This window comes from Phocoena sinus, chromosome 15 (genome assembly GCF_008692025.1).
Source record: "Phocoena sinus isolate mPhoSin1 chromosome 15, mPhoSin1.pri, whole genome shotgun sequence".
Taxonomy (NCBI): domain Eukaryota; kingdom Metazoa; phylum Chordata; class Mammalia; order Artiodactyla; family Phocoenidae; genus Phocoena; species Phocoena sinus.
Genome location: NC_045777.1, coordinates 28616440 through 28687519, shown reverse-complemented (window position 1 = coordinate 28687519; position 71080 = coordinate 28616440). Strand labels below are relative to the sequence as shown.

Sequence of the window (71080 nt, the reverse complement as noted above, 5' to 3'; positions counted from 1 at the left end):
TCCTGTAGTTTCATCCCCACCCCTTCATGTTCAGCAGAGGGCCTGACCTATGGGAGATGATGAGGAAAGTTTTGTGGAACAAATGACTTTTCCCCTTCTGTTTGCTTTCTTAATGTTTCATGTCTTCTCTAGTCCACATCTGTCTATTCAGTGAGAGGTATGTTACCAGCAGCTCAGGTGGGATTCAAATCAGGCGGCTGTTAACCGTGAGATGAGGCCTCCGCTACCACAGGGGTGAGGAGCGTGGAGTGATGCCAAGATGGAGTCGGTTCATTAGAGGGGAAAAGGGCTGGTTGATGTCACGTAAACTCAATCTTTGAGGGATTAAAAAAAATTTTCAAGTCCTAGGATATCGGAGGGGGGCTATTCAAGTTCAATAGTCATCAAAAAAAAAATACAAATTAGGGCTTCCCTGGTGGCGCAGTGGTTGAGAGTCCACCTGCCGATGCAGCGGACACGGGTTCGTGCCCCAGTCCGAGAAGATCCCACATGCTGCTGAGCGGCTAGGCCAGTGAGCCATGGCCGCTGAGCCTGCACGTCCGGAGCCTGTGCCCCGCAACGGGAGAGGCCACAGCAGTGACAGGCCCACGTACCGCACACACAAAAAAAATTCAAATTAACAAACAAAATATTAGCATAATTTTAAAAAAGCACAGGTACTGATGAAAGTATAAGGAAAAGATGCTCTTATATGCTGCTGCTGACATTATAACTCAGTATTATTTTTCAGGAAGGCCATTTAGCAAAGTTTATCAGAAGTCTTAAATATGTTCATCTCATTTGACTAAGCAATTTCACAACTAGAACATTCTATCCTAAGGAGATAATCGGACAGGTGCACCATGATTTATCCAGGAGAATGCTCATTGCAGCACTATTTATATTATAAAGTTGAAAACTGGGGACTTGATATATGCATCCATTCAAACAACAACCCCACAACCTTTAAAAACAAATACGCAGAAGAATGACTTTAAAACGTTTATGAACAATTTCTGAGTTAAGAAAACTCAATTATAAAAGTATACACATATTAATCATAATTAATTCTTCCCATGTGCTTTACTTATTTAATTAACCCGTTTAGTCCTTACAATAATCTTCTGAGGCAGGTGCTGTCCTTGTGGATGGTAGAAGCTGGAGCATGGAGAGGCCGACTGACTTCCCCTCAGGCTGGCAGCCGGTGAAGGGGTCTAACCCCTGACACCAGATCCCAGAGTCAATTCCCAAAATGTGATCCTTGCGCCAAGAGCTTCGTATCACCTGGAACTTGTTAGGAACGCTAATTCCCAGGCCTTCTGATTAGAAGTTCTGGGCGTGGGGCCCAGAAATGTGTGTCTGAGCAAAGCCTTTCAGGTTCTACCCTATTCCACTTTTCCTTGCAGTTTGGATTTTAAAAATGTATGTGTATGGATAAAAAAAGGTCTGATGAATTAGTCCCTAAAATATCAACAACGTCATATCTAGATGGTGGCATTCTGGGTGATCTGATTTTCTTCTTTGTGGGTTTTTTTGTTGTTGTTTCCAGAAGTTTCACAATGAACATTTGTGACCAGGCAAAAGGCGTGTTCTTTTTTTTTTTTTTTTTTTTTGCAATGCGCGGGCCTCTCACTGTTGTGGCCTCTCCCGTTGCGGAGCAACAGGCTCCGGACGCGCAGGCTCAGCGGCCATGGCTCACGGGCCCAGCCGCTCCCGCGGCATGTGGGATCTTCCCGGACCAGGACACGAACCCGTGTCCCCTGCATCGGCAGGCGGACTCTCAACCACTGCACCACCAGGGAAGCGCAAAAGACGTGTTCTTATAAAAAAGAAAAAATGTCCCCAGGGAGAAGGAACTCTTCTTTAAAGCTCAGTGAGTGGGTATATATTTGCAGGGTAGGGGGAGATACAGAAGGAAATAGTTTTCCAAAATCTTGTAGAAATTCAAGCAGTGCATCCTGAGTACGTATGAATCACCAGGGGGTCTTGTTAAAATGCAGACTCTGATTCAGCAGATCAAGGTGGCTGAAGTTCTGGATTTCCAAACAGCTCCCAGATGGTGCAGATCCAGGGACCACAATTTGAGAAACTTTGAGATGTAAGCTCTCAACTCCTGGAATTCAAGCTCCGGAAGCCTTTTCTGGGTCGATGATATATTCCCAGTGTTCTGAGAACAAAAAATAGAATAGTTACCAAATAAATGCATAGAGAAATCGCAAGCCCAAGGGTCCTGCTGGGGACCCAGGAAACTGGGTTTTGACCATGGTTCTGTACCTGCTGCCGGCACCCTCCTGGGCAAGTGGTGGCCTCCTAGTGTTCAGGGGGCAGGGTGACAGCCCTGGGCCTCCTTCTCTATGACCTGATGTGTAAATCCCACTCAGCCTGGCCCAGGGCTGCCTGAGATTTCAGCCGCACTCAAAACAGAGAGTCCCAGGAGCTTAGCTACTCACGGCCAGGAGTAGTTCTGAGAAACCAAGGAAAGCAGTTAGAAATGAAGAAATCTTTAAGCTGAAGTTTCCTTAGAAACGTTAACTCATCCACAGAGGCTGTGTGCTGCATTTGGATTACAGGTTAGGCTCATAAGCCTGAGATAAATTACATACTCTTCGTATTATTCAACACTGTACTGTACAATAATAAATTACACAGTTATAGGCCTTAGCCTAAGTTATAACAAATTATACCACAGCATATAATTACCCTGCACTGTACCATATAATAATAAATTAGACAGCTACGAACCTAAGTTGTGATTCCAGAAAGAGATATGAGAATGAACGGGGCCTGTTGATCCATTCCTCTGATCAAAGCCTGTCAGACAAGCCTGGGGCTGAAGGAGAAAGAGGTCGATCTTTTCTTTCCTCTCTCCTTCCCTCCCGTCCTCCCTTCCTTCCCTCTTTCCTTCCACATATGTGGATGCCTCCTTGATTCTGAGTACACACTTGACCTTGGAAACCCGGGCTAATTGGAACTAATGCTTGTCCCCAAAGGTTCCCAGGTTGTCGGGCGGGGGAGGGGGGAGGTGAGGAACCACGTGTAAACTGAAAATGCAACCCCGTGTGATAACAGCCATTTACTACTCACAGTAAAATAACAAAGCAGCAAGGTATTTAATGTATTAGCCTAGGCGTTGACTCCTCACAGCCCTGCAAGGTGGGCATCAGTGTCTATTGAGAGGTGAAATGAACAAGGCTGACGTGACTTGTTCGAGGTTACACACCTAGGAATGACAGAATGAGGTTCCTAGCCCAGGGCTATCCACTGGTCATACTCTGAGGGTGCTCTTCAGTGGAGTCAGCTTAGAAAGCAAAGATCAAGCAGCATAAACATGACACTTGACATGTCCTTAGGAGACAGCAGATTGGAGCCCAACACATCATCCCCCACTGGGTCCAGCATGGTCGGGTTATTCCAACAGCCCCAGAGAGGGTGCTCTTCCTTCCCAGGAGTTCGCGGGCCTGGTGTAATGTGAGGTTGTAATGCTGTGAGCACATCATATGTGGTAAACTTCTTTTATTCTCTCAACTGCCTTATGAAGTTGGTGCTCTTCTTACACTCATTTGATAGATGAGGAGCCGGAGGCACAGAGGGGTCAGCAAGTTGCTCGAGGTTAGTAAGTGGCAGAGCTGGAGTCTGAATTTGGGCAAGTCTGGTCTGCCAGAGTCCTCATTCTATACTGCTAGTTTAAAAAGAAACAAAATACACGTATCTTTAAAGTCTAAAACTTATCCTCAGATAGTTGTAGGATGGGAGACTCTGGGGGACCAAGGCCCAGAGAGCAGTTTCCTGCTTGTATCTCCCATCCACTTGAGACATACACGAGCCCACTGAGCCACTGGTGCCTTACTTAATTATTCATCTTTTCTTTTGTCTTAAAACCATATTAAACACAAGTAAGCAGTGATTCCACTGGAATTAAGGTGTGAAAGAAGCCAAAAGGGACAGAGAACTGAAGTGCTGTTGTCAGGGAAGCTTCCGGGAGGAGGCGGTAAAGGGCCAATAGGAGTTTAAATGGCGTTCAAGGGAGGGAGAGCCATTTGAGGCAGGGAGAAGAGTAGAGGTAAAGAATGACAGGTGAGAAGAGATCGTCTTTGGGGAATATCAGATCCTAGGTGGTTGTGTAAGTTGGGCAGGAGGTGAGGTGGGGTGAGAGCCTAGGCCCTTGGGTGCACAATTAAGGTACCGGGACTTTATCCTGTAGGTGGCGATGATCAGTGTATGGACTTGAGGTTCTGTGGGGACATCCCAGCTTCACACTGTAGCCTAAGAGGGGGAAACTGAGCCCTGCCAGGACTAACCTCGGCCTGCCCTACTCCATCCTCCAGGGCTCTCACATGCTGATAGAGTGCTTAAAAGGAATGTTCTTCTTGTCGTGTCAGGCAAGTGGAAGAGACTCAGTTATGTGGGTCTCCCTGGAAAGACATCTATTGGGAGATGAAGATAGGATGGCCAGATAAAATACAGGATGCCCACGCCCTGTATTTAAATTTAAATTTCAGATAAACAACAAATAAGTTTTTAGTAAAAGTGTGTCCCTAAATTGGTTCAAGATGGTGGAGTAGAAAAACATGCTCTCACTCCCTCTTTTGAGAACACCAGAATCACAACTAACTGCTGAACAATCATCGACAGGAAGACAATGGAACTCACCAAAAAAGATACCCCACATCCAAAGACAAAGGAGAAGCCACAATGAGTCGGTAGGAGGGGCACAATCACAGTAAAATCAAATCCCATAACTGCTGGGTGGGTGACTCACAGACTGGAGAACACTTAAACCACAGAAGGCCACCCACTGGAGTGAAGGTTCTGAGTCACACGTCAGGCTTCCCAGCCTGGGGGCCTGGCAACGGGAGGAGGAATTCCTAGTGACTCAGACTTTGAAGGCTAGTGGGATTTGATTGCAGGACTTCAGCAGGACTGGGGGAAACAGAGACTCCACTCTTGGAGGGCACACACAAAGTAGTGTGCGCATCGGGACCCAGGGGAAGGAGCAGTGACCCCATAGGAGACTGAACCAGGCCTACCTGCTAGTGTTGGAGGGTCTCCTGCAGAGGCGGGGGGCAGCTCTGGCTCACCACGGGGACAGAGACATTGGCAGCAGAAGTTTTGGGAAGTACTCCTTGGCGTGAGCCGTCCCAGAGGCTGCCATTAGCCCCACCAAAGAGCCCGGGTAGGCTCCAGCATTGGATCACCTCAGGGCAAACAACCAACAGGGAGGGAACCCAGCCCCACCCAACAGCAGACAAGCAGATTAAAGTTTCATTGAGATCTGCCCAACAGAGCAACAGCCAGCTCTACCCACCACCAGTCCCTCCCATCAGGAAACTTGCATAAGCCTCTTAGATAGCCTCATCCACCAGAGGGCAGGCAGCAGAAGCAGGAAGTACAATCCTGCAGCCTGTGGAATGAAAACCACATTCTCAGAGAGATAGACAAGATGAAAAGGCAGAGGGCTATGTACCAGATGAAGGAACAAGATAAAACCCCAGAAAAACAACTAAATGAAATGGAGATAGGTAATCTTCCAGAAAAAGAATTCAGAATAATGATAGTGAAGATGATCCAGGACCTCAGAAAAAGAATGGAGGCAAAGATCAAGAAGATGCAAGAAATGTTTTACAAAGATCTAGAAGAATGAAAGAACAAGCAAAGAGAGATGAACAATACAATAACTGAAATGAAAACTACACTAGAAGGAATCAATAGCAGAATAACTGAGGCAGAAGAATGGATAAGTGACCTGGAAGACAGAATGGTGGAATTCACTGCTGTGGAACAGAATAAAGAAAAAAGAATGAAAAGAAATGAAGACAGCCTAACAGACCTGTGGGACAACATTAAATGCAACAACATTTGCATTATAAAGGAGAAGAGAAAGAGAAAGGACCCAAGAAAATATTTGAGGAGATTTTAGCTGAAAACTTCCCTAACATGGGAAAGGAAATAGCCACCCAAGTCCAGGAAGCACAGAGAATCCCAGGCAAGATAAACCCAAGGAGAAACACGTTGAGACACATAGTGATCAAATTGACAAAAATTAAAGGCAAAGAAAAATTATTAAAACAACAAGGGAAAAACAACAAGTAACATACAAGGGAACCCTTATAGATTAACAACTGATTTCTCAGCAGAAACGCTACAAGCCAGAAGGGAGTGGTGTGATATACTTAAAGTGATGAAAAGGAAGAACCTATAACCAAGATGACTCTACCCAGCAAGGGTTTCATTCAGATTCAATGGAGAAATCAAAAAAGCTTCACAGACAAGCAAAAGCTAAGAGAATTCAGCACCAGCACACCAGCTCTAAAACAAATGCTAAAGGAACTTCTCTAAGTGGGAAACACAAGAGAAGAAAAGGACCTACAAAAACAAATACAAAACAGTTAAGAAAATGGTAATAGGAACATACATATCGATAATTGCCTTAAATGTGCATGCGTTAAATGCTCCAACCAAAAGACACAGGCATGCTGAATGGATACAGAAACAAGACCCATATAAATGCTGTCTAAAAGTGACCCACTTCAGACCTAGGGACACATACAGACTGAAAGTGAGGGGATGGGAAAAGATATTCCATGCAAATGGAAATCAAAAGAAAGCTGGAGTAGCAATACGCATATCAGATAAAATATACTGTAAAATAAAGAATGTTACAAGAGACAAGGAAAGACACTGCATAATGATCAAGGGATCAATCCAAGAAGAAGGTATAACAATTATAACTATATATGCATCCAACATAGGAGCACATCAATACATAAGACAAATGCTAACAGCTCTAAAAGAGGAAGTTGACAGTAACACAATAATAGTGGGGGACTTTAAAACCTCACTTACACCAATGGACAGATCATCCAGACAGAAAATTAATAAGGAAACACAAGGTTTAAATGACACAATAGACCAGATAGATTTAATTGATATTTATAGGACATTCCACCCCAAAACAGCAGATTACACTTTCTTCTCAAGTGCACATGGAACATTCTCCAGGATAGATCACATCCTGGGTCACAAATCAAGCCTTGGTAAATTTCAGAAAAATGAAATTCTATCAAGCATCTTTTCCGACCACAATGCTATGAGATTAGAAATAAATTACAAGGAAGGAAACGTAAAACACACAAACATGGAAGCTAAACAATACGTTACTAAATAACCAAGAGATCACTGAAGAAATCAAAGAGGAAATCAAAAAATACCTAGAGACAAATGACAATGAAAACACGACAATCTAAAACCTATGGGATGCAGTAAAAGCAGTTCTAAGAGGGAAGTTTATAGCAAAACAATCCTACCTCAAGAAATAAAAAGAGGGGCTTGCCTGGTGGCACAGGGCTTAAGAATCTGCCTGCCAATGCAGAGGACATGGGTTCAAGCCCTGGCCTGGGAAGATTCCACATGCCGTGGAGCAACTAAGCCCATGTGCCACAACTACTGAGCCTGGGCTCCAGAGCCCGCGTGCCACAACTACTGAAGACTGTGTGCCTAGAGCTCATGCTCTGCAACAAGAGAAGCCACCAAAATGAGAAGCCCATACACCACAAAGAAGAGTAGCCCCTGCTCGCTGCAACTAAAGAAAAGCCCACGCACAGCAACAAAGACCCAATGCAGCCAAAAATAAATAAATTTATATATAAAAAAGGAAACAAGAAAAATCTCAAATAAACAATGTAAGCTTACACCTAAAGTAACTAGAGAAAGAAGAACAAACAAAACCCAAAGTTAGTAGAAGGAAAGAAATCATAAAGATCAGAGCAGAAATAAATGAAAGAGAAACAAAGAAAATGATAGCAAAGATCAATAAAACTAAAAGCTGGTTCTTGCAGAAGATAAACAAAATTGATAAATCTTTTAGCTGTCAAGAAAAAGAGGGAGAGGATTTAAATCAATAAAATTAGAAAAGAAAAAGGAGAAGTTATAACGGACACTGCAGAAATACAAAGCATCCTAAGAGACTACTACAAGCAACTCTATGTCAATAAAATGGACAACCTGGAAGAAATGGACAAATTCTTAGAAAGGCATAGCCTTCCAAGACTGAACCCGGAAGAAATAGAAAATATGAACAGACCAATCACAAGTAATGAAATTGAAACTGTGATTAAAAATCTTCCAACAAACAGATGTCCAGGACCAGATGGTTTCACAGGTGAATTCTACCAAACATTTAGGGAGGAGCTAACACCCATCCTTTTTAAAGTCTTCCAAAAAACTTCAGAGGAAGGAACACCCTCAAACTCATTCTATGAGACCACCATCACCCTGATACCAAAACCAGACAAAGATACTGCAAAAAAAAGAAAATTACAGACCAATATCATTGATGAATATAGATGCAAACATCCTCAACAAAATACTAGCAAACAGAATCCAAGAGCACATTAAAAGGATCATATACCACGATCAAGTGGGATTTATCCCAGGGATGCAAGGATTCTTCAATATATACATATCAATCAATGTGATACACCATATTAACAAATTGAAGGAGGAAAACCATATGATCATCTCAATAGATGCAAAAAAAGCTTTTGACAAAATTCAACACCCACCTATGATAAAAACTCTCCAGAGAGTGAGCATAGAGGGAACCTACCTCAACATAATAAAGGCCATATACACAAACCCACAGCAAACATCATTCTCAATGGTGAAAGACTGAAAGCATTTCCTCTAAGATCAGGAACAAGACAAGGATGTCCACTCTTGCCACTGTTATTCAACATAGTTTTGGAAGTCCTAGCCACAGCAATCAAAGAAGAAAAAGAAATAAAAGGAATAGAAATTGGAAAAGAAGTAAAACTGTCACTGTTTGCAGATGACATGATACTATACATAGATAATTCTAAAGATGCCACCAGAAAACTACTAGAGCTCATCAATGAATTTGGTAAAGTTGCAGGATACAAAATTAATGCACAGAAATCTCTTGCATTCCTATACACTAACAATGAAAAATCAGAAAGAGAAATTAAGGGAACAATCCCATTCTCCATTACAAGAAACAGAATAAAATACCTAGGAATAAACCTACCTAAGGAGGTAAAAGCCCTGTATGCAGAAAACTATAAGACACTGATGAAAGAAATCAAAGATGACACAAACAGTTGGAGAGATATACCATGTCTTTGGACTGAAAGAATCAATATGGTGAAAATGACTATACTACCCAAAGCAATCTACAGGTTCAATGCAATCCCTTACAAATTACCAATGGCAATTTTCACAGAACTAGAACAAAAAACCTTAAAATTTGTATGGAGACACAAAAGACCCTGAATAGCCAAAGCAATCCTGAGGGGAAAAAATGGAGCAGGAGGAATCAGACTCCCTAAATTCAGACTATACAATAAAGCTACAGTAATTAAGAGAGTATGATACTTCCAGAAAAACAGAAATATAGATCAATGGAACAGGATAGGAAGTCCAGAGATAAACCCACGCACCTATGCTCAGCTATCCAACTATAATTAGTTGTATATTCTTGCCAAATAGGGGAAAGATATACAATGGAGAAAAGACAGCCCCTTCAGTAAGTGGTGCTGGGATAACTGGACAGCTACATGTAAAAGAATGAAATTAGAACACTCCCTAACAGCATAAACAAAAATAAACTCAAAATGGATTAGAGACCTAAATGTAAGGCCAGACACTATAAATCTCTTAGAGGAAAATATAGGAGGAACACTCTTTGACATAAATCACAGCAAGATCTATTTTGACCCACCTCCTAGAGTAATGGAAATATAAACAAATGGGACCTAATGAAACTTAAAAGCTTTTGCACAGCAAAGGAAACTATAAACAAGATGAAAAGACAACCCTCAGAATGGGAGAAAATATCTGCAAACGAATCAGTGGACAAAGGATTAACCTCCAAGATGTATAAACAGCTCATGCAGCTCAATATTAAAAAAAAAAAAATCCAAAAATGGGCAGAAGACCTAAATAGACATTTCTCAAAAGAAGACATACAGATGGCCAAGAGGCACATGAAAAGATGCTCAACATCACTAATTATTAAAGAAATGCAAATCAAAGCTACAATGAGGTATCACCTCACATCTGTCAGAATGGTCATCATCAAAAAATCTACAAACAATAAATGCTGGAGAGGGTGTGGAGGAAACAGAACCATCTTGCCCTGTTGGTGGGAATGTAAATTGATACAGCCACTATGGAGAACAGTATGAAGGTTCCTTTAAAAAAACTAAAAATAGAACTACCATATGACCCAGCAATCCCACTACTGGGCATATACCCTGAGAAAACCATAATTCAAGAAGGGACATGTACCACAATGTTCACTGCAGCACTATTTACAATCGCGAGGACATGGAAGTAACCTAAGTGTCCGTTGACAGATGAATGTATAAAGAAGATGTGGTACATATATACAATGGAATATTACTCAGCCATAAAAAGAAATGAAATTTAGTTATTTGTAGTGAGGTGGATGGACCTAGAGTCTGCCATACAGAGTGAAGTAAGTCAGAAAGAGAAAAACATTGATTCCTTAAAAAAAAAGAGAGAGAGAAACAAATACCATATGGTAACACATATATATGGAATCTAAAAGAAAACAAGAAAATGGTTCTGATGAACCTAGTTGCAGGACAGGAATAAAGACACAGACCTAGAGAATGGACTTGAGGTTACGGGGAGAGGGTAGGGTAAGCTGGGAAGTAGTGAGAGAGTGAGGGCTTCCCTGGTGGTTCAGTGGTTAAGAATCCGCCTGCCAATGTAGGGGATATGGGTTCGAGCCCTGGTCCAGGAAGATCCCACATGCCACAGAGCAACTAAGCCCCTGCACCACAACTACTGAGCCTGCACTCTAGAGCCTGCAAGCCACAACTACTGAGTCTGTGTGCCACAACTACTGAAGCCCGTGCACCTAGAGCCCGTGCTCTGCAACAAGAGAAGCCACCACAATGAGAAGCCTGCACACCACAATGAAGAGTAGCGCCCGCTCGCTGCAACTAAGGAAAGCCTGCATGCAGCAACGAAGACCCAACGCAGCCAAAAATGAATAAATAAGTAAAATAATTTATTTTATTTATTTTTTTGCGGTACGCGGGCCTCTCACTGTTGTGGCCTCTCCCGTTGTGGAGCACAGGCTCCGGACGCGCAGGCTCAGCGGCCATGGCTCACGGGCCCAGCCGCTCCGCGGCATGTGGGATCTTCCCGTATCGGGGTACAAACCCGTGTCCCCTGCATCGGCAGGCGGACTCTCAACCACTGTGCCGCCAGGGAAGCCCTCAATAAGTAAAATAATTTAAAAAAAAAAAAGAAGTGAGAGAGTGGCATGGACATATATACACTACCAAATGTAAAATAGTTAAGTAGTGGGAAGCAGCTGCATAGCACAGGGAGATCAGCTCGGTGCTTTGTGACCACCTAGAGGGGTGGGATAAGGGATGGTGGGAGGGAGATGCAAGAGGGAGGGGTTATGGAGATATATGTATATATATAGCTGATTCACTTTGTTATACAGCAGAAGCTAACACAACATTGGAAAGCAATTATACTCCAATAGAGATGTTAAAAAAAATAGACACATGCACCCCAATGTTCATTGCAGCACTATTTACAATAACCAGGTCATGGAAGCAACCTAAATGCCCATTGACAGATGAATGGATAAAGAAGATGTGGTACGTATATTCAATGGAATATTACTCAGCCATAAAAAGGAATGAAATTGGGTCATTTATAGAGACAGGGATGGACCTAGAGATTTTCATACAGAGTGAAGTAAGTCAGAAAGAGAAAAACAAATATCGTACATTAACGCATATATGTGGAATCTAGAAAAATGGTACAGGTGAACCAGTTTGCAGGGCAGGAATAGAGACACAGATGTAGAGAACAAACATATGGGCACCAAGGAAGGAAAGTGGGGTGGGGGTTTGGTGGTGGTGGTATGAATTAGGAGATTGGGACTGACATGTATTCACTAATATGTATAAAATAGTTAAGTAATAAGAACCTGCTGTATAAAAAATAAATAAAATTTAAAAAAATAAAAAGAATACTATGAAGTTTTACAATAAGGAAGTGTATCTCTGTGTGTTACCTGGAAAGGTGCCTGCCCCAAGTGTATAAAGTAGCTGGATATGAACCCATTTATGTAAAAAAAAATAGCCTATACAATAAGAATATCTCCCAGTTTTTGAGGGCTAATGATCATCTGGGCCCATCATAACCACTTTATTTTTTTTTTTGCGGTACGCGGGCCTCTCACTGTTGTGGCCTCTCCCACTGCGGAGCACAGGCCCCGGACGCGCAGGCTCAGCGGCCATGGCTCACGGGCCCAGCTGCTCTGCGGCATGTGGGATCCTCCCGGACCGGGGCACGAACCCACGTCCCCTTCATCGGCAGGCGGACTCTCAACCACCACGCCACCAGGGAAGCCCTGTCATAAGCACTTTTACATTGTCTTGTCTCATTTGATCATCACAGCAACGCTTTGGGGTAGGCACAGTTTTAGGCACCTTTCTTTAGAGGAGGAAACTTTCACAGAGAGGTTAGGAAACTTGCCTAAGATCACACAGCTGGAAAGTCGAGAGCCAGAAAATGAATCCAGAGTCTGACTTCCAAAAATATACTCACTAAATGGGTGTAGAGTGATTATTTCAGGGGGCGGAGAGGGGTGAGTTGAGGTTCAGGAGACCCTGGGATGTCAGGCAAAGGGCCCAGATGTCAATGCTTTTCTTAGGGCACTGTGTGATCTCAGGCAAGTCAGCTCCCTTCTTGGTGCTCACCTGGGAACCCAGGGTGGTGGGCCAGAGCTACTGAGAAGAATCAATTGGATAACGTCGCCAGAGTGCCCAGCTCGGGGCCTCAAGACAGGGTAGCTCACAGCAAATGTTATGAATGTTTGGGGAAGCAGACCTGACCTTGGCTGCCTGAAAGCCTTGTTCCGTTTCCGGCATCCAAGGCCACACAGGGTCTCCCCAGGGCCTGGGTACTTGGTTCAAGGCCACTGTCCACGTGGGGCTCCGGGGCTCCCAGCTGTCGCCCATCGAGCTGCTCCCACCGTGCTGGAATGTGACTCCCTGGGTGGCCCAGCCAGGGGAATGCACAGGGGTCATTCTTGACATAGCTGAGCTCTGGGCACAAGGTGCTAAGAGCGGGGCAGGCAATTTCAAAGGGCCTTTGCTGCATCTCTTGAAAGATGTGACTCTAAAGCTTGTCCTGCCTCAGCGGAATACACAGCTTGAAAGGGAGGTCGAGTGAGGAGCAGGTGGCAGGCCTTTGGTGCTGCCGGGCAGAGCTGCTTCTGCACAGATGGGTGAGGGAGTGCTCGTGGGCAGCTCCCAGTCTGGACTGTGCATCTGGTCTCCTGCGCCTTCCCTCTGAGTGGCAAATTCACGTCTATTTTTGTAATTATTTGGTGATTCCCTCATGCCTCCCCCCACCCCCCGCCATTTCCCGCAAAGGCCTGGGACCTTGTCAGCTACTCTCTCTGTGTACACAGTATGACTTGCAGTAGGTGCTGAGTAAATATTTCTCGAATAAATGGATTGCCCCCTTCCGCCAGTTTTGTCATGTTGGAAAGGCCCTGGGATTGATTGATTGATTGATTGATTTTTAACAGATTTATTGAAGTCTAATTGATATACAAAGAAATACACATATTTCATGTGGGCAATTTGATGAGTTTGGACATGTGCAAACACCCATGATACCATTGCCACAATCAACATAATAGACATATGCAACACCTTCCAAAGTTCCCTCGTGTCCTCTTGTTTTCGTTGTTTGGAGCGCACAGTACCATACTGTTAACAATTGGCGCTACGTTGTACAGCACATCTTTAAAACTTACTCACCTAGCATAACTGAACTTTATAAAGGATAGCTATTTTTAATTGCTTAAATTACAATACAGAGTTTAATTTTTCCTTTCACTTTCCAAAAATGCATATACAACATAATACCTAAAAAAATGTTGTCATCAATAGATAAATTTTCGGGAGGTCTTTACATGTTTTGGCATCCGTCAAGAATAAAGAAAGGTCTTTCTGATATAGTGACATTTGGACACAGACTGGGAGGAAATAATGAACGTTCCAGACAGAAGGAACACTAAGGGCAACAACCCTGAGGTAGAAGCACGTGTGGCAAATTCAGGGAAGACCAAGGACACCAGTATGGTTGGTGCAAGTGCACAAGCCGAAGGCCCTGGGATTTAATCCTGCTTCTAGGACTAGTTGGGTAACTTTGAACTTTGCTTTCAAGGCGATAAGGCTCCGGAGCCGGCCTGTCTGGGTTTGAACCCAGGCTCTGCCTCTTCTTACTAGTCACATCAACTGAGGAGATTTCTGAACGTCTCTGTGTCTCGGTTTCCTCATCTGGGAAATGGGGCCCTCGCTGTGCCTACATCACAGATCAGTGTGAAGGATAAATGGCTCGGCACGTGGCGAGCACTTACAATAAGGCAAGGCACAGAGTAAGGTCTAGATAAATATTAACTCGTATTATTTTATTATTAAATCAACCTTATTAAGGTGTAACTTACAAACAATAACAGGCATTCATCTTAAGAATACGATTTGATGAGTTTTGATGGATATATATACACCTATGTAAGCACAACCTCAATCAGAGGACAATCCCACCTCCGCAAGTGTTCCCTCTGCCCATTCGGTCAACCCCCTCTCCCCTTGCCCCCATTTGTCTGCTCTCTGTCTCCATAGCTCAGTTTTGATGGTTCTGGAACTTTATATAAACGGAGTCGTACAGTGTGTGCTCCAGCCTCTGGCTCCTTTTTCTCAATGTGTTTTCATCCATGCTGTTGTGTATATCGGTAGTTTGTTCCTTTTATTGCTGTAACTCATGTTATTACCGGTGATTTTCTCAGTCTCAGTTTCCTCTTCTGTGAAATGAGGTTAATAATTTCCACCTCATAGAATGCGGTGAAGGAGAAACAGGACCCTGAGTAGTGTGGCCGCATCACCGATCCCCGCACAGAGGACCCTGCATCCTGCACTCAAGCCATGCTCTCCCACCACCTCCCCCTGGTCCCCAGAGAGGGGCCCTTCCAATGTCACCAGGAGACTGGAGCCCAGAGGGTCAAGGGCTTTGCGGGATCGACTGGGGAGGGCCCTCTGAATAGATGCACAGCCGTGAGATGATGGCTGTGTTTATAAAGTAGACTGTTATTTTTTAATTCTTCTCCTTGTGTCCTTTCCCCTACTTCTCTCTTTCAAGGATAATTAAAATGCAAGCTGGCACTCCCTGCAAGGAGACAGCTGAAGATTTAATTGCCCCAAGAAAAATTTTCCAGTGAAAGGTCTTGCAGTAATGGCAGCTCCCGGCCTGGCTGCCCAAGAGGCTTTGCATCTCGCACATAATATTAGCGGTAATGCCTTCATCTGCATGTGCATGGGTTCCATTTACTGGCACGGAAGGAGTCAGGGCAGAACGGAGCCGACAGCCTCAGTCGGGCCATCGCCTTCTCACCATTAAACTCTCACCCGGCCTCACTCTGGAGACAGGTCTGTGGCCCAGATCCATGCGGCCGGCTGCCACACCAGCTGACCCTGCCCCAAGCGGGCCTGCGGGGGCAGGAGGCCCGGGCGCCTGGGAACAGCCCCTTCCACCACGAAGGTTTGGCCTGTCGTCCTTGAAGTGGGGCCAGGAGGACATGTCTGCTGAGCGGCCAAGCCCCACCGGCTCTCCACATCGGGCCAGTTGCCAGCTGTGCTTGTGTTGCCCAATTTCAGGGCAGAGAAAGATCTTGCAACCTCTCATTCTGTTTTCCAAGTGTGGTACCGGTTTCCCCAGATGAGGCATCAAAGGCTCAGACAAGGGTCCCTGGCTCCTTGCCTGTTGGGGAGCGTGCATCAATTTTTTAAAAAGTGATCGCTCTGAACCCTGGATCATGATGAGAGGCAGAGTGGCTCATTGTGAAAGTCAGACGGACCGGGGTTTGAGTCCTAGTTCCAAACCTGCCAGCTGGGGCACTTTTAGTTCTCCTAAGACGCCGCGCAGTCTCCAATTTCGGGACCTTTGTGCATGCTCTTCTTTCCCCACCTTTCTTCCCTCCCTCCATCCCTTCCTTCCATCCTTCTTTCCTTCCTATCCAGACATCCATCCTCCCATGCATCTATCCATCTATCCATTCATATTCCCTCCATCCTCCCATCCTTCCATCCCTCCTCCCATCCATCCAACAGATATTTATTGGACACAGCCTATGAGCTGGACACAGGAGTTACATTAGTAAGCAAAGCTGGCACCCTCTTGCCCTGAGGCAGCTCCCAGGGCAGTGGAGGAGAGGGGTGTTAAGTCACCACAAGGTCAATGTATACTTACAAACTGTGACCAGGGCTGCCACGGAGAAGTTCTGGACAGGTTGTTACCGTGGTGTTCAACAAAGGAACTCAGCCCGTTTTTGATTTGGAAGACAAGCCAGAAAGACGTAGCAAGTGTTCCAGGCAGGGGGAACAGCACGTGCAAAGGCCCTGTGGTTCCTGCCAGGAAGTGTCAGGAGGCTGGAGTTGCCAGTGGAGGGAGTGATGGGGAGAGTAACACAGGGCCTTCCCCCACGGGGAAGGCAGAGCCTGCACCGGTGCCTCCACACCCTCTTTCTCTGGCTCATTCTTACTCATCCTTTAGGGCTCAGCTCAGGAATTACCCCTCCGGGAAGCTTCTCTGCCCTATGCAGGTTGAGTGAGGCCTGTGTACTTTCTCCTAATAGGAAAAAGTGTCCAAAACTAAGAAATAAGGCAAAGAAGGTGGCACTTCCTTTCGTTGCCATACTGGGGCATTGTTTAAAAGGCCCACTAAAGGATTAGTTATCTTTGTGGGATATATACCCGAGTTTGACTTTGCTATTCTGTACTTGTCATGTTTTATCATTTCCTGAAATGTCAAGTTGACATCGCCTTGTTCTAGTGGTGCTCATGCAGTGTTAGGATTATTACTAGGAGCTCTGGCTCCCTCACCCTTCGTGGGCTCACAAGGTTATGGTCATCTTTTGTCAACATTGTATCCTCAGAATTTTGCACAGGGCCAGGTTCACAGCCTGAGAAATAATTATTGGCTGAATGAGTGATCTTGACCTTATCTCTTCACTTCTCTGAGCCTCAATTTTCTTATCTGTGAAATGGACATCATAGCACCCATCTGCAAAGGAAGTAAAGTTTCAGTGAAATACAGAATTCAGTTTCCTGTAATCCTGGGGGCTTCAGTCCCCCTTCTCCCAGGGGCTGGATCCCAAAGGTAGGAAATGAAGATCTGGCGTGGGGAGCTCATGGTCTGGTTGGGGGTGGTACTTAGTCACTGGAGGAAGGGAAGGTGACTCTCTGTGGGGCCAGAGCAGCCAGAGGCAGCTCCATGTGGTATTTGTTGGGACAGGGAGACCAGCCTGGCTGGGGAAGAGCAGGAAGTAGCCTTAAATAGACCAGGTAGGGTGGGGTGTTGGATTCCCCAAAGTTGGTAAGAGGGAGCCATCCTAGGCTAATGAGGGAGGGAGGGACTTGATAAAATCATTTCAGCCAGGAGAGGAGAGCTACCATTGTTGAGCTCCTCTGAGAACCTGTCCTTGGGGTGTGTGTGTGTGTGTGTTTGAGATTGTGTGTATAAATGTGTGTGAATCTGTGTGGGGGGCATGTGAGAGTGGGGGTGTGAATGTGGGTGTGGGTGTGAATGTGTGTGAAGGTATATGTGTGTGAGTGGGCGTGTGAGCGTGTGTGAATATGCGTGTGTGTTGACTGCCATCTGCACCACACAGTTGCAAAGGGCTGATCTATTCTCTATCTAACCTTCACTGGAGCCCCCTGAGCTGAAGACTACTACTCCCCCATCTCACAGGTGACCAAATGGAGGCTCAGAGGCGAAGCCATTTGCCCAAGGTCACAGGGTGAGGACCGCGCAGCTGTCTTGACACCCCTGGGTGGAGAGAGGAGGGGTTTGGGCGCAGGGTGAGGAGGGAAGGAGGGGTGTAATTAAGGGAGCCTCAGTAGACAAAGTGATGACAGATAAATGGTTCCTCACTGTTTCTCGTGCTGTTGAGGTCACCTGGATGTTATCTTTCAAAGGAATTCAGCAATGCTCCCTAATATCTCACCTGGGCCAGGCCCTGGGCTGAGCTCCTGGACAAAAGATAAGGCGTGGGCTCCATCTTAAGAAAGTGTCAGGTTGGGGCAGGCATCAAAGTTGGTGGTGGGGTTGAATCCCCAGGGAACCAGGGCACCAGTCTTCTTAAAACTCTGAGGTATAACTTGTATGCAGAGAAATGCAGATATTGAGGATGTACTTGATGGATTTTTATATCTGCAAGTCCCCACATAACCACCACTCGGGTGGGGAAACAGCATCCCATCACCCCTAGAGGGCCCCCAGAGAGCCTCTGGGCCTTCCCTCCTTCACTACTTCCCCCAAGGATAGCCCCCCCTCTGACCTTTCTCACCAAGCTGTTGCCTGTTTTTGAACATCTGGGGCCCATGTCTCTTTGGAAAGCATTTTAAATTTCATAATCCTGTATTCAGAAAACAGACCCAGATTCCAGTCAAACACAGTGCCATGGTTAAGGGGGGGTCAGAGGGGACCACAGTGGTGGCAGGCTGAACCCCGGGGAGGCCCAAGGGTACATTGGCTGGCTGGTGACCGGATAAGGGAGCGAGACCACCCTGAGACCGCGTGATGTTTCCTGGCTCCCAATAGAGTCCAGTGCACCCCAACCCTGTATGTGGCCACTGCTGTCTCTCCAGCAACCCCCTGTCCCCATCACGCCCGTCCAGTGCCCACCCATACCCACAGTGGCACCACTGTCCAGATGGACAGTGGCTCTTGAACAAAATTCATAATCTCTCTGTGCTTCAGTTTCTCTGTTAAACTGGGGATAATCTTAGGACCTACCTTACAGGTGTGTTAAGAGGCTGGAGTGAACTGATATTAAATAAGTTAATATTTGTACAGAGTTTAGGAGACTTTCTGATATGTGTAAGGGCTTATGTTAAAACTAAATAAAATAAACTAATGTGGATCCAATCTTGGCTGGTGTAAATATGCTAGAAGACGCAGTCGCTTTTACAGCTGGGCATTAGAACCTTGAGAAGGGGCAGAGATTTTCGTGATTATAACGTAAAGTGGGCAGGGGCTGCAGAAGGGAGAGCACGGGTCCTCAGGGATGGGGGCGGGTTGTGGGGGTCCTATCGCTCTCCTTTGCACAAGGAACACCCAGGAAGTGCCTGATAAATGCCTTATGCTTAACTTATCTCCCGGCAGGAGGGAGAGGGTCACTTGGGTCCCATGAACTTAGATTTTGCCTGCCAACCTCAGCCCTAGAGATACGGGCTGTGGAGAAGTGAGGCCCAGGTGCTGCGTGAATTACATCCCCCCGTCTCCTCGCCTGGATGTGCAGTCGGCACCCCCACTCTCACCTTCCCAGAGAACGAAGGCATTTCCCCACCTGCTCAGCCTGTATTCATGCCTGGAACACCTCATCCTGCAAGCAGCACAGGTATTTCACAAGTTGGGGCCAAGGGAGGAGAGCTGAGTTCTCTGTCACAGCCAAGGTCCTGGAGGGTGAGGCAGGTGACCTCTCTGAGCCTAGCAGGAAGCTCCTTGCCTCCTGTGTGGTCACATGGACCAGGCCAAGGGCTCAGGGCTGATCCCGGGTGGGCTTGTGGATCCAAGTGCAAGTCCCAGCTTGACTAAAGATTCATTGTGTGAGATTGGCCAGGTCACGTGCACTTCTGAGCCTCAAATTTCTGTCTCTCTCTGCAAAATGGGCACAGCCACCACCACTACTGGACAGTTAGGAGAATTAAACATGATGGAGAGACTTCCCTGGCGGTCCAGTGGTAACGAATCTGCTTTACAATGCAGGGGATGTGAGTTCGATCCCTGGTCAGGGAGCTAGGATCCCACATGCCGCGGGGCAACTAAGCCCGCGAGCCACAACTCTTGAGTTCGCGCACCTCAACAAGAGAGCCCATGTACCACAAACTGCAGAGCCCATGCGCCCTGGAGCCTGTGCGCCACAACTAGAGAGAAGCCCGTACGCCGCAACGAAAGATCCTGCATGCCTCAACGAAGATCCCGCGTGGCACAACTAAAGACCTGATGCAGCCAAAGAAAAAACAAAAAAGAGAAAGAAGGAAGAGGCAGACTACTTGGGCTCTGCCATGGGGCATTAGGGAAATGACTTAGCTTCTCTGTGTCTCGGTTTACTCATCTGTAAAACAGGGATAATAAGAGTTCCTACCTCACATGGTGGTTGGGGGATTAAACGAGTTAATAACTGTAAAGCATTTGGCATATTACTCACCACAGCAGGCATTAGCTATTATTACTGCTAATAATTTTGCATAGTCAGTGCCAATATGTAATGTGTTGATATTAACTCAGTGGCTAGAAGTTGGGCTCTGAAGCTGGCAGCTAGAGTTTGAGTCTCAGCAACATCACTCATTAGTCGTGTGACCCCATAAAAGTTACACCATCTCTCTGTGCCTTGTCTATCAAACAAGGTCAGTACTATTTTCTACCTGGCGTTGTAAGGTATAAAGGGGTTAATCAATGGAAAGTGCCGAAACACAGTAAGCACTAACTATGAATGTTATGTTGCCATCGTTATATAACTGTCATTAATATTATTAATATTCTTATGGAGGGGACATAAAGAAACTAACATTTATTGAGCATCTACTATATACTAGCACGAGACATGAATCATCTGGCAGGGTTATTCTAGGACAAGCATTAGCTTCCACATTTGGTAGAGGAGGAAAGTGGGGCCCCGAGAGGGTGACCTGCTTGTCCAAGATCCCACAGGTGGTGAGGGGTGACCAGACCCCACTGTGCAACGTTTAGGGCAGGAAGACCCAACGCTTAGTGAAGGCCTGCCGTGTGCCGAGCACCCTAGCGCCTTTAATCCCCACACTAAACCTAGAGGGGGTATTATTGTCCCCATTGTGCCAATAATCAGCCTGAGTCTCAGAGAGGTGAGTGGTTTGTTCCCGCAGCTACAAAGTGGCAGAGCCGGGATTCAAACTTGGTTTTCTGTTGGAATTCTGCTCAAGCAGTTGTTTGGGTTGCCTTACCCTGACTCCCTCTGAGCCAGGGGAAACAAAGTCTTTGTGTCTATAAAACACAAGAGAGGATCAAACGCTGAAGTCACTTCCAAGCCCTGGGGGCCCACATGATCTTCTCCCAGGCTCGTGGGCGCGGGGACAAACTCACAGAGACAAGGACACTCAACACCCAGAGGGGCCGTTGTTACCCAGAAATCTTTATTACAAAAATATTTTGCAAGCCAAAAAGTTTAAGTTGCAACTATATACAAAATAGGGCCTGTTTCCTTTCCCGCAGTTTGAAAATAAACTCCAGAAACCATGCTCCTTCCATACTGTTGTTTCGACTGCTTCCTTTTCCTGGGGTTCGGTTCACAAGGTATGGGAATCTCCAGGCTGCCGGGCTGAAGCTAAACTACGTAACTTTCTTGGCCTCATTCCTTACTCCCCTTCCAAAATTCAAAATAAAATAAAATTAAAATGGCACCAAGAAAACATTTTTTTAAAATTCTGTGTGTGTGCGTGTGTGTGCTCACATGCGTGTGCTGTCTCTGGGCAGAAGAGAGGGAGAGATCAAGGTTTACAAGCCAAGCTTTTGGAATATGGAAATAGCTTGAGCCAGGTGGCTGGGCCACTGTGCTCCTAGATGCCACAGAGAAACTCTGGCTTGTGGGGCCAGAGCTGCCCACATGGCCTGTTGGCTCAGCCAGTTCCTGCATGCCATCATGTAAAACAGATCACTGTCCCCCAGAGAGCTGGGTCTGCACTCGGCTCCCTGAGTTCCACCTGGAGGACCTGCTGATGGGCAGGATGGCTCAGCTTCTGCCTCTGACAGCCTGAGCCAGGAATCCCTCGGGCATCAAATGGCTGGACCCAGGGGGCAGTGAAGATTCGCATCTCAGCTCTGAGAGCTGATCAGTTACACGTGAAGACCGAATAAACAGGGCTTGCGACATCTTCTTGCCCTGGGCCCAGCCAGGCCCCCACACTGAAATGGAGGGGTGCGGGGTCCGAGGATAACAGGGTCACGGCCTCTGCCCAACCTCTTGACAGAGGGACAGAAGGTGGGTCATTCCTGGCTTCACAGCTACCCAGTCCTCCTGGCTGTCTTTGATTTATTCCAGTTTGATTTCGACAGGGTTTGGGAGCAGAAATGGAAGATTCCACCTTCAGAGATGAGCTCAGAGAGCTGGAATGAGGAAAACATCCAGGCACAGCTTCCTACCCTGCATGGCCCTAAAGTGCTTGTGAGCGATGGAGGGGAGGGATGGCATCTTTCCTCTCCCCTCTTTACAGGTGAGCAGACTGAGGCATTGGGTCTTGGCCAGACGGAGAAGGAGGCAGCCTGGAGAAGCACGGGCAGGTTCAGACTTAGCACACTGGGGGCTCGGAAGGCAGAAGTACCAGCCTCGTGGAGAGAGGGCTAAATGTCTCCATGAAGCAGCCAACCTGGAACCTTCTTCCCCACCCTCAAGCCTCTGGGACTGGGAGGAACTCAGTTTCCGTTGTAAGAGAATCCCTCCAGGACAACCGACCGTTCAACCTTAAGACTGCACAAGACCCAACCACACACTTCAACACATGACAAAGAGCCAGGATAACACTGCTGTTGTTTTAAGAAAAATACAGAACAAAACACCACAGATCAAATTTTCTAACACCTCAGTTTCAAGATTGCACATTTCACATCTCAATAATTTACAGGCGTCCACAGCGAGAGGTTGTGAGTTAGTGCTTGCTGAAGGAAGCGAGCTCAGGTATGGAAGGGAGAGGTGGGGCCACGTGGAGTATCACCGTCGGAGGTCCTCCAGGTCTCGAGGGCCGTGAGGAGGAGGGGCGTTTTGTCTCAGTCCTTGGGGGCGGAGGAGTTCCTCAGACGGTCCTCTCCTCCCCGGGGCTTGGGGCTTGTGGCTTGTGCAGGGAGGGGAGACCAGGACAGCTGGCAGCCACGGCACCAAGTCTCGGGATGCGTGTCCAGCTTCTTCTCCATGGATGGGCAGTTCGGTTTAAAGGGAAAACTTTCCCCAAAGCCCCAGGTGGGTGGTGCTGGGAGGAGGAGGTGGGTTTCCTCCCTCCTCACTCTGGAAGATCGGGCTGCACAGTGTCAAGGAGGCAGTCGGTGGTCTCCAAGACCATGACAAAGACCCACAGTTGATGGACAGAGGCGTGAGAGTTCTTGCACCCCTGATGGCTCTGGCCAGTTCCCAGGTCGGTTCCCTGCCTAGTCTGGCAACACTAGCCTCCCTGTGTGGCCACATAGAGGGGCCATGCCTCCCATGGAAATGCTGGAGAGCCAGCTGGGTTGGGGAGACAAGAGCTACCCTCACTGTTGGGTCCTGTCCCACCCTGGCCCTCCAGGAACTGGGCTGGCTGTCCTCATCAAGGTTGCCCGCAATGGGACAGGAAGGCTCATGGGGACAGACCCTAGAGATGACCACGGCCCTGTTCACTTCCTCTGGACCTGGACACTGGCATACTCTGAGTAGGATGGCTCAGGCTTGGGGGCTGGCTGCTTGGGGTTCCGGTTGAGGTGGACCATGTCCAGGTCGGCGTAGGTGAGGGTGTCCTCGGACACAGGTGGTGGGCAGGCCTGAATGCTGGCATACTCCGTGTGGTTGTTGGGTTCGTCGGCCTTGGGGGTGGACTTCTTCCCCTTGGGCAGGTTCAGGTCTGCATATGTGATGTCGTTGTTGTCCTGGATCTAAGTGAGATGGAGAGAAGGTCATTCTCGAGCCCCCAGCTACTCACTCACCCTCAGTACCAAGTCTGGTTGCTTCTGTCTCTTCTTGGCCTCCACTGGCTCAGCCCTAGTTCATGCCCCATCTTCTCCGGCCAAGGTCACCTGTCTCCAGCCTTGCCCTTCCAATCAGCCTCTTCCTCACACGGCCTGAAGGGTCTTCCTAACCGTCAGTGTAGTGGCCTCACGTCCCTGCTTCAACGTCACCCCCTCCTGCAGTTCTCGCCTGCCTTTCCTGATGCTCTTTCCTCTGCCTACAGTGTCCAGCCCTCCTTCTTCTTGTAATGAAACCCAATCCACCCTGTCAATTTCATCCTAAGACCCTCCTCTCGGCTGGGTCCAGAGCTCTGTCTCTGTGCTTCCTCAGTCTGTGCTTCTGCATCACAGCACCCACCACCTAGGACTGACTGTCTGTGCCCGTTTGGAGGTCTGAGAAGATGCTGACCCCCCAGTGGAAGCAGACATTCACTTATTTACTCATTTATTCAACAAAAATTCACTAGGCATCCGTTATGATGCAGAAACCAAGGCTGGCACAGAAGAAGCCCCATGGATGTTAAATGAACGAACGAACGAGTGGTGGATGGATAAATGGATGGCAACAGTTTCAGCCCCGCTTCTGGTGAAGCTGGGGACTGGGGGACAGAAGACAGGGGTGTGTGAGAATGAGGCCAGCAGTGAACAGGAGGTAAATGTTCTGTAGGCAGAAGTCGGAGTATGAATCCTGGTTCTGCTCTCTCTGGCTGAGGGACTGGGCAGTTCACTTAGCCTCTCTGGGCCTTGGTTTCCCTATCTGGAAAGTGGGTCTAATAATAGTATCTATTGCCAGGGTCACTGGGAGGATCCGATGAGATGGTCCAGGTAAAGCTCTTAGGACGGAGCCTGGCTCATGCCAAGTGCACATATGTTCAGCACGTGTCAACTGTCATCTGCCACCTGGCAAACCTGAACCTCTCCCACATGCTCATCTTATTACCCACAACTGCCGCCGTGAAATTACCCATCATGAATGACATACTTTGCTCCTTCTGTGCCTGGCACCTGCGCTGTAGACGTGGAGGGGAGCTGCCAACGCCCATGATCCTACCTGCTGCAGAAAAGTAACCTCAGTCCCCAACAGCTGACAGGCACCCTGCTCTCATGTGGATCACCCAATTTAGGCCCTAACACAACCCTGCTTGCTAGGAATTATTTACTCTATTTTACGGTGAAGAATCTGAGAGCCAGAGAAGTTAAATAATTGGGTCAAAGTCACACGGCTAGAAAAGAGCCAAGGTCTGCTGGCCTCTAAAGCTGTGGTCCGACGGCCCACAGCACTGGGAGTCCTAGTCACAGGGCTGCAAGCTCCACAAGAGCCTTGCTCACTGCCCAGGGCCTGGCACATAGTAGGTGCTCAGGAAGTCCCAACTGACTGAATTCTGTATAGGTTTCGGTGCTCTTTTTGCCATCATTGTTTCCCTGCAAAGTTCCAGAAAGAACTTTGACTATGAAAGCCCCAGAAAGTAAAATGACGGGGTAGAAGGCCTTCCTGTCCCATGACTGGAAATGGTCTTGGATTTCTAATCACCACCTGAGCTCATGCCCAGGACCCGCTGGAGGCAGGAAGGGTGGGGTGGGGCTGTGCTGGGTCAGGAGAGTTTTGGCCTAGAAGCACCGTGCCTCTCGCCAGCCCTGATTCTCTTCAACAGACTACAGATACGACGATGACAACTGCCGGGGAGATGTCGAGGACAGCTGCCATGTTCTCATTCCAGGTTCAGGGTAGGGCCTGTCTCCTTACAAGGCTCAGAGGAGCCCTCTGCCTCCAAGGTCTGACAGCGTCAGCTGGTGCAGACAGGGCCAGAGTTCTTGGAAACAGGCCAGCCATGGTGCCTTGAAATCCCCTCAGTGATGCTGGGGTGAAAGTGCTAGCTCAAGGGAGTGTGCCCTTGCATGAGGTCATTAAAGACATGGGGTCTTCCCATCAGCAAATGCAGCGCAGTGCTGTGTGCTACCCCGTGCGAGAGGCGCAGGGCCGCAAGGGCGCTCCTGGTGGAAGGACTGGCTGGGCACGTGCACGGAGGCTGGATGGCGTGATGGACACTAAGCCCGACTCCAGGGCACCGTTTAGACAGAACACATGGTGGACGGTGCCCTTCCAAGCTGCGCAGTGTTTGGCACTGAGTCAGACAGGCGGGGACAGACTCTCGGTGGTATGATTTCCTTGCATCAACAGGAGTTGCAGATCCTGTTCTAAATTAAGACTCCTTCGCCAGGGTGGGCGGGTGCCAGGGGTGGAGGATCCTTGCTTTCCTGAGTCCCCCCTCCCTCTGCTCCAGCTGGGAGAGTCTGTCCCAGCCTGTTCCTGTTTCCCAGGAAGGGCATCTCACCAAGCACTGTACCTGGGTTGTTTCTCTAGTGTTCTTCTCGGGCTCATGCAACCTAAAAAGGAAAGAGACGCACAGATAAAAATACCCTCACTATCTCCAGTGCTCATGCAAATGGGTAAGAATAACATTTAGGTTCCACTTCCTATATGGGTGGGGGACGTGGATGAGCGATTCCCAACAGAAACACCACTGCTTATCACATGTTTGGACCAAAGGGCTTTTCAGCATGTACTACCTTTTTTTTGTTTAACCTACTTTATCATCAAGGATCTTTAAAAATTATAATACTCGGTGCTGGGGAAGGTGCAGTGAAACTGGCAGGTTCACACACTGCTGATGGGAGGGGCCGACCGACACAACGTTTTCTGGAAGCCGCTTGGCAAAGTCAAGAGCTTGGAAGTTGTCCTCATCTTTTGACTCATAATCACACACTTGGCCAGGTGCGGGGGGGGGGGGGGGTGATTCAAAATATAGAAAAAGCTTTATGCACAGAGGCATTTATCACAGAACGAGATGGGGGAGGAAGGTTTACACCTCACAGCTCCACCAACTGGGACTGGTTAAGGAAATTAGGATAGATTTGTAGATAAAGACTTAAAAGGTTTATGAGGAAGTTTTTGTTTTTAATTACAAATTACATTAAAATGATAAGTATAAAAGCAAAATTCTCTGTGGAATGATTTCAATTATGAAAAATGTGTGGATAACACTGGAAAGAAACATAGCAAAATGTTAACAGCTGGGGTCCTTGGGTGGTATTTTTTCTTCTTTTTAGTTTCCCATGTTTTCCCAATGTTCTATATTATACACATCTAAGTCACCATTAAGAAAGGAAAAGAGAAGGACCAAGTGTTCTGGTTAATCAAAGAAGCTCTTCAAGCACTTGATTCTGTAATTGGAGGCCATGGCTTGGCTCACTGCGGGGTCACAGTCAAGGTGGTGAGCAAACCAGAGCCACTGGCTCTGCAGGAGTTGTGTAAATTCTCAAGCTGGCCACTCTGGGGATGTTAGCCTGGATCATGTCACAAATGAGCAACGGGGCTTGGCAGTGGGGTTATTAATGGATTTGGCATGAGCACTTGGCTCAGAAAGCAGCTCTGGGGCAGGACGGGCCCCACGCGGCCAAGCAACGGCCCTCCAGGAGCAGGGACACCGTCTGGAGGGGACCATCACTCACTCAGCTCCATGCATACCCCTCCTGCTTCCAACGGGTCTGGCTTCCCACTGCCTTTGGTTCAAGTCCAATGCCTCGCCCTGCTCGTAAGCCCTGTGCAGTCTGTCCCTGGCTGACCTCCCTAGGGGTTATTCACTCCCTCGGCCTCATTCACCCACTTATTCACTCACCCAATATTTCTCAAGGGCTACTTGATGTGGCCCACTTTACATGTCAACAACAGCCTCGAAGAACCCCCCTCAACCACTTTTCCTCTTGGTTAACCTTTGCTCATCCTTCAAGACTCAACTACGTTGTCACTTCCTTGGGAAGGCTCTGACAGTGCTGGGCTGGCTGGGCTGCCCCTCCGTGACAATTTCAAACTTCTTGCATATTTTCCCATCTGGTTTGTGTGTCTGGCTGTCTGCCATGCTTCTTCACCACATAGGTATGGGTGCTCAAAACTGACTTGGAATGAATGACCATCAGGCTGCCCCAGGGCCTTTGCACACTCATTCCTCCCTGCCTCTTCATCTGATTCACTCCTTCTCTTCCCTCAGAGCTGTTTCAAATAGTTCTTTCTCAGGGAAAACTTCACTGAATCCCGAACTCCATTCTCAGAACACTGGGCTCCTCTCTCAGAGCAATTATTACAGAACAGAAGCAGTTATCCATTTTTCATGTCTGTCTCTCCTCCGGTCCCTCCTGTCTCAGTGAACAGCATTGCTGTTACTCATCCCTGTGCTCGGCTAAGGAAGTGGGAATCACCCCTGATTCTCCTCCCTCCTCCTTTAAAACCTGTGTCTAATCCACTGCAAGGTTTGTCGACTCTGCCTCCAAAGTACATATCGAACCCCTCCACTCCGTCATCACCACCACCCAGGTTTTAAATTTCTGAGGAGCCTCTGGCGTCTCTGCTCTATTCCTGCCCTGCCTGCACTCCACTTCCCACATGTAAAATGCATCTGCGATGTCATATCATCTTTCTGCTTAAAACCCTCAACTCCTTCCCACCAGGCAGTGAAATCCATCTCCGAGTCCTGACTGCCTGGCCTGCGTGATGTGCCCTCACCAAATGCTCTAGTCCTCTGTCTCCGCCCTCGATCACTCAGCTCTGGCCCCCTTGCCTCCTCCATGGTCTGTGAACACGTCCAACTGCTCCTGCCTCAGGGTCTTGGCACTGGCCATTCCCTCTGCCTGGTCCACTCTTGTTCCCGATATTCCCACGGCTAGAGACTTCTCGCCTCCCAGCTCTCTCCTAAATGTCCCCTCCTTAGATGGCCTTCCCTGACCGCCGACCGCACACCACCCCCTGCCCCGCAACCTCTGCTCTGCGCCTGACTTTGTGTTATTTAGTCAGTGCCTGCAGCACATCGTGTATTAACCTCCTAGCTTGTTTGGTAACTTGTCTCCCTGTGGACCACTAGCTCCATGTAGGCAGGGACTAGGCCCGTGTCATTCACCACTGGAGCCCTGACACCTAGTAATGGGCCGGTGCACCATTAGCATGCCATAGATGTTTGCTCAATGAATGAACATCTCTCTCGTGGGATCAAAAGTGCCACGAGACCAGGGCTAGTGTCTTTTTTGCTACTCTTTGCAATCCCCCGGCTTAAGGCCTGGCGCTCAATCCAGATGAATAAATGAAAAGAGTCAGGGAAGCCTTAAATATTCCAAGAATAAATTCAGTGAATGTCTGACAAGTGAACAAATGGTCGACCGAATGAACCCCAGTGCCCAATTAAGGGAGCAGAGCCACATTTTTCTCTCATCTGAGCTGAGGAAGATTACAACGTTCTCTTGTACGTTCCTAACCTAGGGAGTTAGAAATAGCCAGTCCCCCCGCTGGTCCTGCAATCTGATGGGCCCTTTGAGCTCAAAGTGGTGGCATTGCCCCCTCCCCTGCTCCGCCCCCTCCCGGGGTGCTGGGTTGTTACCCATGCCAATGTCCTCTGGAAAGCGTCTGATCCCAGTCAGCCAGCTGAAGCTGGCGGCTGCATGGGAAAGCACCATTACCGCTCACTAGCTAACGCTTTGGCTTAGAGAGATGAAAGGGATCAAGTGATCTCACGGCTCCCTCGGTAGGCTCATGCTGGAGAAATAAAAAACAGGCAGAAAACGGTTGGCTTCTCTGGGGAAGAAGAAACAGGCAGCACGAGGCACTGGATCAGTGATGAACAGCCTCAGCTTCAGCGTCAGAGAAATCTGGCTTGACTCGTGGTTCAGCACTTACGAACTGCGGGACCTTGGGAAGGTCTCACGACTTCTCTGAGCCTCAGTCTCCTCAACCACAACATGGGGACAATAATAAGCTTCTAGAGCAGGGGTTCTCAAAGTCCAGCTCGGAAGCAGCAGCATCAGTGCCACCTGAGAACTTGTTAGGAATACAAATTCCGCATCAGAAACTCAGGGGGTGGCGCCAGTAATCTGCATTTTAACAAGCCCTCCAGGGAATTCTGCTACACACTCAAGTTTCAGAACCTCTGTTGAATTAAACTGGGACAAGAGTAAATCATAGGATTTTTGCAATAATTAAATCACCAATGGGCTAATATGGGTAAAATCATAGATCTGTGCCTGGAACACAGTGAATGCTCAATAAATGTTAGCCGCTGATGCTGTTGTCATTATTATTATCGACACACCCCTTTTCTTCCAGAAATATAGTCTAATTGAGGAGATGACATGTAAAAAATGGTGACAACAATAAAAACAAAACAAAAAAGAGAGATCCTTCCATATTTGGGGCTGCGAAGCCACTGACAGGGAGAGTTTTAGGGATTCAGGAAATTAGATATCGGGGATTGCTGTGGTGGTTTGGGATGGCATTTGTTCATTCATTTATTCAACAAACCTTTACTGAGCACCCAGTCCATTCTGGGCATGGTGCCAAGTTCAGCAGCAATTAGCAGTGAACGTGAGGGAAGTAATCCCTGCCTTCGAGAGGGGTGGGTTATACTATGGGGACAAGTGCAGAGACAACTTGGACACACTGGGGTGTCCATCCAGGGGCATCAGAAGAGCTCCCAGGAGGGGCCTCTGTCCCTGGAGGAGGTAACACCCTTGCTGAGCCCAGAAGGAAGAGCAAGAGGTAACCAGGTAAAAGGAGGGGCACCTACACTAGCTTCCATGTGGCACAACTCCAGGGGGCGCTGTTCAGAGCCGGCCGTGACTGCCGCCCCCTGAAGCTGTGCAGACCCTGGGTGGCTCAGGAGCAGGGGTGGGGAGCACATCTCAGGGAGAGGCCCAGCGCACAGGGCGAGGAGAGCGAGGATGCAGCGTGAGGGAGGAGGTGAAGGGGGCCAGTGTTGGCTGAGGCACGGAATGTGAGCCCCAGGAGTGGCTGGGAGTAGAACTGTCCAGCACAGCAGGGCTGGACCACGAGGTGCTTGAGGGCCTCAGGAGGGCATCTGGACTACCTCGAGGGCCACAGGGAGCCCCTGAGGGGTTTTAGGCAAAGGACGGAAGCTGAGCCTTCCCCTTGAGAAAGAGTGTACTTCGGTGGGAAGTGTGACAGTTGAAGGCCCGGCAACAGGAAGCACGTCTCCCTGGGGGCAGCGAGGAGCCTGGTTTTGCTGGAGTGGTGGCTCTGCTTGTTCAGGGATGGGGAAGCTGGGAGGCTGGCCAGGGCTCAGAGCAGGAAGCCACCTGTGGAGGTCAGAGCAGAAAGCAAGGCTCTCTCCCAAGGGCACCACAGACTCCCGCTGTGGGGCAGGAGGGACACATAGTGCTTCCTAGGGCCCTTCAGACAGGTCAGATGCTCTTGCTGTATGCAGCCGCAGTGCCTAGTATTTCCCCACTGCACCTGTGGTCCCCAGCACAGGACACAGCACCCTACGTCCCCAACCTTGGTATTGGCCTGGACCCTACGATCCATCGGCACGTTCTCTTGGCTCTACCTGTGAAATATACCCAGAATCTGACCATTTCTAAGCCCATCCCATCACCCTGGTCTAGGCCACCACCATCTGCTTGGACAACTGCAGCAGCCTCTTCTCTGGCCTCTCTGCCTCCACCCTCACCTCCTTTACCTTGGTCCACACACAGTGGTCAGGGTGATGGCTTTTAAAACAAAGTCAGATCATCTTCCTCCTAAGCCTCCTCATCCAGCCGGGAGTAAAACCCTGAGTCCTAACAGCTACAGGCCCTAGACCCCTGGCTTCCCCTCTAGATCCTCAGTTCCGCTTTGCAATTCTGAAATCCACAAAGCTCTAAAAATACCAAAAGATTTTCAAAACCCATTTGCTGGCAAAACCTGTCCCGAACCAACATGAAGCTATTTATAGTTTGTATTTATCGTCCTTGGTGTGGACGTTCATGTTTCCATGCAGGTACATTCACGTGGTAGATGATGGGGCGCTGCCTCTACTCTGCTGGGGTGAATGTCGGGGGCCTTCCCTAAAGCTGCAAAGTCTGGATTAGTCACCCATCTGCTGCATGGGCCACAGCTAAGGTACGTGGGCCTGCACCTTCTGACCTCATCCCTTCCTGTCCCTTCACTCCTTCTGCTCCAACGGCTGGCCTCCCCTATCCTCCCGGTACTACCCACCTTGGGCCTTTGCCTCGCCTGCTCTCTCTCCCAGCATGTGTCCCCTCACAGGTCCCCAGCTCCAGGTCCCTGCTCATATGTCCCCTTCAGAGGAGGCCCTGCCCCTGCCCTCCCTGCCCCGCAGTCTCCATCCCCTTGTTGTGTTTGATTCGTCACCACCTGACGGGGCATCATACTGTTTTGCCTCCAGGCTTACTGCCTGCTTCTCTCACTGGCATCTGAGCCTCATGAAGGCCCAGACTGACTCTTGTTCACTGCTGTATCCTGAGTGCTCAGAACAGAGCTGGTGCACAGTAGAGACCCAGCAAAAATCACCGATAATGTGAATCAACAAACTAATGTACCATCTGTGATGTACTGTCATCGGCTTAGCTTCTGACCAGGTCACGGGCTTCAGGAGGGCACAGATGCTTCTATCCTACTCATGCCGGCATTGCCAGGGCCATCTGTGCCAAAGCACTCAATGAATATTTAGTGAACGAAGGAAAGAGCAAAGTATACAATTTGGATTCGGGGGCAGAACGTGCAGGAGTTTTCTGCCACAGTCCAAATGGGATTTGATAAGGGTCTCACTGTCTGTGGACAGCAAGCAAGAGATCAGTGCCTCTGTGTGCAGAAATCCCCTCAAATCCCCTCATTTAGATAGTAATTAAAGATGGACCTGGTGAGAAGAGCTTATAAAGGAAAGAAGTAGTTGACTGGTGCAGTGGGTGTGCATTATGCTTTGCAGTTTTGGAGGCAAACAACAAAATAACTACAAAAGCACCCTAGCCCAGTGACGCACTTACCTTGTAGAAGAAGTGGAGCCCTTGGCTGAAAGAGAGAAGAAACAAAAGCCAGTTATTTAACCTAGAAACACACTTTGCTCACGTAACTTTGTGTGTGTGTGTGTGTGTGTGTGTGTGTAGGGGCGGAGGCAGAGGTTTACCTCCAAGGATGTTGGGAGGAATTACTGAAATCACCTCTAAACCACAGGAAACCCCGTGTCCACCCCACTGGGGTGGGCGGCCCATTATCTTCCATGGAGGAAGACCAGTGAGCTGGGCCTTCCTGCTTTCCCATCTCTGGGAATTGCCAAAGGTCAGATCCCAAAGCAGCCTTCAGCCTGGGAGGGGTCAACTGCCCTACCTCTGTCTGAGCCTCACTTCCATCCATCACACACCTTACCAGAGACCCTACAGCAAGCCTGGGTCCCCATCAGGGCCCTTCACTGCTGGAGAACAGGTTTTAGCAGGTCTGCTAGGTAGGGGAGTAAATGGGAATCCCACTTCTGCCACCGACTCACTTGCTGTGTGACCCTCTGTGGGTCATTTTCCCTCTCTGAGCTTGGATTTCAGTGCTTTAACTCACAGGGTTGGGCTGGACATCCATTTTCATCTCACCACTTTCCAAAAAAGGATCTTGGGAGGAAAGAAAGGGTCCATCTGGCTCAGAGATTTTAAGCCTGTGATATGGGGCATCCCACAGAGAAGCCACTGGGGATCAGCCACCAGTTGACTCTCATTTTGCTGTAAAACTGTAATTAAAAAGCAACATGCACAGGCAAATGTGCTCTGCACCGCGTTTTAACAGGCTGGAGGCTGCCACAATGCAAGAATTCTCACTGCCAGATTAACGCTCGGTGCCTGGGCAGGTACTGGATGTTTAGGTGAGTGACACCAGTTAGATGCTGCAGCTCAGCATCTAGCATTTGAATGGAAGATGATGGGTTGCCAAGTGCTGGGTCATGAGTCGTCTCAGGGAGTCCAGTGATGGGACCAATCATCTCCGTTTTATACCAAGGACACTGGATGACTCCCTAAGGTCACACCACTGGTAAGTGACAGAGTTGAAATTAGGATATTTCACTGTGAGTATGAGGTAGAGGATGAGATACCTCCAGGGACCAATGAGGGAGAAGGGGTGTCTCATTAGGATGGAGGTGAAGTGCAGAGTGGTCTCAAACAAAGTCCCTGGAGACCCACTGTCCAGGTGTGAATCCTGGCCTCAGCACTCACCAGTTGCGAGACCCTGAGCAAGTTTTATAACTTTCCCATGCCTCAGTTTCCTCATCTGTAAAGTGGGGTTAGGTCTGTGAACAGTGCCTGGCACACCAGAAGGTCTGACTGAGGGCCAGTTGTCACTGTCTCTAGAGCCTATGTGTGAGAGCTGGGCTCTGCACACAAGCAGACGTACCACTCAGGGCTGGGTGGCCTTCACCAGGATCTGCAGTCCTCCAACCCCCCTCCCCCTCCGGAACACTGGGTCACTGATGCCCAGGCCCATGGTAATGAGCTCACATGTGCCGGAGCCTGACGTGGTGGCCAGGGATGAGGCTCCAAAGGGGACTGGGACACTAGTGGACACCGTGAACGCTCCATCCAAGGGCTGGCTTGTCACTCTTGGTGGGCAACGGACCCTGCTTCCCCACCTGAGGAGGAGTCCTTCCTGTGCGGGGGCGCCAGGAATGTTAGGGAAACCACCCTGTAGATCATCTGGCGTCATTCTGGATTCCAGAGATGCGGGCCCTGACGCCAGCCCTCCTGGGCGGGAGCTGGAGGCTCAGGCAGTGTCTCAGAGCTGAGTCCCTCCAGCCAGCCCAGCGGGGAGGGAAACTTGGGGACCAGAGGAAAGGGGGTGCAGGAGGGGTGCGTGGCTGATGCACAACACGCCCGTTGAGCTCTGCCTGGAGGTCTGGGTGCAGAAGCACAGCTCGGGACCACACTTTGCACTTTATAAGCTGCGGCATGTGGTGGGTCAAAACCGGCATTTTTAAAAGAATATAGTACAAAATATGACAAAAAGGAAAATATCAGAGTTCCAATTTTATAGATGGGGTGTGTGTGCATTGGGTTGAGACATGAAATGTATTTCTATCACTTGTAGCCAAAAAAGTTTCAGAAACACTGGCTTAAAATAGTCTCCTTCAAGAGTGGGAAAGAGAACATGTATCTTTTTAGGTCTGAGAATGTGTCAGAGCTGCTGTTTCACATGAGCTTATTTGTTTCATAACTAGCCTCCAAGGCAGGCACTGCCACGCCCATTTTACAGGTGAGGAAATGGAGGCCAAATTGTTTAGAGCATAAAACAAGGGTCTGGAACCCCAGTTTGTCTGACTCTAGAGTCAGAGGTCTGGCTACAGCAACAACTACACACACACACACACACACACACACACACACACACGTGCTTGCCCACGCACATGCATGGGCATGCAAACAAGGGGACGATGTCCTGGATTTGAACTTATACCCTCCTGCTGCAGTCCAAGGCCACACATCTTGCCGCAGTGAAGGGAGCTTTCCAGGGAGGTGGCTCATGTTTCCAGCTCATGTACAATACTGACGACAGGAGTCAACATTTACTGAGCACTTGCTGTGTGCTGGGCATCTTACTAACATTGTACCCACAGTCAGCCATTTAATCCTCCCAACGGCCTCAGAAGTAAGTTGTGGTATTATCCCCACTCCCTTCTAGCCTCCTGCCAGGGTGCTGGGCATGTAACCTGGACAGGTAAGGGGAAAGCAGAAGTCTGCCCGGGGCTCCTGGGAAACACTGTTTCCTCCCTGAGTCCCTCTTGCCACCCTGGCATCTCCCTGCTTGCCACCTTGGTAGTGGTCCCATGAGGATGTGAGGCCTGGAGCAGTGATGGCTGCGGGGGTGCTGACCCACCCAGATTCCAGCCTGGTGAAGGGCCCACACAGCCATGGCACTGTTACCTTTGGACTTCTTGTTACCGGGAGTAACTGGACATCTTTATGGCTTAAACTGCATGAGGCCTCCCCCTCTGGGAAGGACAGCCCAGGGGCAAACTCATAAGGAGGAACTGAGAGATGCACCCACCTTTCTTCTGTCTGATTCGGAGGAGGTAGAGGGCGGCGATCATCAGGGCCACCAGCAGGGCACACACTATGCCCACCACGATGAAGATACTGTTCCAGTTGTCAGCCTTGTCTAGGACCACACAAAATAGAGGCTTCTTGTAGGAAAATTTAAAACAACAAAAAAGGAAAACCCACTGCCCCTATTCACCACGAGGCAGGCTTCATTAACGGAAAACATCTGGCTCAGACATTTCAGGCCACATGGGCACGTCCATGGGTCTGCACACACCTCTCCTCATGGGTTACCCACCGGCAGTGCAAAAACCGTGCTGAGGTAACAGGGGGGAAAACGCTGCCGTCAGCCTCGGAGAGGCCCAGCTGCAGGGCATGGGCGGGAATCTCCCTCCCGAGGAACAGACATATGTTCCTCCTCATCTAAGTGAGCCGTGGGACAGCCACACAGGGAGCTCCTAATCATAGCTGGGGCATCACACAGCGCAGGGAGGGGGCAGGGGTGGCGAGGAGTGCTGGACGTGCGTCTGGACATGCAGAGCCCCGAGACTGTGCCCTGGCCCGTGCCCAGGGCCTGGGCCTAGGAGTGCTGAGCCCAGGACATGGAACACGGAGACAGGGAAGGGGTGGCGCCGGGCACAGGCAGGGGACCCCACATGAGGGCACAGTGGGAGGCCGGGAGCAGGTCTCAGACACGTGGGTTCAAATCATTGTCCTCTGTGGTGTGACCTTGAGCAGGTCATTTAAGCCCCCCTCACACATTGGCTTATGTTACTGAGGCCAATAGTAATCTCTACCTCATTGGATAGCTCTGAGGATTACCTCACTAACTAAACCTGCTCGCACATCAACCAGCTAATTCACTCTTTCATCCTTTCTAAAAGTATTTCTTGAGTGTCTACTGCATACCCAGCCCTGAAGCTATAATGCTGCGACAGCTATGGTCCTAGCAGCTGAGACTCAAAGCTGGGGGATCACCAGGGTCACCTCCCTCAACATTGCCAGAAGCAGGCAGAGCAGCCCAGAGACAGGCACTGACTTGTCCAAGCTCCCCAGCAAGACTGTGACAGGCGGAGTGGATCCACACAAGCTGTCTCCAGGGGCAGAGCTCATCCTGTGAAAACCAGCCACTGGTGGCACCAAAGGGCACCGTGACAGGCCCCAAGGCTTCTTTAGAGCTGTTTCCTTCAAGGATGCATGAAGGAAGGAAATGGACTCTATTCTAATCCATTCAAGGGGTCGCTACATACAAGCGTACAGGTGATGGAACATTCCACAGTGGTACCAAAACGCCAACTAGGTGCTGCCGCTTTGAAGAAAGAAGGGAGACACATCGACAACAGGTTGGATGGGGGCTGACACCTTTCACTCTCCCAGAAGGATGGCAGCGTCACCATCACCTTAAATGGGCCTAGAAATGTTCCCTGGGAATCGTCCCACAGAAATAGCTGTGCATGTAACAGAATGTGTACAAGGACATTTAGTGCAGCATTGATTTTACTTGAGGTAAGCCACAGACACCCTGAAGCCCCCATCCCTCCTCCCAGTGGGGCACCCTTGCGATGGCAGCCAGGGAGACAAGGCCCAGGAAAGAAAGAGCAAGCCAGAGTGAGGAGGGCGGACATGGAACGGTGAAAACAATCACTGTTAGTGAAAGAAAGCAAGAGGTAGGACGCTATGGACTGGACGATCTCTCTCCTTCTCTACTTTCTTTCTTTCATGGATATTTATGTCAAAAGATCTGTAAAGAATATACCAAACTCTAACAAGTGGTCACTCTTGGGGGTGTGGGGTTTGGGGGTGGGAACTCACTCTAAAGTTCTATTTTACATCTATTCACTTCTAGATTGTTCTATAAAAAGCATGAATTACTACCTTTAATATTAAAAAAAAGGTAAAGAACTGGGTCAGTTGGAGTGGAGGCCTCACCAATACGTTGATCTGCATCCTGGTTCTTCTGGGGAGCAGAGGCCTCCAGGGTGTGGTTTTTGGTGACCGCCGGCTGTCCGTCATGCTCCACCTGGCAGGTGAGCAGCACAGCCTCCCTGTGGGCAGATGAGTTCACCAGGAGCGAGCTCGTCCGGTTAAAGGTCCCGTCCTTGTTCTCTATGAGGGTCGAGGCCATGTCCATTCGGGACACATTTCCGTTCTCCAACCAGGTCAGCTGTAGGCGCTGGGGGTAGAACTTGTTCACCTGGCAGGTGACATTCACCTGGTTCCCCACCCTGGGGTGTTGGGTAATCGTCAAGGTAGGCGGAACTGAAACAGCATAGGCAGAAGCTCTGACCTTATGGAAGCAACAGGTCACAGGAGAGGGGCTGGATAACAGCTTCCAGCACAGCAAGGGAGTCACCAGAGGACAGAGTCAGGCACGCAGCAGGTGCTCAAACACCGAGGGTCTCTTTGCATATAAATGAAATCATAAGCACACTGCAGGGCGCACAGTAGGTGCTCAAGGACTGGGCTCCTAGTAGGTTAATAACGTGTGCCATCTACAAGCACAGCCTCTGGCATGCAGTTGGAATATAATAACTGCAGCAAAATATACGGAATCACCAAGCACATAGGGGCCTGGCTTATAGTAGGTGCTCAGTAGCTGGAGAAACTATTGATAAAGTAAAGGAAACTACTTAGCACAGTGCTTGGCACATGATGGGTGTCCACCTGGCAGCTGCCATTAAAACAGTAGTTAGTGACCAGCTCATCTAGGAGCCTGGTGATGGGGCAGGACTGTCAGGAAGGAGATTCCAGGCAATTTGAGGCCTGGAGAAAAAAGCAGGGAGGAGGAACAGGCTGGGGCCTTGAGGGCAGGTGTGGGCTTAGGCTGGCGTGAGGGGCTTCTACCTCGGATGGTCTCAGACAAGTTGGCTGTCCCACGAAGAGGAGGGTCTCCCTGCAGGGTGATGTGGGTCACCTCGCAGATGACCTGGGAGCGAACATCCCCCGGGGCCAGCACCACCTTGGTTGTGCTGGAGATGCTGTAGGAAACGTTGTTTCCCTCTGGTTCCACGTCGGTCTGGGAGGCTGAGAGCTCATTGCCATTTTTGAACCATTTCAGTGAGATGTTTCTGGGGGAGAACCCGTGGGATTTGCAGGTGAAGCTCACTGTCTGCTCAGGTGAGACCCTCACTGTGGGGCCTGATACCACAGGAGGAGAGGGTTTGGCTACAAAAGGAACATTTATAAATGATGAACATGATTGCCATTATCATCACTAATGATAAAAATGTGACACAGTTAAGAACCACCACACATGTTATGTTTTAAATTTTTCAAATAGTTCTGGGAGGGCAGTGTCATCATCCTCAACTGACAGAGGAGACACACAGGTTCCCAGACGTGACTCTGAGTCAGGGGCAGGGCTGACATCGAATTCCAGGCCTGAGTTCAAAGTCCACCTTCTTACATCTGCCAGGTGATTTCCCACCAGTTTGGGCAAAGGAACAAAAGTACAGATTGGTCTTACTCTCCTATTAACTGTTGCTAGCTGGGCTCCCCCTGGAAAACTTAGGTAAGTTCGGAGAAGTGTTTCCAGAAATAAATGCAGGGGAAGCGGGGTCATAGCGGGACCACATGGAAGCTGAACCAGGCTGACCGTCCAACGAGAGCTGTGGCCATGGCACCTCCCAGCTCCTCGTCTGTGAAAGGGGACAGCAGGCATTACCCTTCCTGGGATGCAGTGAGGGTTAAATCAGGCAGTGGGAGCATTTTTGCTATGAGTAAAACACAAGATGATTCTCAAAATTAAACAAACACAGATCCCTCTTTAACCCAGACTGTATTTATATCCAGAGCTGTCCCTTCAGGTGTTTATGAATTTACTGCATAGTTTTCATTCTTTCCACAAATATTCCAGTAGGACTAATGTGCCAATCCTTGAATTTGAAAGGAAGGGAGCAAAGGGATGTTTTTCTGAATCTGGGTTCCTCTCCTGGGTCAGTTTTAGGTTGAAACAAAGATCATTGAGTGCTAAGAAACCAAAGGTGGTTAATTTCTTAATTGTTATTAAATCAGAAGAGACATAGACACAGGCCTATGAAGCAGCAGAAGCACCTCTTGTGTCCTGAAAATGTACACAAATCAGCAAATCAAAAGTGAGGGCACAAAAAAACAAAAAAAAAAAAAAAAAAAAAAAAAAAAAGTGAGGGCAGGGGCTTCCCTAGTGGCGCAGCGGTTAAGAATCTGCCTGCCAAAGCAGGGGACACGGGTTCGAGCCCTGGGTCGGGAAGATCCCACATGCCGCGGAGCAACTAGGCCCGTGAGCCACAACTACTGAGCTTGCGTGTCTGGAGCCTGTGCTCCGCAACAAGAGAGGCCACGATAGTGAGAGGCCCCCGCTCGCCGCAACTAGAGAAAGCCCTCGCACAGAAACGAAGACCCAGCACAGCCATAAATAAATAAATAAATAAATTTATATATATAAAAAAAAAAGTGAGGGCAGTTTCTCCCTGTAGAAGGGTCCTCTAGGGTGTTTCCAAATTGTTCGTTATTACGTAACACCTCCTGTAAAAGTTGGCAGACAGCAACTATTATAAATATTTGCATTTGTAAATATTTAACTTGCTTCCTAAAACTCATCAGACATTTTGAGGACATAGTAAGGAGGTGTTACTTGAATAAATCAAGTCATAAAAACACCAGCATCCTGGACGTAAGTAAAGGGAGCAGACACTGTGATCACTTAGCACTTATAGAGAGTTTTGGGGAGCCTGGTGCTTGGCTGATTCCTCTAGGAACCTCAGCTCTCTCATTCCCCACATCAGTCCTGAGAGGGAAGCTCGAGAGTGGCCCCATTTATGGGATGAGGCTCAGGGAGGATGCAGCTGGCCAAGGGCACCCAGCGAGGAAAGGTCAGAGCTCATCTCACTGCACACAGGACTGACTGATTTTAGGGTCTCTGATCTTTATTCTTATAAGCCTCAGTGTCTGATTCTAGACAAAGTGGATAAAGCACCACTTGGTAAGATGAGTGAGGATGTATGTAAAACACAGAGCCTGGCATATAGTTGCTTAATCAATAATACAATAACATCTTAATCATAAGATCTGGTCATTCCTACGTCTGAAACTATGTATTTATTCTCTAAGTAAGAAGGCAAAACAAAAGTATTATGGAAAAAGGAAGAAAAGTCTCAAATCTTGTTCCCTGCAGTTGCCACAAAAAATCCACATGAATAAAGGAGCAGGAAACCACCAAATTATGACTCTCCCCCTTTTTAAGAATAATCCCCTCAGGGAAAAATGTGGGGGAACCGGCTTTCAAAACACACAAGGGATCATAGGCATTTTCCTGCAGGTCAGCCCTTTACAGAAGCTGGAAGCATTTTGAAAGGAGGGAACACGTTAGACTTGGTCAGTGTCACTGTGGTGTACTGAGGCAGGAGGGCTCTGGGCTGAGCAGACAGTGTCTACAGGGCTTCTAGCACCTGTTTACACACACACACACACACACACACACACACACACACACACACACACGTGTTTAAAATATGGGAAAGTTTCCCCAGAGATGAAGCTCGGGTCTGAATAGGGTGGTCTGAGTGGACAGGAAGCCCCTCTCAGCCCAGATGAGCTCACCGGGGAGGTGTCTCTGCCTCTCCACTCAGGCTGACTTCTTTGGGCCTCCTAAAAGCTGTCACTGTCCTGGACTATTCTGAAGCACCCACACCCGGAAGAACTGTTCTTACAACTCAGGCACCACGGGGGACCCACCTTTGTCAGGGAAAAACCACAGCCTTCCCTCTGTGACCTCAGAGGACATGTAGATCAGGGCTCCTCTGTCCAGGCTGGGCACGAGCGTCCTCCACAGGAGTTAAAACGCTCACCTGCCCAGGCCCACGTCTGGCCAATTAAATCAGAATTTCTAGGGTGCGGATAGGGTCGCGGGAGCTCATCACTGTCTCCCAGGTGATTCAAATGAGCAGCTGAGGTTGGAAGGCACCCAGCCCCACCCCAACTCCAGTTGTACTTGGTCCTGGAGGGAAAGTGACCCATCCGAGGTCCTCTGGCTCCAGCACGTTAGAGCTCACGTTGGTGGAACACGTTCCGGGTGCCAGGCTCTGCTCTAAGCTCTTGACATGTATCCTTCATTCAGTCCCTGCAGCAGCTCTGTAAGGGCGGTGCTGTCACTGATGGACGAGGACACTGAGCCCCAGTGTGGGGAGGGACTTGTCAGAGGTCCCAGAGCTGGGACGGGGCAGAGCTGGGATGGAGGCCCAGGCAGGGGGGGCTCGGCCCAGGCTCTCAACTGCTGTGCACTGAGCTCAGTGATACCCAGTCCACCCCATCCAGGCCTTCCCAGATCCTCTTCAGTCATCACAGACCCCTGAAAGGCAGCGTGATTACCACCACTGCACAGATGGGGAAACTGAGGACTAGAGGGAACTGAGATATGCCCAAGATCACACAGCCTGGGAGGCCAGCACCATCGCTCCCTGAGGGGCTGTCCTGTCACCAGGTCGTTGTACCCTCAGGACATAATGCAAAGGCTGTGTGATTATCCTCTTTCTACACGTGAGGAAATGGGGCCCAGTACAGGGAACTGGGTCACAGCCTTGAAAAAAACACCTCGACTGGGGGGCCCCTACTCTGTGCTGGTGATTTAGACAGAGCACCTCATTCCAACTCTCCTGAAAGGAGACCATGATGATCACCATTTTACAGATGAGAAAACTGAGGCTGAGAGAAATGGAGGGACTGTCTCCTCACCCTCCCCACCCACTGTGTCCCAGAAGTGTTTCCTGTCACCTCCAAGCCTTCATGGCCATCAGCAGAGCAAGCACCCCACCTTCACAAGCCCCCACACTGACCACCACCCTCCCCTTTTCCCTCTGAGATTCTTGACTTCAAGCAGCTACAGGGAGGAGTGGCCTCTGAGTGCCCAGGCCTGGGGACCCTGTAGCAACAAGGGAAGACATGGGCCCCTGACACCTGAGTCTAGAATATGAACTCTCGCTCGCGCAGGGCCCCCAGCGCCCTCTAGGGAGCACCTCCCCCTCCTCATCCTCGGCCTGCAGAGCCAGGAATGGGCGTGCATGGTGCTGCTGGGACTGCACTGGCCCCTCTCTGGGCTGTCCACGCTACACTTCCCGGAGCTGCTCCCCCATGAGGCCTAGTGAAGAAGCAAGATCACAACAATGGTGGAAAAAAGATTCCTGGTGCTTTTAAGTGTGTCTTTTAGGAACATGTTCAGGACATCACGAGACACTGTAGTATCTGTCTGATCTGCTTGTAAAGGTAGTCCTGCCTCTCACACGGGACTTTTTCTCCTAGTTACTACTGAAGAACAGAACAATACAGGATTTTATAGGAGAGGGTTGAAGCTTCCTCTAAACTCTGACAAGCACAGTGAGGGTGCAGAGAGCAGGGTGTGAGTCAGGACGCTGGGGGTTCAGTCTTGGCTCCCCTACCTGCTCACCAGCCACATCCCTTTCTGAGCCTCAGTGTCCTTATCTGTGGAAGGGAAAACAGACAGCCCTTCCTTCTGAGCACTGGTTATAGGGAGAAAAGGCCATGAGGAACATTCAGCGTCTGTCAGGCTGCTGTTCCCTGGTCCCCTCCCCTCACTCCCTTCTCATCCAGGGAATCCTCTGGGCAGGCGGCCTGGGGAAGAGGACGAGCAGCCTCCTGGGAGGCAGCAGATCTGAGTGGTGGTGGAGCCACTTACTAGCTGTGATTGGCTGAGCAAGGGAACCACCACCTGGGAAGTTTAGTAATAGCTGCAAAGTCAGGATAAAGGCACCTTCCCTATGTCCAGGGGTAATGGGGAGATTCGATTGCTACCACATCTAGGAGGGAAATTTGGCAATATCCACACGAATTAAAATATGCATAGTCCATGATCTAGCAATGCCACTTCCAGCGGCATTGCTCATCTCCAACTCTACTCATCTCCCACTTGAGTAGAGTGATGCAGGACAAGATTATCCACTGCAGTGCTGTTCTAATATCCTAAGTTTGGGAACAACTTGATATTTGTCAACAAAAGACTGACAGACGCTGTCTCCATATGCTGAGTGCTTTGCAGCTGTTGAAACACTGGGCAGCTCCAGGTGCTGATATGGAATGAGGGAATTGTGGCTAAAAATAGGGAGAGGTTCCCAGTCACCTTGGGCCTCAGGGCCTGAATGTGAGGGGCATTCTGAACCTTGGGGAAACCTATGAAAAGGCTCCCTGTTCAATGGTTAATTCAAGGAGCTTTAATCTTGTCCCCTCTATGTGCCAGGCTCTTCCATGAAACCAGTTCCAATGGTGGTGCAGGAAGGAGTCTGGCCTGGAATCAGATTGGGTTCTGGAAGGATTCCCTCACTGACCATGTGACTGCGGTCTAGGTCCCTGTCACATCTTGGCCTCAGGCTCCCCATGTGTACGTTGGGGGTTGCACTGGATGGTGTATAAGGTCCTCCCTGTGTCACAGTCCGGGATTCAGGAGTTAGGAAGAGGATCCAGGGTCCTTGCCAGAAAACTCTTAATGAGTGCCTTTGCTACCTCAATGGGGCAGCCCCTAAGTCACCCACATGGGGAAACTCTTCTCTGGGGAGGGACATTCTGAGATGACCCAGTTCTGCTGGGAGGCTTCAGTGACTCTGTGAGTCAGTCCCTGAATCGCAGGAGGGTTTTCCCAACAGACCCCCAGGAAACACCCAACCTCTGGGCATCTCCTCTAGCCTGGGCCATCAGAGTAAACACTGAACCTATGCCTCTAGGAATTTCTTCTCAGTGTGATGTTTCTGAAGAGGAAATAAAGAAACCCTGCCCTGGATAGACTTCTCTTTGGAAGGGCAGAGAACATAAGTTCCACGGGAGAAGAGCCTTGTCTGCTTTGTTCACTGCTGCTTCCATAACATCTGGAGTAGGGCCTGGTACACAGTAGGTGCTCAATAGGTGCTAAATAAAGAGAAGACTCAGCCACATTGAGGGGAGCACTCTCTGGAGGCAGGAGGTGATACCTGGGCTGTGATGGGGCAAGTCGCTCAGACCTCCAGTTCCCTCATCCCTGGAACCAAAGGGCTAGACGGGATGGAAAAGGCAAGGGTTGTGGAGCCAGGCAGACTGGGGTTCCAGACTTTTCCCAGCTTTACCAGTTGTGGGGCCTTTGGCAAGTAGCATGACCTCTGCAGGCCTCAGTTTCCCTGATCTGTAGAAGGGAGTGAAATCAGATCATGATATAAACACCCACTGCTGCACTTGATCCTTTTTTTTTTCTTTTTTCTCAAAGGGTGGAGGGCATTCTTGTTGACTTGTTGTCACAGACCAGGGGGACAAAAGAGACCCAGGCCATACTCACCACTCACAGTGAGATGAGTGCCTGGTCCAGACTTAATCTCCACGTCAGGGCTTGCTTTCTTGAACTTCACACAGTAGTACATACCGGTGTCTGCTGGCGTGATGTTACTGATGCGGATGGAAAAGTCCATGTTGTTTCTCCTTGTAGTATCTGCAACAGTTGTTACTCGAGGGAAGGGGCTATTTTTGAGACTGTAGATTAACTGTCGGTGTGGCCCTGTGCCCCTGAACCAATTGACGGGCCCCACGGGGAGCAGGGAGGTCACGTCGCAGCGCAGAGTGGCCGTCTCTCCTGCTGCAACTGAAACTGACCTGTCAGGCTGAATCACCTGCAGCTCGTCCTCACCTGCCACTCCTGGAGGGAAACACAATCCAGTTACTTATTCATCCTTAGGTGATCCTGTAGGTTTTCTCAAGTGTTTATCAACAAGTTTTCATTGACCTAGCGCACCATGAGTCACACCTGACCTCAGCACCTTGCACGTGTATCACATGTAACCCGCACAATGAGCCTGTAACGTGAGACCCTAATACAAGAGAGGGAAGTGAGGCACAGACAGCTTAAATGATGCGGCAGAGAGTAGGTTTGAGTACTCGAGCCTGCTCTGGAAGTCATGTCTGAACTGGGCTCTCAATTCAAATCTGAATTTACCAGGAATAAAGAAAGGGGCACAGTGTTCCTGAGAGGGGGAGCAGCCTGGGCAAAGGCTCAGAGGTAGGTGGCACCATGGTGTGCGGGGGGCTCTAGAAGGAGTTTAGATTCTGCTTTGGGTCTGGCTCAGGAAGCAGGCCCTGGAAAAGTACTCAGCAGTTGGGGCTCGTCCGGGCCGTGGACTTGTGAAGTACAAGGACTTGGGTGTGAGTCCCGGCTCAAGGCTTATTGCTGTGTGACCTTGGCTATCACTCAGGCGACCGTGAAGATCCCATAGGGAGGCCTGTGAGTATGCTCGATAACTGCACACTTGCTATTGCTTGATACCTTTAGTTTGGGCAGGTCCCTTTACTGCCCTCTGAGCCTCAGTCTCCTTATCTGTCAGTTACTATGGGCCCGTCTCCATGGATCTCTAGTAGGAACAAACAACATGCCTAGGCCAGGACAGTGTCAAAAAGAAGGGTCTGGTCTTTGGAGCCATCTGAACTGGTTTGAGACCTGGCTCACTTTTTATTCACCCATGACCTGATTATGCATTGCTTTAGTATCAGTTTCCTCGTCTACAAGATGGGTAGACCACCCCCAGGCCTCTGCGTGTTCCGAAAAGAAAATGAGATCACACGCAGAAGTCACTTAGCACCAAGCTGGGCGCAGGGGAAGCTACTGCCATCACACAATGAATAAATGAGGAGGGTCAGCTGCTCAAACTTCACTCCCACCAGATCTCGCTGATGCTCCTTCAGGCCAGGCCCAGGCTGGGTGCCGGGACACACAGGGGCTGGACCCAGGTCGGGCCTCCAGGGCTCCCAGGCTGGACAGCTGGAAGGGGTCCTAGAGGCTGGCGGTGGGGAGGGACCCGAGCCCCATATTGGAGAGGACTGGGGCACATGAGCAGGGACTCCCAGTAGAGGAGGCTGGGAGGGAGGGGGACACAGGAGGAAGATGGACAGGCCTGGTGAGGATGCTGTGAGAGGTGCTGTAGAGGCTTGGAGGGAGGTGCAGCCAGGGCCTTGATTCTGAACAAGGTGCGGCGTGGGCAGAAAGGACAGATCATGAAGACCTTGGAGAAACACACACATACACACACACACAGAGACAGAGAGAGAACCACAGAGACGGGCAGAGGGAGGGGCAGACAGACAGAGATGGAGTGAGAGACTGAGAAGGAGGCGGGGGGAAGAGAGAATAAGACAGACACGGAGTGGCAGCAGCCTGGCAGAGGTGCAGATGGGCCAACTGGCCTCTGCCTGGTTGCTCCACTGGCCCTTGATGTGACCCTGTCCTGTCCCGACCGAGGCCGCCTTGCCTTGTACATTGGACAGGGTTGCAGCTGATGCCCCGAGCAGCCCCTCACCTCTGGCTGAGCTGGAGAGAGACCTTGTGTATTTACCCAGCCACAGACTCCTTCACTGCAGGTAAGCCCAGGGCCTCGGGACAGGCCTCTCATCCCCTTCCTGTGGTCCCAGCCCTGACTCCCATGCCAGGGATTGCCCGTTTCTCATGGCCAGTGAGTGGAAATGCAGAGTGGCAGCCTGAGGACAGCCTGACCCTCATGGTGCAGGGAAGAAACCACTGTCTGCAGAGGACAGGGGCTTGGGGTGGAACTGTTGACCAGGTGTGTGAGAGGCACACGGAGGAGGCCCACAGGGGCAGGCAGGGACCTCGAGAGATCCCAGGCAGCATCAACAGCTGCCAAGAGCATCCAGCCAGGACCACTCCCGAAGGGCTGCATTCCACATTGGAGACTGGACTAGAAATGCCACTGGCAGGAAGCACGGGCGCTGGGGCCAGCAGGCTTGGGTGAGAGCACGGTCCACCCTCAGCCAGTTCAGCCCCCGCCCTCCCTGGGCCTCCACTCTGTCACCCACAAAGTGGGGTACTGGCACCCACACCCCCAAGACAGTCATGAGGACACAGTTGGACATAAGTGCCTGCAGCACAGGTGCTGGTTAAACTTTAGTTTCTGTTCCCGTTATTATCACAGATACATTATTATAGACTTGATTTTCTCTGGATTGTCATGTTCCCCCCAAGCAGGATGAAGGATCCACAAGGAAGTGTTTCCAGTCCCCTACCTAGAACACTGCCTGGAACACACCGGGCCCTTGATAAATACACGTTGAATGAACGCATTAATGAAGGAAGGAGGGATTTCACTTGCTCCTGGGCAAATCCTCTCCCTGAGGCTCTTTCTTCATCTGTTAAAGGGGCTGTCACAGGCAGGTCTGGGAGACGGCGAGCCTGGAGCCCGGGACTGTGCCTGGCCCATAGACACGCAATCAATGGTGGTTATTATTATCCTTATCAATACCACCGCACAGGGCTGTGAGTCAGCAGCTGGCGAGGGAGGCGGGAGCAGAAGAGGAGGTGCGGAGCCAGGCCTGCGGCTGGGGCAGGGCTATTCTTGTGCAGCCGGAGGCCTGCAGTCACAGCCAGGAGGCCACAATAAAATCTGGAGTTGTGTGGGGCTGCCCCCCCCGCCCCGCCTTTTTTAGCTCCTCTCGAGCTCTCTCTACCAACTGCAGCCAGATTTAGGAGGCTTAATTAATTAGCTAGTGTTTATAAAGCGTTTGAAGAATTTTAAAAGTGCGACAGAAGTGCCAAATATTATTTTAATCTGCTTGTGTGTGTGTGTTTCCAGCAGAGTCTTTCCCTCACTTGCTCGCTTTTCTTTTTCTCGGCAGGTTCTGTTCTGGGAATCGGCCTTGTTAAAAATCACTCCCGCGGTTCTGGGCCTGGGGTCATCACGCTGGCAGAGAAAGCGATGGTTTAGCGGCCTGAACTGTCTCTGGGAGAGGAGGGCAGCTGGGCATCGTCACGTGATGCTGGTGGGAGTGGAGAGTGGCACATCCTTTTGGGAAAGCGGTGTGGCAGGAGGTACCACAGGTGTGAAACCTGTTCTCCAGCCCTTGCTGGGCTGTTCCATGAGGACATGACCCCGAATATGGAGTGGGGTTCCCATGTAATGATCTTGAAAAAGTTGGGAAAAAACCCAAGTGGCCAATGACAGAGGAAGGTTAAGTGAACAGTAGCCTGTCCACTAGATGGAATTACAGGCAGCCATAAAAAACCATCACTGTGAAACTGTAGCAGTCTGGAAATTTTTGCATGGCATAATTTTAAATGATACTGTGGTTAGCAAATAAAATCTGTTTATTGCAAAGCATTTAGAGAAAACAAAAAAGTATAAAAGGAAAATAATAAGCTCATAGAATACCATCAAAGATAACTGTGATCAACGTTTTGATGTTGTTAAAATATGAGTGAATAAATATGTAAAATCATACTCAGGTTACTAAGGATATGTGCAAACATTTTGCTTCATTCATTCAGGTGTTGTTATAAAAATAAAAAATTGGAAATATTCTAATTTCCAAGAAAAGGAGGCTGCTGATCCCCTGATGATGAACTCACGTGATGACCAAGCCTACATGTAAGGATTATAATTATGGACACAGAAATAGACTACAAGATCAGAGTCAGTTCCTGAGTGATGTTTTCAGTGTGATCCCAAACTTCTAGTTTTGAAAAAAATGTATATCTGATATTAAAGATTAGTAGTAATTAACTGTGAGTAGTAGACTTCCAAGGGATTTTGCTTTTACGTCTTCTGTTTGTGTTACTTGTGCAATAAAAAAGCAGGAAAACTGCTTTCAGTATGATCATGACATTGTAAACTAAAACTACGTATAGATAAACAACTGCAAGGTATAAACAACTACAAAGCTATAAAACACAACTCTCTTTGGATCATGAATCTAATGGGTTTTTCCTTTTTTTCCTTCTATTTTGGGTATTTTCAGATTTTCTAAACTGGATGCCTATTAAAGAATATTTACAGTATCCCATTTGGTAATAAGAAAATACAGTGCTTGGCGCAGAACAGATGCTCAATAAACATCTGCAGACTGACTGATCTAATCGTCTAGAGAAAAGGCCTAGAATGATAAACATCACGATATTGAGGTAAGTTACGACTGGGAAATGGGACCAGCGTGGACCAGGGTGGACATGGGGATAGGCCTATTTTCTATTTTATAGCAAATAATATATTGAAGTCTCTCTCTCTTTTTTGTAGTGAACATTTGTTGCTTTTGGAAGAATATTAAGTAATGAAATAAAACACGTAAGTTATCTAATGGAAGAAGTCAGCACAGTGGGTGGAACTGCCCCGTGTACTTGTTGTACGAGGAACTCTGTCCACAGGATGCAGGGAGCTCACAGCGTGGCTGGACAGTGATGAATTACCAGGATCTGCTGTGAGCCAGGCCCTCAGCTCAGGGCTGCAGAACGGCTGTGTCCTGGCCTCATGGGGCTTGCACACGAGCAGACAAGATAGACTTTAAAGAAACAACCCTAATGCTACATTTGGACTGAGCCTCAACCCTTTAGACAGGGACTCCTGCTGGCACCTCTGACCCCATCTCCTGCCCCCTCCCCATGACCTGCTTCCCCCCACCGCACCCACTTTGTCCTCCACGAATAGGCCAAGGAGGGTGCGAGAGATGAAATAAGATGGGGACTGAAACCTGACCATTGGACTTGGAAAAATATTTGATTTTTTTTTTATACAACGATCACGTGTAGTTTTTGAGATTAAGAAAAGATGAAAACAATTTCATCAGAAGTGAAAAAATAAGCATGGATGCTTTTCTAATGGAACAAACAAATCAACTTAGAACTGAAACTTGCCGGGAGGGAAACAGGGCCACTGTGATCTCTGGGTGTGATCCCTCCTGCTTCATAAAGATGCAGAGGCAAAGCTGAAACGCACATTTCCCAAGAGCCAGCCTTCCCCTGATGGGTGCTCACTGCCACTTGCATGGGAGCCTGCCTGCTCCTGGAAGCAGTGGGTCACCAGGGCAGGGGTCTTGGGGACAGGCTGGAGGTTACCCCTCAGATTTCCACAAACTCAAGGACCCCGGGGCTTGGGAGGCTATGGCTGGAGGTCTGGCAGTGCCCAGGGCTCGGCATCCCAAGATGGCATCCACCGCGGCCCCCACAGCCGGGACAGCTCAGCATCCCCCTTTCCTGACCTCGATCGTTTTCGGCCATCCTCAGGGGGCTGCTGGTTTATCCCCCCAACACAGCAGCACCTCATCAGGTGCTGCCTTTGGTATCTTTGGTGTCTGAGTACGAGAGTGTGTAGTGCAGGAGCGTGGATGGGAGTATGCACACAGGAGTGAAAGAGGGCAGATGCAGGAGTGGGTACACGAGTGCACAAGTGCGCCAAGAACAAGTGTTCACACACATGTGCATGGGTGGGCATGTGCACAAGACGCTCGTGTGAGCAGGAACGTGCTCTGGTGCAGCTCAGAAGTGTGTCAGAAGAGGACCAGGGACCGGGGCAGGAGCGGGGCGTGAACTGTGCCCAGGAGAGTATCTGAATGTGGGTGTGAACCTGTTGGTGGCATGAGAGGGTCTGTCTGCACCTAAGGTGTGAACAGACAGATATCGGGGAGGGGTGTGAGCATGTGGGTGCATAGAGTATGTGTGTGGGCAGGGGAGGATAGGAGCGGGACGTGCGCACAAGTGTGTGTGTGTGTGTGTGTGCGTGCAGGGAGGGCACGTGTGCGATGGAAATGCTGTATACATGAGTGTGAATGTGAGGGTGTGTGTGCTTTAAGTGCTGGGGAGCAGGGGCCCAGCGTGTGTGGAGACCACTGTCTGTGTACACCGTGTGTCCATGCACCCAAGTGTGTGAGTGTACCCAGTGGTGAACACGCCTGGCACATACAGGGTGGTGAGAGAGGAAGCAGGGCAGGGGAGATGCTTCCCTCAAATCTCGCTCCTGGTGGGAAAGTGATGCGTGGCCCCTGGCACAGGGTCCTGCCCTTGACCAGAGACTCAAACCTTTCCTGAGCACCTACTGACTGGGTGCTAGCCGTAGGGCACAGTGGTAAAGAAGCCAGCCTGGAAATGCCCTGCTGAAGCTCATGACCCTGGGTGGGGCAGACGGTCCCCAGGATGCGTTCAGGAGGGGGCTGCATGGGTGATGGCTGTGTAGACTCTGCAGTTCCCATCTGGGGAGCTTGGGGCTCTGATTCAGCTAGGCACTGATTTTCCTCTGGAGTCAGAATGATTCATTCATGCCCTTTCAAACCTCACTCTATTGCTAGGCCCTGTCCTAGATGTCACAGGACACAGAGCCAAGTAAGATGGATCCCCACCATCGTGGGGCAGAGTCCCGGACACAGGCAGTGATCATGTGCAGGGTGATGGGTGAGCAAGAAGAGGCTTGGGGATAGGGTATTGGAAGAGGGGTGAGATCTGAGAAGACTTCCTGGAGGTTGTGGTCCCTGAGCTGCATCCTGAAAGCTGACAGAGGCTGGGGAGAAGGGAAGGCATTCAAGAAGGTGGAACTTTTCTTCCTCTGCACAAAGGTGAGGAGGAGAGAAAAGGGCTTGGCACAATTCAAGGACCAGGGCACAGTCTTTGGGACATGCTCAATGGCTGTGAGCAAGCTGGGGAAGGGCTAGCTAGGGACTGGGCTAACCTAGCACCTGAAAGGATGGCTTCAGTTACCATCTGAACAGCAGGTCATCACTGGGAGCGGTCTACTGGTACCCATTGGGCGGAGATGCCCCAGGTTCTGCGGTGGAAACTAGCACCTGCCTTGGAACCAGCACAAAAGAGGATACACATGGCCTTGTGAATAAAGTGGGGGAGGGCCCAGTGGGCCCAGGGTACTTTCTCCTTCACCCCCACTCCAGGCAACTCAGAGAACTGGGTACTGTCCATACCCTTGCAGCGAAAGGGCAGACCCTGGTAGCCCCTTCCATGCAGCAGGTAAACTCCTAAGGTGCCAGGACAGTCCATAGCTTGGGCTCTGGAGCCAGAAGACCTTTACATTTCAGCCCTAGTGGAGTGACTTGGTAGAGTCACTTTTCTTTAAGCCTCCACTTTCTCACCTGTAAACAATGGGGTACCATCGTCTCTCTCCCCAAGGCCAAATGTTCAGTGGTTGGAAGAGCTGGCCTGAGATCTGTACGTTTCCTTGACTCCCATCTTTCTCCTGACCCACAGCCAGCTATTAGCAGAGCTTGCTGGCTCACCTTCCAAGATCTGGCCAGACTCTGACCTCTCCCTACCACCTCTACTGCACCACTGTCCCTCACCTAGATCGTTATCTCAGCTTCCAAACCGGCTTCCCTGCTCCACCTCACCTCTGTGTAACATGTATCCTCCCCTGTAGCCAGAGGAGCCTCTAAAACCTAAGGTAACATCATTCCTTTGTGCAAAACCCTCCTGCACCCTTCACTGTACTCAGAGTGAGACCCAGGATCCTTGCGGTGGCCCCCAGGGTCCTGCAGTCTTGCTCTCAACCATGCCAGATTCTCTACTCACCTCAGGGCCTTTGCACTTGCCATTCTCTCTGCCTGGCACTCTCATCCCATAGATATCTGCATGTTGGGTGCCTCACCTCCTTCTGGCCTAAGAGGCCTTCCTTGGCATGGTATATAAAACACTACCCCCCTTGACGTCCCTTGCTCTGCTTTATTTTTCTACAACACATATCACCCTGTATCTACAATACATATCACCTGACATATTACAAGCATTTGTCAATTTCATTAGCATCTATCTCCCTACCCTAGATTCACTTATAAGCCCTTTGAGAGGGATTTAGTTTTGTTCCCTGCAGTTTCCTTCAGGTTTATACCAGTGCCTGGCATTTGTTGAATGCATATTCTGGTTTGGATTCTAACTCTGCCACTCATGAGACCGCAGGAAGTGTCTTAACCCCTTTGGACTTCTGGTTTCTCATCTGTAGAATGAGAATGATGACGATGATAATAATAATAATAACACTAGGGCTCTTCTAGGATGAAACAGGCTAATGTGTGTAAAGAGCTCAGTGCTGCTCCTGGCACAGAGGAAGCACTCGCGCAGGGCAGTGTCACCATGCAGTGGATATTTAAGGATGAAGAGGATGACAGAGGATCCCAGCCTTAAGCCTGAGAAGCTAAGGATTCTCTCTGAGGCAGAACTAGCTCTGCCCCAATGTCTGCACAAGACCACTTGGAGCTGGACCTGTGGGCAGGCTATATGCGCTGTTTGTGGGAGGCCGGGGGGGTGGGCAGGGAGGGTCAGAGCCCTGGTGAGCATTTGCTAGGTTTAGACGGGATCTGGAGGCAACGAAGAAATGCTCGCAGCGCAGCCCTCTTTGCAAAGCAGCAGGGAAAGAACTATGGATACGTGTGTGCTGTAAGCACCCTTCATATTTGCCAGGCCTGGTGGGGCCCAGGTGAGGCTGGGAGAGCATGCAGGGGCACTAACACCCACCATCCACGTCCTTGACAACCTAAGGACCTCCTTCCCACCTCCCCATTTTGCAGAGGGAGAAACTGAAGACCGGAAGTGAGGCTTGGAGAGGCTGAGAACCCAGGCGGTGCCCTTCCAACCTCCAGGCCCAGCTGTTACTCTAGGACAGGCCCTGGTGCTGCCCGGCCATGGCGTCATGGGTACAACGTGTGGATGAGGTCACATAACAGGGAGCCCTCATTTATTTAACTGTCATGACGGCCTAGTGAAGCAAGTGCTGTCGTCACCAGCCCCTTCCTACAGGTAAGGAAGCTGAGACCCTGAGAGGCAGGACTCAAAACACTGAGGTCAGTCACGTGCGACCTCTTCCCCCTGTGACTGGGTCCCCTCTGGCTCAGGATTCTGGATTCTCAGGCTACCAAGGACGTACACACATTTTCCCAGCTGAGATAAAGGCCCCCTTAAAAGGAACGCACATTTATTAAACCATGCTGCCCACAGCAGACAGTCTCTGGACAAGATTTTTCCCCAAGCTGACACTATCCGCTGATGCCTTTTACAGTGCTTTTTGTAGTTCACAAAAGCACCTTCCACAGCTCTTAATTCCCTTAACCCTCAACAGTCCCTGTGCAGGAGGAAAGAGTGGTAGCATTTCCGTTTTACAGATGAGGAAACTGAGGCTCAGAGCAGGGCAAGACACCTGCTCCAGAGCACACAGCCAAGAAGTAGCACATGCTGGATTCACTCAGGAATGTGCCCCAAAGTGGGTACCTCTCCACTGCCTCCCCTGCTAGAGAGGGGGTCTGGGGTACCATCAAGATGAAGGGTGAGAGAGGCATCCTGGCTGGAGCATCTGAGCTGGAAGGGACCAGCAGGAGAGCAGCTAAGCTGAGCCTCCACTTCACAGAAGGGGAAACTGAGGCCCAGAGGGGCAGTGTACTGAGTTCCAAGTCCTGGCTGGTAAGTGATGGAGCAGGACCTCCACCTGCTCTGTAGAGCTCCAACCATAAAATGGTGATCACACAGAGAGAACAGGAATAGTAATGATGGTTAATGAGCATTGAGCACGGGTATTATCAGGAGCACGACAGGCTTCACCAGCCTCCGCAGGGACCCAGCAACACAGGCTGTCATCACCCCCACTTCACAGAGGGCAAGACTGAGGCTCAGAGAGGTACAGCCACTTGGCCGAGGTCACAGGGCTGCGGAGCAGTCTGACTCCACCCACAACTTCACCCACTGCACCACACAGCCTTGTGCAATGAAGGACCCACTGGGTGAGGCTGGCACCGAGTCAGGCCCTCCAAACCAAATCAAGGCCAAAAGGGCGTAGCACGAACTGTGTCACGTTTCACGGTTTACCTGCTCGTTCACCAGGGTGTATACACTGGGGCAAGCTGTTCTATATAGCCAGAGTTTAAGTACCAATTCCAGGGTTTCTGGGCCCCTACCTCCATCCCAGCTGGCACTGATATCTTGTGCTTCCTGATATTTTAGGGATCCCTATTTCAGCACGATAGGCAGGGGTTTGCAGTGTGGTCATGGCCCCCGTTACAGAGGTAGGACTGTGTAGTGGTTAGAGCACAGGTTTGCTTTCCAGCCAGGGTTACTGCCTGTGGGACCTCATGGCTCTGAGCTCCCTTTTTAAAATGAGTGTCTTTCTTCATTCAACCAATATGTATTAATTTGCCTACTGTTACCAGGCCCTGTGTAAGGTCCCAGGAGGCCCAGCAGTGAATAAGACATAGTTCCTACTCTCATGTAGCTTATAGTCTAGTGGGAGAGACAGGGCTGAAATAATTAAACAAATATAGAAACGGTTAGGAGTGCAAACGAATTTGGTGCCACGATAGAGAATAACAAGCAGAACCACTTTTAGAATGGGGCAGTTGTAAAAGGCATCTCCGAGGAGGTGAGATTGCAACTGTAACCTGAAGAATGCAAAGACCAAGGAAGGTGTTCCAATAGGCGAGAACAGCAAGTGCAAAAGCCCTGGGGTAGGAAAGCAGCTGGTGCACATGAAGGCCAGAAAGAAGACTGCTGTGGCTGAAGCCCATGGAGGAAGGCAAGTGTGGTACTGGTTGGGGCTGGAGAGACGGATGTGGTCCAGAAAATGCCATGTCTCATGGATCATTGTAAGGAGTTTGATTTTATTCTAAGGGCAGAGTGGGAACCACTGAAAAGTTTGGAGAAGGACGAAGAGGATTTGATTCACTCCAGCTGCTATGGGTAAAGAAACTGGAGGGGGTAAGAGTGAAAACAGGAAAGCAGTGATGAGGATGCTACAGTGTTTAGTGGTCTGAGCGCAAATCCTACCTCTGCACTTATAAGCTGTGTGACCTTAGGCAAGTCACTTCACCTCTCTGAATCTCTCTTTATTCATATGTCCAATGGTATAATAATAGTTCCCATCTTATAGAACTGTGTGGTGAGAATTAAATGAGATGATGTACAGAGTAGTGACCATACCACATGACCTCACATGTTCAATGTCAAGTGCTCAGTGAACCAGATCCTACTTGGTCTGGCCCTGACCTCTCCTAACTCCCCTACTGCCTATCTCCCTTAAGTCCAGACTCACTGGCTATTCCTGGAACACAGTTAACCCATCCCAGCCTCAGGGCCTTTGCACTTGCTTCTCCTTCTGTGTGGCCTGCTCTTCCCCTGATATTCTCATGGTTGCTCCCTCAGTTTTATGCAGGCCTCTGCTCCTCAGAGAGGCCCTCCCTCTCTCCCCACTCAACCTTCTATTCCCTCGACCTGCTTTAGTTCTCTTCACGGCACTTGTCTCCACCTGACATAATGTTTACCTGGGTCTGTTTTTCCTTCCTCACTAGTGTCAGTGCCATGAGAGCAGGTATTTTTGTCTGTTTGCAGTTGTATCCCTAGCACCTAGAGCCACCTCTGGCACACAGATGCTCAAAAATATTTGTTGAATGAATATTTGTAATTAAAATGACCATAATAAGGACAGAAAAATGGCTGAGTAAACCAAGCCTTGGATCCAGCTTTATTTAACTCTCACTGGTTATGTGGCCTTGGGAGGAGTCCAGCTCAGCTTTGGGGACTCTCAGTTTCCTTATCCATAAAATAGGGATGAAGGATTCTATGCTTTCTGGCTCACTGTAAGGATTAGACAATGGCACACATCCAAGCATTGATGGATGAAATGATGCCTGATGTCTACCATTTGCTTTACAATCCTCCCTCCTGCCCCCACCCCCAGAAAAATGAGGGGCAGGTGAAACATGAATGGCCGATGACTGTTGAAGCTGGGGTTCCTCACACCATTCCTCATCTCGCAAATGTTTGAAATTTTCCAAAATAGAAAGATAAGGAAGAGGCAGCACAGATTCACAGCTCAGCTAGTCCCTAGCACACCACGCACTACTTTTTTCCAGCATGGGCCGCCACTTCTGGAGGACAATGTGGGCTCTGAAGGATGAGGGCACTAGAACCCACCGTGGCATCGTCACCCACACGCTCCGGCTCCGGGCCCCTAGCCTAAAGGCTCATCCCTCACTCCTGGCTTCCAATCTCCCCCTGATCTGGGCACCTGATCTCCCTCAGCTCCTGGCTTACTCTGCAGCCATCTCACACTCTGCGCCCCCAGTCGGACGTGCCAGGAAATCTCACAGACACAAAGAACCAATTCTGTATAATGGCCAGCTTCCACCTCAGCTGTTCTGCATCTCTCTGGACTGAGGGCCTGGCAGGACACCTGGCAGGGAAAATCCACCTTGTGGAGGGCTCCATCAAAAGACCTGTCCCAGGAACGCCCAAGTTAACAGAAAAGCAGTTTCAGTTGTGAAAACAGATGATTCCTTCTTCAGTATGGGACAGAAACACATCTTGGGAACACCCGCCGCCTCTGCCTCCCAGAAGGATACACTGATTGACAGAAATATGCGAGGAGTGCCAAGAGGGCAGGACGCCAGTACCCCAGGGCCTCGGTGTTTCTACCTGTCAGGATGAGGTGATGCCTAGTGAGTGTACATCATGGGTGCTATGGTCATCCTGACTCTGCCACTTACTGTGTGGCCTTGAGCAAGTTGGTCTGTTTCTCTGAGCCTAGTTTCCTCACTGGTCAGATGGATTTGATTACAACCATGCACATCACCCAGGGTAACTGTGAGTCCCACTGGGATCATACATGCCCAGTGCTGAGCCCAGTAAGTGGCCAGAAACAATGTTTCCCATTATTATTACTTTGGTATTTTCCAGGGAATTTGGGATCCTGTCAGATTTCTAGCTTTAACGATGGAAACTTCCAGCACAGCTCAGTTTTAAAGAGCCTTGGCTTGGATGACAGGGGGCTTGGCATGCCACCCAGGCCTTGCCAGGGACCTGCTGTGTGAGCCTGGCCGGTCCCTTCCTCCCTCAGGGCTGCAGTTTTCTCATTTGCACAAAGAGGTGCTGACTGATGGCTCTCTCAGGCCCCCTCCTGCTTTCCTGATCTAGGAATCGGCAATTCCAGCCCTGTGGATCCGGACAGAGACACCTAGAGGCAGGCTGTGCCCATGGCGGTGCCCATGGCGGCCGCTCAGTCCCAGTAACTATTCCATCACACCAGCTGGTCGGTCTCTGCGCAACTTGTCCTCCCCAACCGCACAAAAGCCACAGGGAAAAGTGTCAATCTCGTGTTCGCTCTCAACAGCTTTTGTTGTTCTGTGAGCACCTACTGTGTGCAAGGAGCTGTGCTGGGTGCTTTCCAACACCAGTCCCACTCCCATAGATGAGAATACCCAACAGAACGAAACAATGACGATTACAACACTGGTTGAACGTAACGTGCAGTAAACTGGTACTGAGCACTTACTACCTGCCAGGCATGGCTTCAAGTGTTATACATGGGTTGGCTGACTTAGTGTCTGAAATACAGTTGTTGATGTCAACTCCATTTTACAGGTGAGGAAACCGAAACACAGAGCTCAATAAATTGTCCAAGTAGGGTATGCTGTGTCTGTACGTGGAGAGGCTACAATGCAGAACCACTATGTGAACCAGAGTTAAACATGCACTCATATGTGATAAAGCAAGGGGAAAGTGATGAGTAGCTTTAGATAAATCCTGGGGTGAATGTTCAGAGGAGGAAGAGATCCCACGGAACATGAGGCAGCACAAATGGAAGGCTGAGTAGGATTCCGACATATGAAGATAGGGACGTACAGGGAAGGGCATCTCTGGTGGCAGGAACAGCATAAGTGAAGGCACAGAGATGAGAAAGTTCAGCTGAGGGTGTGGATTTGTACAAAGGCATTTACCAAACTGGGTTAGGCTGCGTGTTAATGGGCATTAAACAAACCCAATGCTTCTTGTTCATATGTCTAGGAAACCCTGGAGTAAACAAGGCCTGGCTGGGGCTTCTACAACTGCAGGCCTTCTCAGGGTCTCTTAGATGCCAATGCACTTGAGCTGCCAGGAAAGCTTTGGCTGCAGGGAGGAAGCCTGGTCGTTTAGAAGCATCTCAACAGGTCAGCTCTTTGGAAAGCATGTAGCTGAGGAATAGGGCCTGTCAGGGAGGGAGCCCAGGCCTTGTTGTAGGTTTTTTTTTTTAAAAAAAGAAAACTTGGACCCACTCAACAGTTTTGAGCAGGGGAGTGACATGATTAGAATTGTGTTGACAGACCAGAAATCTGAGCACATTCAAAAGAGGCGGAGCGGGGGGCACCTTCCATCAGTCCAGGACTACAAATAAGAAAATAATCTGTCGCACGGAGCCATTGGAAGCAGCAAGCGAGCGTGTGTGGGATCTGTACAACAGTTTTAGACTGCCTTCCTCTCACACACCCCCTCTCCATCTGTCGCAAAGGGCACCAGGAAGATGCAGGGAGGAAGATTCCAGCTCTGGGGCCTCCAGAGCTCGGCTGTCCAGATCGGGGGCTCTGACGGGAGCCACACTGCTCCCAGAGCTGTCGTTTATGAGGACCAAGGGGCTGCCAGTGCTTGCATCCTCTGGGCGCTTTCAGAGAAATGACCATGGCTCAGTTAACAACTTCTGCCCCAGAAGGAACCCTTCCACAAACCTCTGTCTGAGCTGGGTGGGGGCCCCTCTGGTTCTCTTCAGCTTGGACTAAGTAACCCTGATTAAGTCATTGAATTTCTTCCCTCAAAGGCTGCCTAGCCATGAGGCCAGGATTCAAAATCCAGGCTCCCTACCACTTACTGCTTGGAAAAGTTACTTCCCCAGTTCTGGACTTTATTTTCCTCATCTGCAAAATGGGGATAACAGCCAACTCATGCTTTGCTTCGCTGATTGATGGGATTACACAGATGAGGCGCTCAGCACACAGCCTGGAACACAGGTAACATTCAAGGAACATTGGTTCTCCTCCCTTCTCTCAACACACGGTTCCCATCAGGACTTCATACGTGCTGGATGACAGCAAGTAAAGGAATGAATCACACCACGAGTCTCCACGGGGTTGGTAAAGGAATAATTAATGGCAAGAAAGTACCCAGAGAACACCAAGGCCTTGAAGGACCTTCCACAGACTGATCTTTGGGGCCAAGCACTCCGCCCCCCTTTCTCTCCTTGTGAAAGAGGAAGTGAGATGAACTTCACCACTTAGGAAAGTACAGAGGAGTCACCAGCACGCTACCCTCTTCCGACAGGTGAGAGGTTCAGCAGAGGGCCAGCTGTCCCCCAAAGCCTGACCCCCATTTTGGCCTGGCCTTCTCCAAGTCAGAGCGAGGAGTGAATGGGGGTTTATCTGAAGTCTGTTCAGCAGGGGTCCCAGAGGTCACCAGACCTAGGTGGGGCCAAAGTGAGGAGCCTGCAGGCTCAGTGTCAGGCACCGATGCTGTGCTGCAGAATCCGGCCGCCCAGCTGCCCCCACCCCGGCCCCTTGCCCTTCTGCCAGCCTCACAATCTCCCTCCGTGAAGCTGTTTGAGGAAACAGGCCTCACGTTGGCTCCAAGAACACAGGTTGGTGACTTCACCAGCCTCTTTTCAGAATTTCCCTTTGGCAGCATTTGTGCTGAGAGCAATCTTTAGAGACTTCTTTCCCTGTCTCCCCCAACCAAGATAATTCACATGACCAGCCCCCTCCAAACGGTGATCATGTGAAGCCATAGCAATCATGTGACACTTCCCAGGCTGACAGTTCTGCCAGAGACACTAGTAGTCATTCAATCCAAAGCTGTCTTCCTAAGCCTGACATTTGAGTTTCTCAAACAAATCCATGTTCTTAGAAAATTGGACAACTGCCTCCTTCTACCTACCTGCCTTTCTGTCCTGCCTCTCTTCTGCTTTGTCATAAAGTCCATGCCTGGAGCCCTGAGAGAAGGGTCTGAAGACCCATCCTTCAGCCAAACCAGGTGAATTCCATGCCACGGGCGAGGGTGACCAGGACCCCGTAGAACCGAGTGAAGGATGCTGGGATGCTTGAGCTCTGGCGGTGGCACCCCCTCCCCACCACCCTCAACCAAGAAGTTTATTCTTACCTCCTAAGATTTATTTATTTCAAAGTTAATCTTTGCCCGTCTGCTGCTCCCACGTTTTCAGGCTATTGATGCTGAATGGATTGGAACAGAAGTTTTATGGCCTAAACTTTACCATTTTATAGATTGTTTTTATAGGCAACAGGGGGAGAATTTCCTCCCGAGAAGGGTGTTGGTGTTCCCAGGTAGCCCTGGGAAAGGCAGCTGCCCACTTATTAATCAGCATCACCCCTCATTTGCCAGGGATGGAACCACAGGGTCCTGGTTAGAGAAGGGTCTGGAATAGACATTTAGAAATTAACTTGGACCCAGTTCCCTGCTTCAGGAAAATTAAGCACTTGAGAGAGACCCTCGTGCACTTCCAGGCCAGGAAGGATGGCAGGGCAGGGCCTTGGACTTTTGCTGGGTGTAAATGGCCGGCTCAGGCAGGAAGGAGTAGATCAGAGATGCCACCGGCTCACCAGAGAGCCATGAAATCTATCAGGACTTCCTCTTGTCCAGCGAGGACCCAACTGTAATTGAAAGACTGGGAGAGGAGAGGTGGGGGGATGCCTGCGTGGGTTCCGGGGATCAGGGGAAACTGTGGGCCAGAGAGAAGCTGCTGTCCACCCCCACCACTCCCTCCACCCACTGTTTGCTAGTTCTCTGTTTCTCACAGCTATCAGATGGTTACCAGTCTCTAGGCAAATGCAGGAGGGGGGAGGTGCATACTGAGCTCATCTTTACCTCCTTCCTCAGGGGAGGGGAGGTGCAGAGACCCCTCTGCTGACAACACAGCTTCAAGGAGCCAAAAAAACAAGATCCCCATTCTCTCTCCAACAACTCCTTTAACGCAGTTTCTCCACCTCCCACCCCCTCCCAGGATACTCAGGGTGCTGCAAAACCCCTTTAAGAAGCAGGGCTCCTGAATGGTGACCTCACCCCTTGGCGAACACACGGTAGACTTCTGAGCCCGCCTGCTGGATACAGCCAGGTGTTTGATGTAGGCCAACAAAAAGACACACTCAGAGCCACAGGTAACAGCCCCACAGAGCACCTGAGCTGCGGGGAGTTGCCTGGAAGCCTGGGGAAGGGAGGAGGAAGGAGGAGGGGCCGGAGAGCAGCAGGGAGCAAGACCATCCAGCGAGAGGCTTTGGCAACCACGGGGACAATCCGCCGTTTCCACATCAGGATCTGTGGATTGCAGCAGCTCACCCCAGGGTTACCCTGGCCTCCCGTCCTCTCTCTCCCCCATACTAACACTGTTTTACTCTGCGCACAAGAGGGATAGCTCACTCTTCCCTAATTGCAACATTGCTTCTGTTCCATCCCGTCAGTACTGGAAGGACCTCTGCCCCTTCTCTTAGACCCTGAAGTCAAACATGTGGGAAACATAAGAGCTTCTAGAGAAGCCGGGGGCGCCTTGCTCTGAAAGCTTCTGACAGCCTGCCTCCGCCAACAGATTGGGCAGGGGCTGGTGAACCAACTCATCTGGGTCTGTCCTGGTGCCCAGCATAGTGCCGCACAGTCAGAGTCGAGAGAGACTGTGTTCCATCCTTGGCTGTGTGACCTTGGGCAAGTCGTTGTCCCTCTCTGGGCCTCAGTTTCCGCATCTGTAACCCTGGTTACGGGCACCTCTCCCCCATACTGCTCGACATTAGCCGAGTGGCGGTCTGAGAGGCCTGAACCCGCAATCTGGGGACGGCAGCGGTGGGGGGTGGGGGTGCTTACCTGACCAGGCGCTGGACGCAGCGAGCAGCAGGCAGAGCAGCGGCCTGAGGCGGCCGGGGGCCGGGCGGGAGGGCTCCATGGGCCGCGGCTGCGGAGCGAGGAGGGAGAGCGGCCGTGAGTGCGCGCTCGGGCGGGCGCGGACTGGAGCGGGGAAATGACTAAGGCTCCCCCCTCTCCTCTCCTCGCGGCCGGGTCCCCCCCCCGCCACCTCCCCGGTACGGGCGCCTGGAGCGGCTTAGGAGCCGCCGTCAGCGCCGCGATTTTCGGAGAACCCCCCGCCCCCCGCAGAGATCGAGAGGCGGAGAGGGGGAGAGACCCCAAGCACGCGAGAAACGAAGCCAGGGACGGCCCGAAAGAAGCGGCAGGAGAGGGAAACAGACCCAAGGGAGCCAGGCAGAGAGCCAGAGACACAGAGAGGCGAGAGAGGGGGAGAGAGCGAGCGAGCGAGCGAGCTCGGAGTGAGCAAGGCGGCGCGCAGATCGAGACAGCGCGGGAGAGGGAGGACCGACGCGAGGGCAGGGCGAGGGGCATCGGGCCCGGCCGCCCCCGCCGCTGCCCACCTGCCCCGCCCGGGCTCCTTGCGGCGCCGTGGCTCGCCTCCTCTGGCCCACAGTCCCGGCCACGGCCCCCGCCCTTCTTCCCCTCCCCCTCCTCCCGCCGGCCGCGCGGGAAGCTGCGGGGCTCCAGCCCGGCCGGCACCTCAGCCGAACGCCCGCCGGCTGCGCGCCCCGGGAGGGAGGGCGGCGCGCGCGGCCCCGGCACCCCCGCACACCGGCCCGGGCCCAGGCTGCGGCCCCCGCCGGGGGCGCCCCTCTCGGCTCAGGACTGGACGAGCCCGGGCTCCGACAATATGCCAGTTAAGAAGCCCGCGCGGCGGCCCCGGGCCCCGCACCGCCTCCCCCTCACCCCCTCCCTCGGCCAGCCGGGCTCGGACCTGCGCCGCCGGGCCGGCGAGGGCTGCGAGACGGTGGAAGAGCCGCCGGGGCTGCCCACAGCCCGGGCCCCTCGCTCCACTTTGCGCAAACTTGTTTTTCTAAGGTCAGCGCCGCGAGCCGGTTACATCGTCCTCTTAAGGTGGACTGGGGAAGTTGCGGCCGGCCTCCCCTCGCCTCCGGACTCCGGCCGCGGGAGGCTGGAGGCGGCGAAGGAGCGGGGGAGTGAATGAAGGGGGAGCCTGCCTTTCGCCCCTCCCCAGTGGCCCTGCTGCTGTGCCCCAAAGCCGAAGGCCCCTCTCGGGGTGGGTGAGGGCCAGAGGGGCCCCGATTCTTTCAGAGCTGGGCCGAGGTGAAGGAAAAGCAGGAAGTAAGTGAAGGTAGGGGGAAGGGGGGAGGAAGGAGAGAGTGATGGTACAAAAATAGCGTGTGTGTAGGAAGGACTTCAGTACCGCCTGGAAAAGCTCGCGGGGAGGAGAGGGAGTAGAAGAGGGGCTGTGGCCAGGAAACCCGAAGGGAAGGGTCCGGGCCTCCCTGGGCAAGTGGGCTCTTTTAGCGAGGTTCCTCTCTGTCAAGGACGGCTGATTCAGGGGTGCGGAAGGCCCAGGCAGGGGTGCGGGGCCAGGGGGAACTTGAAGGCCTGGGCTTCAGGAAGATGGCCGGTGGTGAGGAAGATGAGGGGATGGGAGGAGAGCAGGGGCCAGAGGCCTGGAGACAGGACAGAGCCTGCTGGTGAGAAAAAAGCAACCATCCTCCCTTTCTCAATCTCTCTCTCTGTTTCTCCCCTTCTTTGAGGGAAAGCTGTGTACCCAATAGCAGCCAGGCCAGAGATAGCAGGTGGGAATCCTCTGGTCACCTGGCCAAAGAAGGCTCCAGACTGTGGGAGGGAAGGGAGACCAAGACCCTCTGCTAATTGTAAATAACAATAGCCGTTTGGCTTCAAAAAGCCATTAGGAAGATATGAAGCAAGGTGGGAGAAAGGCCAGTTCTATAAACTGTGTGGGGATTGAGGCTCAGCGAGGGAGGGGACTTGTCCAGGGCCACACAGCAAGGCCTGGGTAGAAACCAGATTTGAATTTCTGATTCCCAGGCTAAAGATCTTTGTACCGTGACAGCCCCCACTTCTCCCCCGCCTCCCCGGACCCTACCCCAGCCTCCCTGTCGAGTGCCTGGTCCTGGTATGATGCTAAGACAAGGAGGCAGGCAGGGTGCTGCCTAGGTTCAAATCCTGCCAGCCACCTCTTGTGAGCTGTGAAGACTTGAGAAAATACCTTGTCATTTTTGTGGCTCAGTTTCCTCATCTAAAATGAGGCCAACAGGAGTAGCAACCTAAAAAGACTGGTGTGAGGTTTAGATAAATTAATATTTATACAACACTTTAAAAAGTGCCTGGCATGTACCAAGTGCCACATAGCATTTGATAAATAAGTCAAGCATTTGACAGCAGTCCTTGGGAACCCACAGGGACCTGGGCAGTATTTGAAGTGCAAGGGGATTTTCTTTTCTTTGGGTGGGGGAGTACAGCAGTGACCCACGCCATGTCCCTGTCTACAAGGAATTTACATTCTAGTGGGGAGACAGGTAGACAAGCAGAAATAATTAATGAACAACAGAAGGTCAAGCTTACACAGTGAGAAGGGTGCACTCATTTAGATAAGGGTAAGGCCTCGCGAGAAGCTGGGAGCTGAATCACAAAGAGGGGCAGCAAGGTGAGGATTTGGGGATTTGTTCCAGGAAGAGGGACCAGCACATATAAAGGCCCAGGGGCCAGCTTGGCTGGAGGGGAACGAGTGAAGGATGGGGGAGAGTGGTCCAGCTGGGTGGCCTTGCAGGCCTTGGTAAAGTGCCTGCATTTATTCTGCAGGAAAGAAATCGTTGGCGGGTGTTAAGCATGGTCTGACTTATGTGTTTAAAAGGCCACTCTGGCTATAAGTGGAGAGTGGGCTGGAGGGCAGGGAGTGTGGAATCAGGACACCAGTGAGGAGTTTTTCTGGGATCTTCCTAGTATCTGAGGTGAGGGTAGGGAGTCTCTAGCTGTTCAAGGCCACGTGTGACTGAGACCACGAAGGTGACCAGTGGGGCTTCTGGGAAAATCCATCCCCCAAATCCATCTGGGTGGAAGTGGGGGCCGGGGCCGCTACTGAAGGTCAGAGATGAGGCAGCCTCTGGTTTGGGCTTCCAGAAGGCTCTGCTGTTCACCACACACACACACACACACACACACACACACGCTGTTCACTACACACACACACACACACACACACACACACACACACACACACACACACACACACACCTGCCCAGGATTAGGAAACTGCGGATTAGGGAAGGATAATAGTGGAACCAGCTGCTATTTATATGTAGCACCTTAGACCAGGGCGCCCAGCAGGACTTCCCAACACCCTCACCTCCGCCCCAGGTGGGGGCCCTGGCCTTGTTCTCCTGACCCAGCATCCACATAAAAGTCACCCGTGGCTGACTGTCAGGGCTGGGAGGTCATTGAGACCAATGGGCAGCTGAATATACTGAGGTGGGGGGACAATTTGCCTGAGGTCACACAGATTATGGCCGATAATTGAGGTGAATCAGCCCCCTTCATAGCAGGCATCTTGGGCTGCCCCAGATTAAAATAAAACTGCCTTCGCACCTATCTCATTCATTCACACGCTTATCCATGTTTATTGAGCGTCTGCTGTGTGCCAGGCACTGGGCTGGGCACTGGGGATGCAGCAGTTAGGAAAAACAGACAAAAACCCCACCCCAAGGAACTGACGTTCTGGTGGGGCAAGCAAGTCAGTCTCTAAAATAGCTAGTCTGTGGGATGGGGATAGGCTGCAGGGTAAATAAAGCAGGGAAGGGGCCCAGGGCTAATGAGAGAGGAGGGCGTCAGGTGAGGCCTCAGACGAGGTGATATTTGGGCAAAGACCTGGAAAATGTGAGCTGGAGCCAGAGGTGACTCCATCCAGGCATCGGTCCTCAACTCTCTCACTCCCTGGAGTAATACGTCAGCACATCCCCGGGCTGGACCTTCCCTCCACATCCAGAACCAAAGCACCCCTCACCCCTCCCTGCTACCACCTGGGTCTGAGCCTCCATCATCTCCCACCTGGGCTCCTTCTTCCCACCCTTGTCTGTTCTCCACTCAGCAGCCAGAGGTCAGCCCACGTCCCTCTCCTGTTGTCCAGCATCGGTGGAAAGAAGATTTGAATGAGTGTGTGGAGGGGAGGGTCAGGGCCTTGAAGTCAAGACTGCCTATTTGACTCATTGGACTTGGGGAAAATTTTTTTATGAGCCTCAGTCTTTTCATCTGTGAAACAGGAATAACAAGGTCTACCCCTCCTCGAGGGGTCAGTGGTGACACAAATGTGAAAGCAACTGTGGTGGGAGCATATCTGGAGTTTGCCTCCGCAGGTGGGGTGATGGTGCCCCGTGTGTACCAGGCCCTTTGATGTCTTCGAAGCCTTAGCAACCCCACTGTGTCTCCAGAGGTGAGGAAACAAGCCCAGGGACAGAGAGCAACTGGACCAGGGTCACTGCCAGGGCACGCAGGAACCTGCAGGGACCCAGTGCTGCCGGGCACCAGCCCTGTGGGCTCTGCTCCTCGCTTCCCGTCACCCTGGGCTTGGCGTCAGCACACAGGCCCGCCAGCCACCTTTGTGTGGAGCCTGTCATGAGGCTGGAGCTGCCAACGACCTATTTTTCTGGGCAAGAGGAACCATTTGGAGTTAGAGGCCTCAGCTGTGGAGCCAGAGCAATAAAAATAAAACCAGCAAGGACTCCTGGGCAGCCTCATCGGGGAACCAACCGCCCCAGAGAGGAGCTGCTGAGGGGCCGGAGAGAAGCTGGTGGGGGTCGGAGGAGGGACTGTCCTCACTGTCTGGCTCTGTTCTCTGACCCCTAGGTGGTTCATCTCCAGAGGTCACAGAAACTGCAGTTCAGAGGGATGGAGTGACTTGCTCGGGACATGGGACACACAGCTAGTGAGTGACCAAGCCAGTTAGGATTCGAACTCAGTTCTCCAAATAATACCGACAGTTCCCATTTGTTCAGCATCTACTATGCTTTACAGGCATATTTTTGCGACATTTTCAAACCACACCTAGGTACTCATAATTCCTCTAAGCTGCCTTAGAGGGGTCTCTGCTCACAGGTCACCTTGCCAGACCACCCTTTTAAAAGTCATCTCCCTTGTGACCGCCTGGAGGGGTGGGATAGGGAGGGTGGGAGGGAGGGAGACGCAAGAGGGAAGAGATATGGGAACATATGTATAACTGATTCACTTTGTTATAAAGCAGAAACTAACACACCATTGTAAAGCAATCATACCCCAATAAAGATGTTTAAAAAAAAAATAAATAAAAGTCATCTCCCCCCACCCCAATGTGCTCTACCTCCTTCCCTACTTTCTTTTGTCTTCATTGCATGCATCACAGCTTGCCAGCGTTGTGCATCTACATTGCATGCTGTCCATCTCCTTAACTAGCTGCAGGTCAGCCTAGCCCTGGGGACCAGTGCCGGGCCGTGGGAGCACATCCTATGGCTCAAACCCCAGCACAGCCTCGGACCAGCTGTGGGGCAAGTTACTGTGCCCATCTGTGCCTCACTTACCCAGATTCAGGGATTGATGGAACCAGACCTGAAAGGTGTCTTGTAAGGAAAATGAGTTAATCTGGGAAAAGATGTTGGCTGTTGTCATTGTCTTCTCCCAGCACTGCGGCCCCAGGGCCTTAACAGTGAACAGTAGGTTATCAGTAAATATCTATTCAATTACAAAAGTGACCTGCCCAAGATCACATGGTAAGACATCTAAGACATGGCAGAGTCTGGATTTGAAGGAGTTTCTCTGAGCCTGTGCTTCAACGCACCCTACTTTATAATCACCTTTCCACAGCCCCCACCTTCCGGCCACAGCTGAACAGGAATCAGAGCTGAGCAGGTATCGGTATCATCCTCACCTGGAAGGACTGTTAAACCATAGATCCCAGGGCCCCACCCCCAGAGTTTCTGATTCAGTAGGTCTCAGGTAAGATCTGAGAATCTGCATTTCTAACAAGGTCCCAGGTGATGCTGCTGCTGCTGGTCCAGTGGTTCTCAAAGAACCACTGAATGGACGGGTGGGACTGTTTCGTGAGCCCAGTTTCAGCTTTCCTGTTGTCTATCCCTCTGTTTTCTGTCCTCCCAGCCCCGGGGAGAGCAGAGGGGGCAACAGTACTGGTTCAGAGACTGCAGCTATTGCCCCAAAGCTGCGGGGCCCTGACAGATCACAGAGCCAGGGCCTGGGGGAGCCGTGCTGTAATTAGTGCTTTCCAGGGGAAGTCAGCGACTGAGCGACTTGGCAGGCAGGAAGCTCGCCTGAGTTCGTCAGGGGTGGGACGGCACTGCCAGGCCCTAAACGCTGTTCTCAAGCTCTGGGGATCTGGCTCTGCCCGAAGCTGAGCCCAGCTGTGCAGAGCCTAGCCTCCCCCTACACCTCTGGGTGGGGGTCCCCTGCAGGGTCGCATCAGGACAGAGTTGATTGGCTCAGCGTGTACTGGGGGACCTGTGTTCAAGTGCTGACTCTGCCCGATGATAATACTAATCACAGCTAAAATGTAGGACTGTCAACTAAGCCCCAAGCCTGAAGGATTTCAGTGGATTCTCTCACGCTTCTCTCACTCCAACTTTCTTATGTGGACACCGTTCTTATCCCCCTTTCACAGATGAGAATACCGAGGCGCAGAGAGGTTAAGGGACTTGTGCAAGAGCACACAGCATGTGAGTTGCAGAGTTGGACTTTGAATCCAGGAGTTCTCATTCCCCAGCCCCTGCTCCAAACCTCTGCACATTCTGACTTCTGTAGTACTTTGCTGTGAGCCTGGAAGCCCCACAGCACACTCCCTGGGTCTCCATCACCATGGAGGGGCTTGCTGATTTCCAGGCCTCTCTGTGGTGCCTGAGCACCACGCCTGCTGACGTGTTGCAGGCATGAAAGTATCTGGTGAATGAAATAATGAATCAGCAGACGAGTCTCTTTCCAGTTGTGATGGGACAATACAGTTCGGTGGCTGGGAGGCGTGCTTTCAACTCCAGGTTCTGTCCCTCACTGGCTGTGTGATCTTGGGTGGATCTCAGCCTCCATTTCCTCATCTGGAAACAGGTTGAGGGCAGGATTAATGGATATAAAGGGAGTGGGGGAGGGAGAGAGAGAAAGAGAGAGAGAGGGGGAGAGTGCAAATGGCAGTGAGAAGCCGGTTTGGCACCTGCCTCTGTCCCATCTTCTTCCATTCCTGCAGTTGCTCAGGCGAAATACCTTCGTGTCTTCCTTGAACCCTCTGTTCCTCGCCCCCGCCCCACTCACAGTCCTGCCTGCCAGTCCTCTTGGCTCAACCATCAAAAGATAGCCAGAATCTGATCATTTCTTACCACCCGTATTATCTTCTGTTCCCACCTGCTTCCTTCCATCTCCTCACTGGTTTCCTGTCTCTCACTGGACTCCTCATCTTGTCCTTCCTTCAGTCAAAACCTCCAAAAGCCTTGCCTCTTATCTCTTGGAATAAACCCCAAAGTTCTCCGTGTGACCTACAAGGCCCCTTGTGATCTCACCCACTCCTCCGTCTCCGAACTCGCCTACCCCCTCTCCCCCAGCTCGCTCCACTCCAGCCATACTCATCTTCTCCGTATTCCAGAAATACACCCAGCAGGTGCCTGCCTTAGGGCCTTTGCACTTGCTGCTCCCTGTGCCTAGAACCCACTCTCCCCAGCTAACCACCCGGCTTGCCCCGTCTCTTTCATTGTGTCTCTGCTCAGATGTCCCCTCCTGGGAGAAGCCTGTCCTGACCACTCTTTCTAAAAGTGTCCTATCATTTCTTACCCTGCAACCCACTTTATTTTTCTTGGTGGTATGTAACTACGACATACTCTTTGGTCGCTGGAGCTTTCCCCCACCCCATTCGAGCTCCATGCGGGTCTCTGTGTTTGCTGTCTAGCACCTGGAGACTTGTCTGTGCAGAGCGGGGCCTCCGCACCAGCACCAGCTGCTGACAGAGTGAAAGGAGCCCGGCAGGGAGCAGCTCTGTCCACAGGCGCTGGTGGCTCCCCTGAGGGGTGCAGGTTCCTCTGCCCCCTGCCCCCGCTTGGCCTGAGTTTCCTCAAGAAACAGATGTCCTCCTTGAACTTG

At 50.5% G+C, this 71080-nt stretch overlaps 1 protein-coding gene across 4 annotated transcripts; it reads right to left on the bottom strand.

Annotated features, from left to right (window-relative positions):
* Positions 1-21211: 21211 nt before the first annotated feature.
* Positions 21212-64262, bottom strand: SIRPA (signal regulatory protein alpha). 4 transcript variants are annotated; one of them, XM_032604229.1, is made up of 10 exons: positions 63927-64262; positions 62993-63080; positions 44924-45277; positions 38947-39045; positions 38482-38802; positions 37567-37896; positions 35645-35755; positions 32611-32635; positions 26133-26172; positions 21212-23715 (listed from the first exon to the last, which is right to left on the bottom strand). In XM_032604229.1, the coding sequence occupies exons 2-10, from the start codon at positions 63069-63071 to the stop codon at positions 23461-23463; spliced, it is 1614 nt and encodes a 537-aa protein (XP_032460120.1). In that variant the 5' UTR covers positions 63072-63080; positions 63927-64262; the 3' UTR covers positions 21212-23460. The 4 variants fall into 4 exon arrangements, with proteins under 4 accessions (XP_032460120.1, XP_032460121.1, XP_032460123.1 ...); XM_032604230.1 differs by lacking the exon at positions 63927-64262 and adding an exon at positions 63553-63571; XM_032604232.1 differs by lacking the exon at positions 38947-39045 and having other exon boundaries at positions 63927-64252.
* Positions 64263-71080: the final 6818 nt, after the last annotated feature.

Bases quoted from the DNA above. Each gene is read 5' to 3' on its own strand.
- SIRPA (XM_032604229.1), bottom strand. From the start codon at position 63,071: ATGGAGCCCTCCCGCCCGGCCCCCGGCCGCCTCAGGCCGCTGCTCTGC. The intron at 45,278-62,992 runs GTAAGCACCCCC...GTTTCCCTCCAG, and splicing joins TGCGTCCAGCGCCTGGTCAG to GAGTGGCAGGTGAGGACGAG. The intron at 39,046-44,923 runs GTGAGTATGGCC...ATCACCTGGCAG, and splicing joins CACTCATCTCACTGTGAGTG to ATGTAAGAAGGTGGACTTTG.